Genomic DNA, 72,089 nt, shown 5'->3' on the forward strand with positions numbered 1-72,089 from the left:
CATGTTCACACCTGCAGACTTCAAAGAATGAAGAAAATTCTATTAAATGTAGATTTACCACATTCCCAGTGACAGTGATAAATCAAAATTCCTCCAGCAACCAGACATTCCATAACTAAAATCAGGAGTGTTCCAAGCAGCGTGTATGTCTGGGGTTGGTTCTAGCTTGTCTGTTTTACATAGTGAACTCTAGGAACTGCTCTTTATTTATAACCAGGAATTCTAATCAGCAGATTTCTCAAGCAAAACAAACCAAATGAAAGTGAAAGGAGAAAAAACAAACCAGCAATTTGCCGTGAAGATATCTTAAACCATGTTTAAAAACCATAAGAAATAAAATCCTGAGTAGAATATTGTTGACATAAACAAAATATTGATTACATTGTTTTCCACCTAGAAGAAAGGCTACGAAAACCTGACTATCTGTTAGTGTCACACACTGTGCAGGTTAAAATGAGTGAACAGAACTGTAAGAACCTTTGTGTAATGATATAAATATGGATGAAAGTGTATGACACCATCCAGTGGTAGTAGATGGTATATAGTAAGTAATGTATTTCTGTCTGTATGCAGGGTTGAATGGTTACTTTACAAATTCTGATATAGCTACTAATTTCTGTTAAAAATGTAGTAACCTAATCAAAGTATCACAGTCTTAATGTAATGTAATTTTATTACTTTCTGTACCAAAAATGTAAGAAGATACATGATATAATAAAGAGAAAATAAATATCTATGAGGTGACTTTTACTTAAGTGTATTCTATAAGACAAAAGAACCATGTGACCAAAGAAAATGGGTAAACCAAGATATTTTTAGCTTTAAAAATGTGTCCTGTGCTCAAATGTAGTTTTTATAGAGAAAAACCTCTGATTGAACAGCACTTGCACCACTGGCTGTGTGAAGCACAGTGGTGTGAGCAGTGGCGTGCACAGACATTTTGGGGGGAAGGTGCTCAGTGAAAAATAAGGGCACTTTGTGCAGCATGTGGAACTGCCGGCTGCCTTATTATAGCAGTGTGACAAAACATTACAGGCACATGTTGAATGTAATTGCATATTTATTTATGTCAATATGTTAATAAGATACTTGACCTTTCAATTGGACTATAGAATCACTGTTGTCTTATTTCTCTGGAATATACACACATATGGCTGTACACACAGGCTACAATGATAGATCAGTGTACCGGTTGCAAAATAAGCACATATTGGGGCATTATTATCACACGCTTTTAATCTTCAAGCTTTTATAGATGATCATGTCAACATGGGCCACATACAGTACACTGTAAAAAAAAAAAAAAAAAAAAAAAGGACTTTCAAAAGGGTACTTGCTTAGTCCAGAGGGCAAAGGGCAGGTGCTACAGCACCACCTAGTGTCTATCTGCCTGCCAGTGCAAGTGTATGGTATACCACTGAATTTACCCACTCTACAAGACGGCTGTCCTCCACAGCTCTTCTCAGAAGAATGGCAGTGGAAGACATATGTGCAATGGCATCATGGGCTTCACCGTGTCCTTTTATTTACTTATGTGTGATACGTCTGAATTTGATGTGACTCATTCAGTGTTGAATGTGCTCTGCGACCAGTGATACACTGTCAGCTCTGGGCACGTTACGCACACTCAGTCATCTCTGTGGAGAGCTGTTATGTGTGCTTCAAGCGGTCAAAAGCTCGCTTTTAAATAATTTTTAAAAGTCTTTGGGACTGCCACAGTGTGCAACTTCCACCCCTGCCTGCTCCCCCAACAGAAGTTCACTGTGTGTGTGTGTGTGCGCACCTGCCTGCGCCATGTGGTGCCATCCTCTCCTCACATCATTTTGCCCTCTTGTTCCTGCTCTGCTTACGTTTGGGACTTTCACAGTGCATGGTAGAATATCGTTCTTTATATTAAAACGTATTTTAAAATTGTGATACTGCTTATAATCCCTATTTGATAACACTTGAGTATAATACACTCGTGTTTAATCCTAGCGGGAGCTTTTGTACAATTATTAATAATAGTGGCCACAACTCGGGTCAACTGGTCTTTCATAAAATAAGTACTGAATCACTGAAGAAGGAATTTATCTGAAAATTACATCTTTTAAAGAAGCTGTCACCACTTAAAGTTCAGGTTGTTAAATCGCTCAGACTCATTCTTCATGTTGTCTGCCTGCCTGATTAAAAATGTCCCGATACTTTACCTTGTTAAGAAACACAGAACACAACTGACTGTGAAGTGTGCAGCAGTCACAGCTGAGTTTAGGTAGCTGCTGATCAGACCAGTCTGTGTACCATCAGCTGATTTGGGTTGAAGCCAGTCAGCAGTGGGCACTGAGGTGTGCTGCCAAACTGAATGTCAGTGTGCCACCAAATGGACACCAGGGGGAGCCAAACTCCATTAAGACAAAATGAGTCTGTACTGATTGGTCAGAAGACATCTGTCTGGATTGTACCTGGAAGCTCTTTCACTGTCACAGTTCTGTCCAGCTCATCATGTAATCACATTTTACAGGAATAGCAAACTTAGTGGAGGGGACTAACCGAGAGGAAAGAAATACACTAATATGTAATGCACTTAGTATGGAGTCAGGAGAGTGGCACTTAGCTGAGTAGTTCTAATAATTAATAAATGGATAATGTTGTAAAATTGGAAATTATTTATTAAAAAAAAAAGTTTAAACGATACATTAAAACTAGTAAACAAAAAAAGGTTAAAACATTACATTTGCCAATTTTGTTTCTATGTTATATTCATTAAATTGTGAATTTATAATTGAAAAATGGACACTCAATACATTTCAAAAAGCTTTTAAATGTCACTTTTTTGTTATTTTCTATTGTGTCTGCTCATCATATTCCATCTCACAGTTCATTTGTTTCTTGCTTTAACATTCATGCTTTCCTATTTTCAGCTGCAGGAGGGATGACGGGCAAGCTGTCATGTGATTGCTGCAGTTTTTTTTAATGTCTCATTTAGTTGCACATTTAATCAATCCAGCTGTAATACATATTTATTAAACAAAGAAGATCTCTAGTTATTCCAAAGAATGTCATTAAGTGACAGGATCACTCATGTGTAATATGGATTATGAGGATCTAGATCAGTGATGTCCAAACTATCCCATAAAGGTTCATGTGGCTGCAGGTTTTCATTCCAACCAGCACACCAGACTGGACTCATTTAATCAACTGATCTCAGTCTTCAGTTGATTGGTTGAATTGTCTGCTCTTGATTGGTTGGAACAAAACCTGCAGGCACACGGTCCTTTAACATCCTTTAAAACTGGACATTTATTTTATTATGAATAAAGTTTTCCACACTTTGGAAAAACCTAGAGATATTTTCAACTTATCTGTCAGAGCTTCAATATCTGTACAAATCGTTTTGTTTTCTGGAGAAGATCTACTGAACAGTCCAGGAGTCTTGTGACATTTAAGCTGTTTGTGTTGGCTGTATTATCTGATTGTCAATATTGGTACTTTAAACATATTCAGGAGGAAAAAGATTATACTTTTAGTTTGACCTCTCCAGGAGCCAAGACAGGAACCATGTTTAGAAACACGATAGAGTATACCACTATAGTGGGACATTTTCAGCACATTAAATAAACTTGGATCCCAATGTTAATGGAAAATGTGTAATAGCCTCTCATCATGGATATATTTATAATTGTCTGGTGATTGTATGTTGATTAAGGAAAAAGAGATCCTAATGTGTGAAACTTAAATAAAGGTTTAATGTAGACATGTTTGTATGATCCACTGGGTCAGATATTCTATGTGGCCTGAATTACAGGATCAGCTGACCTGTCATGGTTTCTGTCTGTGGAAGATCATTGTTTGGATATTTTGCCACACAGATTACTTCAAGGACTAAAATCCAATATTACTGATATTGCACTATGTGATGTTTGTCTTCAGGATATATGAATATGTAAATGAACATCAAATAATCACAGTTTACAGACCCACTTCCTGCTTCATCTTTGAACTTACTTACTTACTTACTGCATTGTTTTCCTGTATAATTTGGTGATGTTAAAACATTTCTGTTGTGTCCTCTCTCTCTTTGATCTCCAAATGAAGCAGTTAGTTAATCTGCATAACCTGTTGGTTTGTTTACAACCTGTCTGATCTTCTGTCTGATCGTGTTTCTTGACCTTGTGTTCCTACATCTCAGGAATCACTAAATGTTATTAACTAGAATTATAGTTGAACTCTCGTCTTCTTCATATCCCCCCTGTGTTATAGATTGTATAATGTGTAAAATATATCAATGTGACTTGATTCTGATTAATTGCAGTTTTTTATTTATATTATCAAATGTTGATCTTAAAGCCCTTTTCTCAGTTAACAATTGTACATTTGCACAAGGTTAACAACTACTTAACCTTAGATATATCTTATGTACCCACTAATCTTGACAGAAATGGTTTCAGGTATAATGCACCAATTAAATGGAACAAACTGCAAGCTGCTCCTTTTAAATGTTATTATCCAAGGTTTTATATGACTCATTAATTCATTCTTTGCTGGTTGTGGTTGTCTGAATTTCAGTGTGTCTTTTTCTCAGGTCTCTCTTTGAAAAGAGAGTTCTATCTCAATGAGACTACCTGATTAAATAAAGTTACTTATTTTAGTGAGTTACAGTTTCAGTCACAACAGGTAATCAAAAGCAATTATCCAAATGATGTGTTTTAAATAAAGGTTGACTTGAGAAACACATTGTTCCTGAAACCTTTTAATGACCTCATAACCTCATTTCCAATTAGGTCAAGTGGTTAGGAACAGGTGGAGCTCATTCATTATTTGGATCTACTCAGTGCTGCATAATAAAGCTACAGATGTGCAAGATGAAGAGTGTCTTGCACATCTTTTCCTGTCCATCACATCTGTGATGTTTGACGTGTCCAAAAATATGATTTTAACAATCCACTACAAGCCAGCTGTAAAAAGTATTTTGGATAGTCATCATTACAACATAAATAGTGCTGTGTGTGCATTGAGTGGAATGAAAGTACTGTAAAGCAATGTTTATGACATATTTTCAAAACATGTGTGTTGCTATCTCTCCTTATTGGTGCATCTGTATCAGCCAAGCTCAGTAGCCGAGGTGTGATAGTCCTACATTCTTAAAATGAATGTAATAAATGACATGGCAGCTTAATTGATCAACTTGTTCTTAAACCTGGGACAATCTTTTATGCATGTGGATACATAGATTCCATACATTACGAACTGACATCCATGGCTTTCGAATCAGCTATGGAACTGTGAATGCAGCTGGGGCAGTACAAAATAAGATCACAGACAGTTTGGGGAGAGAGGCTGTAGCGCTACAACATACAACATTATTATGGTCTGAATCTTCATCATCATCGTTACAATTATACACAAAAGAAAACAATGCCTGAGTCTGATTGATCTCATTCTTCTGTGTCATAGAGCGCCATTGTTGTCAAAAAACTATTAAAACATGTCAGTGAGTGACACTATTTTGACTCAATGCCACACACACCGTCCTGGTGCTGGAAACACTCACTAGAGTACCAAATGGGGATTCTGCCACTGAAAATAGTCCCCAGCAAATACACAGTTTCCTAACGCTTGATTTTGCCAGCTGTTTTAGAAAATGTCTGGTGGTACAGTACTTTCTAACAGTGAGTGGAGGGTGTCAGTGTCATTGTTCCATTGTAAACTAAATGACAGCCTTGCCACTGAACTAGGAGGCAGTGACAAAGAGAGAGAGGGCAGTTATGCATAATTGTCACTAATTTCAGTCCTCTCACATGCTCATGCATGAGTTGTAAATATAGTGTTTCTTCTGACTAAACGTGTCAAAATTAACACAAGAGGAAATGATCTCATGTTGCAAGTTGCAGCTTGCGTTTTGCAAATTTGGTGAAATGTGCCCCAGATGTCCAGGGATGAATATTCCCAGTTAACACAAACAACAATAAAAAAACAATAAAGCTCCTGTGTTTCCATGCAGGTATGTAAGGCTCATAATTCTTGCTATGTGCAGCAGAAATTCAAGGAATTCTGATTTTAGTCCTTTGCTACCCTTAACAACACCAAATCCTCTATATGATATAGATCCTCAGCTGTTATCATTACTGCAAGACAAAACCAGCAGCACTGGTCATAAAACAGGAAACAGGATTGATGTGGTACTGTAGTAGGTTTAGATGAGAGTGAACAGCCACATTGCTGTTTACAGATAAACACATCTCACATGTCAGCCTGAAAACTGTTCCAATGAAACGCTGTGCCTACTATCAGCTTTTCCATAATTTATGATATGAAAATGCAGTTGCCATGGCAACTGTTGTCACTAAGCCATGGAGTGAGTGGCATTGTATGTTATTGTGGGATGGGGGAGGGGTGCATGTAGTGACAGAGAGAGGAAGTTGGTGAGCGTATCCTTTCATTATGTAATATTTGGAGTTAACACAGAGGATTAGTCATGCATCTCTCCATCACAGCAGCATCACATTTACAAACACAACACAACCTTCATATTCATACTTTCCAAAACCATATTCAGCAATTTAGTGCTCCTCCTCCCTATCTCTGTCTCTTTGTCTCTCTCAGTGACCTATTCTGTGAAGCAGAGAGCCTATTCAGATTTATCAAAGCCCCTTTCATATCCTGACGCACCACACACACACACACACACACACACACTAAACCTCTCCAGATTGCTTTGAAGTGGACGTGGAACTGTTGGCCATTTTATATGCACTTTCAATTCTGTGTCATTTGTCATCTCAATTATATCCTGACTGTAATTATGATTATGGCTTTCCAGATTTATCACACGGGGGACAGTAGACATGCACATGACTGGAGAGAGGATGGACAAAATGCAAGTTAAAGGATAAATCCAGTATTCTCTAAATCTAGAATTTTTGTTTTATGACAGCTGAATATTAAGGAAATATCCAGATTTGTATAATAAAATTGAAAATTAACCAGAGAAAAAGTATAATATTTTGAGAAAAAAGTAACAGAATAAAGGCATAATATTTCAAAAATAAAGTTGTTATAGTATATTAGGGGACTTTTATTCTCTGTTAGAGAAATACATTTTAAAATGCTGTGGCTAAACTACAGCAGGGACTTGATTTCTTCTACACAGCTGAGCCAAAGAGGGCACAGTTAAAAACACAGGTCAACCAGATAAAGATTAAAGCCTGGTGTGCTTCAGGATTTTGTGTAGCTCATCTAGGTAAACTTCTCCTCCTCTGACCTAAGAACTCTTATTAAGAACCCTGATAATGATCAGACAGGCTGGTCATAATCATGATCAATCAATCAATCAATCAATCAATCAATCAATCAATCAATCAATCAATCAATCAATCAATCAATCAATCAATCAATCAATCAATCAATCAATCAATCAATCTATCTTTATTTGTATAGCCCCAAATCACAACAAAGTTATCTCAAGGCACTTTACACATAGAGCAGGTTCTAAACTGTACTCTTCAGGTTTTAATTTTAAAGAGACCCAACATTCCCACATGAGCAGCACTTAGTGACAATGGCAAGAAAAAACTCCCTTTTAACAGGAAGAAACCTCAGACAGAACCAGGCTCAAAGTGGGAGAATATCTGCCTCGACCGGTTGGGGTAGAGAGGAGAGAGAGGAAGAATAGGAGAGAGAGAGAAGCACATTGAAAATCAACATTGAAGCTAGAAGGTCCGGGACTGGAATCTGTCATCCGGACGTCTACAGGCCCAGATTGCCTGTGAGATGAGAAAGCACAGACAACTCTGGGGAAGAAGTTTAGGTTATTGAATGCATTAATAGTACATGAATGTTAATGGATATAGATGGATGGATAGAGAGAGAGAGGAGGAGAGAGGAGCTCAGTGCATCATGGGAGTGGGAGTCCCCCGGCAGTCTAAGCCTATAGCAGCATAAACTAGGAGCTTGCTAACTATAAGCTCTATCAAAAAGGAAAGTTTTAAGCCTACTCTTAAAAGTAGAGAGGGTGTCTGCCCTCCAGACCGAATCTGGGAGATGGTTCCACAGGAGAGGAGCCTGATAACTGAAGGCTCTGCCTCCCATTCTACTTTTAGAGATACTAGGTACCACAAGTAGGACTGTATGCTGGGAGCATAGTGTTCTGGTAGGTACTAAAAGCTCTTTAAGATATGATGGAGCCTGATCATCACCCTGATTTAACTTCTATTCTAGATTTTACGGGAAGCCAATGCAGTGAAGCTAAAATAGGAGTAATATGATCTCTCTTTCTAGTTTTTGTCAGAACGCATGCAGCTGCATTCTGGACCAGTTGGAGAGTCTTTAGAGACTTGTTAGGGCAGCCTGATAATAATGAATTACAATAATCCAGCCTAGAAGTAACAAATGCATGGATTAGTTTTTCAGCATCATTTTTAGACAGAATGTGTCTAATTTTTGTAATATTACGCAGATGAAAAAAGGCAGTCCTTGAAATTTGTTTTATATGTGAATTAAAGGACAGATCCTGGTCAAATATAACTCCTAGGTTCCTTACAGTAGTACTGGAGGCCAAAGTAATGCCACCCAGAGTAGTTATATCATTAGATAATGTGTTTCTAAGGTGTTTAGGGCCAAGCACAATAACTTCAGTTTTTGAGTTTAATAGCAGAAAGTTACAGGTCATCCAGGCCTTTATGTCCTTAATACATGTTTGTAGTTTAGTTAACTGGTTGATTTCATTAGGCTTTATTGATAGATATAATTGAGTGTCGTCTGCATAACAATGAAAATGTATTGAGTGTTTCCGAATAATGTTTCCTAAAGGAAGCATATATAAGGAGAATAATATAGGAGAATAGACTTCCTTAAGCAGCCTAGTTGGAATCGAGTCTAAGAGACAGGTTGATGGTTTGGAAGAAGTAATCATTGAAGTTAATTCTGTAAGGTCGACTGGAGATAAACAGCCTAAATATATATCAGGTTTAACAACGATTTCTAAGTTTCCTGTGTTAGAGTATCAGTAATATGATTACTCACACTGATTGTTATTGGGCTCCCTGGTAGCCTGCTGGTTAGGAGGCATGTCACATACACACGCACAATGTGTGACATGGTGAGACATTTATTGCATATCACACCCCTTTCTCTACCTGTCCTTCCTTCCAGTGCTATCTGTAAGTATTTTTCTCCACACACTGTTGGGAATAAATACTACAATACTCAGTCACCATCAGATAAGAGGGCAATGAGAGGTGGAATCACAGCTTTAGCATTCAAAATGCTTTGTTACTGCAACTTGGAATAAGACATGGCACCATAGTTGTCAAATTAATCTGAAACTGACCTAAATGATAAATAATCAGTCCTATTAGACAAGAAGGCAGATATGAGAAGATTTTGTAAAGGCCCAGATTGGGGTTTTTTTGTGCTTAATATCAGTGTTTTTATCAAAGAAACTTTTTTAAGAAAACTTTCTAACATTGCTTTACATATTTTGTTCTGATGATTCAAGGAGAGTTTCATGTCCATCAAAGCCATGTCAGAGCTCTAATTGTCACCTATGAAAAAAGAGAACAGGACTTTTATGTCTGGAAGAAGTGTTAACCAAAAGAGTTCCTCTCACTTTGCAACACAATGATGTATTATTACAATCACATTGTGTTCACTATCATCAACTTGCTTTTATTTGTTATTTCTTTTATTGCTTTAGTTACAGTCCCCACCAGATGTATTGATTTTCTCCAATACAGGTAATTGACTGTGACTAATCCTTATTACAAGAAGTGTTACTCTGCTAAGAGCAACCTTAACAGAAGAATGGGGAGAACTCTCATTGATCCCACTGTTGGGAAGAATTAGGGATGTGGAGAACTCTTATTGATCCCACTGTTATGGATGGTATCAAGTTTCATGAGGGACCTCACTAACCACTTTGTGTTTGTCTGTGTTGATGAATTGATCTTAAAAACATCAATATGGAAAGGGTGCCCAGGTAATACAAAGCCATTGCTATGTGTAGTTCTTCTGGTTTGACAATTTGAATTATTGAACCGAATTGTCTTTGTTCCAGGGTGTGAAGCTGGGGAGGGATCATGTCCTTCTTACCATTTTTCCTTCTGAAGCTCCTCACAATGAGATAAAAAGAAGAGGCCCATATCATAGGAGACACATGCTGTCTACACCCTCTCCAGACCAATAGGGTTAACAGTAGAGTTGTAGTCCTCGACACTAAAGGAATCAGTAATCAAGAGTTGAGTCTGGCATCCTGATGACATTTTGAAGTACATGCATATTGTAGCTTCCATCTAAAACTGCCTGTATGCTGATGCTTCAAAGTACAGTGGATCTGTCCCAAACATTATTGGTTCACAAGTCTTTATCCTTTGATGCATTTTTGCATGAAAAGATTGCATGAATCAGTATTTATTAAACTTGCAGCACTAACATCGGTGGATAGTGAAATGATGGGCATGAAAACCAGCTTCATATTTGTGTACATTTATGTATTATTTTGGACAATGTGGGTTCTGCAGGTTACTGATTTGCTGTTGGAAACTGGGAAACACTAAATGTTTAATCAGCCTTTCTATTTTCCTCTACTAGAAATGTATTGATCAGTTGACTGAGTATGACATACTGATCATGCTGATGGATGGATCCACTGCTCGGTATTAACTAGTGACAATTCCAATAACACACTTAACAATGTTGACAAGTAGAGAGAAAGGCAACATCACTTTGTGCAAGTCTATGATGACTGGACAGAAGGAAAATATGCAGCCACAGATGGTTGAAAGATGTAGACAATACAGTCTGTTAGTCCTGCAGCCCTGTTCAGTTTTATTGTATACCAGTCAGATTACAGTTTAAGCCATGATATGTAAAATACTACTTTAATATTAAAACAAGCGCTCAGCTGTTTATAAGGGATCTTTTTACAGCAGCCATGTGGGAAATGTCCAAAGTGCAGACGATATTTTAACCAATATTTTGATATGCAACAAAAACAACCAATCGTCTTATAGAACTGTGTAGAAGCATGTCTGATTATTATCTATAATTTATAGTTATCACTGATCATTCTAAATTATAAAAACTGAAATTATTAAAATGAACTAATAATACAGGGCACCAACTGGGACCAATAACCAAACAAAAAGGGTAGTCTTACAGCTGCTAACATCTGGGATATCAGCACCCACAAGTGAATGGTGAAGGGTTGAATCCGAGCACTGACTCCCTCAATAAAACACAAAACAATTAGGTACACATAACAGAAGAAAAGTCACACAACTTTACAAACTTCACAAAGACAGTCGTCTATGTATATTACACTCAAGAACTGTAGAAACACACACACACACACACACACACACACACACACACACACACACACACACACACACACACACACACACACACACACACACACACACACACACACACACACACACACACACACACACACACATCATGTGATCATGTGATATGGGATTTCCAATTGTCATCAATCAAATAAACCAAAGAATACTTTTTCATTATCAGTGTAATTTTATGAAGAGTGATTTGGAGACATTACACTATATCAGTGAAGTTATTGAATATTTTTTAGCACATTTTTCCAAACTAAGTGTTTATAAAACTGTATAGGAGTGAAGTTTCTGAATATTTTTGTAGCATCTCTTTTTGATGTTGTACTCTTTAGACAGTCCCTGAACACTTGTCTCTCAGCCAGCTGTACATAGAGACTAATGAGTCCAGCTCAGAGGAACACTTGTTTTGGTGAAAAGTAGGTTGTAGCTCTTTGTCCACCTTACTACGGTAGAAAAGAGGCATTGTTTTTCTGTTTTAACAACATTTTATGTATGAGTTATTGATCTGAGGCGTTCTAAGCCCTACTTGCAGCAAGTAATGCGTGCATAATGGCGGCATCCCTGTCTGATAATAGTTCTGTGTAAGCAGGTTCTGAGAAACTGTCTTCTATCTCTCTCTCCAGTTTCTGGCCATATGATGATAAGCTAGCAGTCCCCACCCGCCCAAACATACCCTTCACAAACAGTATGAACTCCATGATCCTCCACCCCATTATACACATTGTTACTTTAAAAAGATTCTCTCCCCCTTCCTTCTCAATATTTTGTCTAAAAAAAACTTCTTTAATAACTTCACTTTTCTACCTCTACTGTTATTCTCTTTGAGCTTAGTTTACGTCATATTAGATTTGAAATGATCATGGTATTATTGGATAGCCTTTGTTGCTTCCTTGTTTGTTTAGTTTCTACCATAGTTTACCTCTAATCTCATGCTAACGTTGCTTTAGATGCTACATTGACTTCAGATATCTTCTGCCCCTGGCTTGATATGGTGATGAAGAGTGTATGCCCTCTGCAGTGATAGCCCATATCAAGAAGAACATTTAAAATGTAATAATAGTTTGGCTGTAAATAAAATGTCAGTCAGTTTACATGATGACTTTTCACTTGCAGCTGGTGAAAGAGTATCATGTAAAGCATATTTTGTTGTACCTTGTGCATGAAATGTGATATTTACACTACAAAAGGGAATTTCTGAGGAAACTAAAGTATAAATGAAGTTGAGAAGTATGGAATGGGTGGGTCAAATAAGTAACTCCTAATCAGCTGTGTGAAATATTTTCAGTAAGTATAAGTGGGATGAAAAAGTTGAATACAACTTCTAATGTTTGAAAAATGTGGAAAGATGTTTAAAGTTTGAATAGCGAATCAGTAGATAACAGATGAAAATGTATGAAAAGGCAGCTGAAGCAGCATGAATAGTTGGAAAAGTAGGAAAGTGAGCAAGGAAGCAAAATACAGATTAAGCAATGAAAGAAGTTTAAATGGGAGTTTTAGAGCAAGTACTTAAATGAGTTTAGGCATACTGAGTTGAGGTTTCCTTTAACTGTCTTTGTTGCGATAAAGATATACCATCAGTATTTAGGTGGAATAAACCTTTAAAATCTCTCAAATAAATCCTTAAAACCATTAAAACAGCCCTGTAGAGTTTAACCATAGGCACTTTGTCTTAATTGGTATGTCTGTGAATTAAACCTGAAACACTATTGACAATTGAAATGAGGTCCAACTGCCAAAAAATACCCTAACCAATCCACCCATCAGAACAGAGACTGAGTCACAGGTTGCTATGGTGATTGTGCAGCCCTGTGGAAGAGGAGGGACACCCAATTAATTGGAAAATGTCAATGAAAAAGCCACTGAACAACTTATTATAACTCGACAAGTAAAAGTCAACTCAAAATCATCTCTGTTTTTAACAAGGAGCTTCAGCACTCATAAGATTGGACAGAGGGAGACTCTTAGACAACACTGTCTGCCTTTTTGGACAATTTAGTCCTATTTCAATGGAAGTAGCATTGAATGAGAGAGGACACATTGTTCTATGTTTTGATGTATAAATGGTGTATGTAGACACAAGCTAGGAAGCTGTGGGAGTCAGGTGATAATGTGTTGAAGATGTTCGATAAAATGTTAAGGCCGGAACCAACACTGACAATGATATATTATGATGTGATTTGTTTTCAGAGTCCATGATGCATTTGGGTTGCTTTAATTCAACAGGTTATGCTATCAATAATGTTAGTGTATGGTGCTTTAAAATCTTGTTCCATGTGCTCCTTTTAACTTTGAGCACCTGCCCATAACCCAGCTCTGTTGGTCATCTCGTAGACCAGTGTACTCCTTTTACCCCCAAACAAGGTGAAACAACGCAATATCACTAGTTTTAGCAACATTGTCATTCATGTCAGCATTAATAATGGGATGCAGCATTCTAGGGTCACAAAATAAAGCCTTGCATGGGCATTTTCCAGAAAGAAGAATCAGTATTGATCCAGTGTCTTTGGTCCCTAACACATGAGGGTGAATGATGAGATGTACAGATGGCTTACTTAACTAAACTGTTGGCTGGCTCATTTTTTCATTGATCAGTTTTTGTTGATAATTGGATTCTTTGTGGGGCTGGCCAGACATGCTGAAAGCAGATGCTTTTCATCCTTCTTATGTAGGTGTAACAGATGTTAGTTATATAACACACATATATTGTGTATCACTGATCAGTATCCTGTATCCAGTACCTATAAAACATCCATGATTTTACCACACATCATTCCCACATCAGAGCAAAGTAGCACTATGAGGGGCTACAGAAACCCAACAGGTACATCAAATAGCATGCAGTGATTTATCCTCCACAGGAAACAGAAATAACTGAAGGCTGTGCCATGCCATAACATTCACAAATACAAGATGTCTTGCATCTCATTTGACAGTTCACATGTAATGTGTCTCTCTCCACTGTATACACAGCTCAGAGTAAGAAACCTCTGGGTTTTAATATTGACTACGGTCTTCTTCTGTATGTGTTACACTGAAGCAAAATAGCAATAACTGTTTTTGATGATTTACTCGTACATGCATTAAGCCAGGCTTAAAGTAGCTTTATTCAAGAGCTCTGAGTTGCTGACGTGTTACAGAACTGAAGCTGCTCAGCTCAGACACAGCTAATAGTTAGAGACAGAATGGCTGCTTGTTTGCCAGTAGTCCAACAAAGACTGTCCAGATAATGGTTTGTGATGATGAGGACTCTAACAAAGACGTGTTGGTAGAGATGCAAACAAACAGCCAAACAATGTTACGTAAGACCATCAGCAGCCAACATCACTAATCTTCTGCCAAATACCCCAGAGCTGTTTTATAAAACATTTAAAATAGGATGTTGATTCATAATTGTGTTTATTGCTATTTCCAGGAAACTCTACAGTATGTAAAGTCTTCATATGAAATACATTAATTACATTAATTATCATATTAAATTACAACACAGTATCCCATCTTCCCTCTTTGAACTTTAGTAAAACAAAGTCAAATTTGGGTTTCAGTGTAGGCAAAGCTTTTCTGCACTCAAAGGAAGAAATTGAAAATAAAACTAGAGAAACATAAAACACAATGTGCATCGTTAAAAGCTAAACTATAAAATACATGAGGTGGTGCAAAGAGTGCCACATCCTCACAGTGACAACACTGACATGCTGTTGTTTAATGCTACCATGCTCAATATCTTAATCTTAAAATATTGGAGAAATTCAAAAGTGCACCTGATCATAGCAGTAGAGCATGAGTTACATGATCACAAGAACTATTAAATATCATTCTCTTAGAACCATGGATACTTTTATATCGCGATCAATTTAAAAGAAATTTCACTCAAAACTACAAATGTCAACCTGCTGGTAGCGCAGAGGAAAAGACAAGGAATTATTTAATTTGTCACCTGATTGGTTCTCAGGATTTATCAACTGAAACCATGAATGCCAAATGTCAAAATGTTGAGGAAAGCTGATCTGACGCGGCATGACGAGTTAGTGAGCAGACGTGCGAAAGGGGGCTCCGACTAAACTTTCATATTTTTAAGCTGAACGACCTTAATATCCCATTTCTTCTCTTTTGGTTGACTGGCAATTGGACATTTACAGATACTTTACATGAAAGTATTAAGAAATAGGCCTAATGAGCAAGCAGAAACAAGGAGCTCGAGCTAGCGTTTCGGCTAAGTTAGCTAACATGGCCAAGGCTGCTGACTGGGCTAGCAAAAATGAAGACGGCCCGGTTACCAAAAGCGACCTAGAGGCTCTACTCAATGATCAGCGTGAAAGCTTCAAGACTGATGTGGCAGTTTTGATTCGCGAGTCAACAGAATCCCTTAGGTCATCGGTAGACTCTCTGGGACAACAGGTGTCATCATTTAATGGCCGTCTCACTCAAACAGAAGTTTTGGCTGGGGAGAACTTTGGGAAAATCAACGAGATGGAGACTACCATCAAAACGCTTCAATCTCAATGCGGTAAACTTCTGGACAAAGTTGACGATCTCGAAAATAGATCCAGACGTTCGAATCTGAGAATTATCAACGTGCCCGAGGAGTGTGAGAAGGGCCAGGACCCGATTACGTTTATGTCGGACTTGCTGATGACGGTGACTGGCTCCGAAGTCTTTGATAGCCCCCCTGAGATAGAGAGAGCTCATCGCTCCTTCCGCAAATCGGGGGACAGTAGGCCTAATGCAGAGAAGCCGAGAGCCTTCATCGTGAAATTTCTCCGTTACCAAGATAAAGAGAAAGTCCTGAGATGGGCCAGGAAACATAAGATGACTTACCGTGATTCTGAACTGAGAGTCTACCCGGATATCAGTGCTGAACTGACCAAACAACGAGCGTCATTTAATCCCATTAAAAATTCACTGTATCTGAAAGGAATAAAGTTTCGCCTGCTGCACCCGGCCCGTCTTCACGTTTCATTCCATGACCAGGACTACTACTTCGATTCGCCTCAAAAAGCCCAGAACTTCTATGACCAGCGCGTCAACATCCCTGACGAATAGGCTGCAATGGAGAAGAGACCGGTCTCATCCCGAGATGTTTGTTACAGCCAGCAAGCTAGAATTTTCTGTTAATTTGGACTGATAAGGCGCTGTTGTAAGTATTTTTTTTTTTTTTTTTTTTTTTTTAAAGATTTGTGACGACCTGGATCCTATCTTATCATAGACCTATCGTTTTAATTTGTTATTCTTTATACATACAATAAGCCGTTAATAATAGCCTATAAAAGGGTACATGCCTATTAGGCCACTATCTCTCTACCGATCTTATTTTGGTGTTAATTCTCAGCGTCACATAATTCATTACTTTAAATAGGAGCCCCCTGACTCAAGTAGTAGAGAAGTAGCTCATGCCATCTGGAAGTGGCATATTTTGGATAATCCTGCTGCTAGTTCTAGTTCTGAGAACATGCTTAGGAATGTTAGATGTTGCATTCATGTTGTACACTCTCCGTTCTGAGAGTTTAATATGGGGGGGTTTTCTGGGAGGGGAATGGGTGGGTGGGTGGATACTTATGTGTGTGATTGGGAGGGGGTGGGTAGTTGTGTCCTCACTACAGTTGTTGGTATATATGTGTTTTTTTTTTTTTTTTCTCCCTCCCCTTCCCCTGCTTTCCTCTTCTCATGTCAAGGCAGTGTCACTATTTTACATACCTCTGACCATTACATATGAGTAACATAATAAAAGACAAAGGAGCAAGCCTGAGGTTTGTATCCTGGAATGTTAAAGGCCTTAATAGCCCAGTCAAGAGGGGCAGAATTGTATCTCATTTAAGACACTTAAAAACCGATGTAGCTTTCCTACAGGAGACCCATCTGATCACTAAAGATCATCACAGATTGAGGGCATCATGGATTGGTCAATGTTTCCACTCCAATTTTAGCAGTAAAGCACGGGGTGCAGCTATTGTATTCCATAAAAAAGTTCAGTTTACCCCATCTAATACAATAGCTGATAATCAAGGCCGATTCATTATAGTTACAGGCTCTCTTAACAATGAAGCAGTCACTCTTGTAAACTTGTATGCGCCCAATTGGGATGATGAAGCGTTTGTTACAAAGTTGATATCGTCTCTTCCAGATTTGAGCTGTTATAAATTAATTTTGGGGGGTGACCTTAACTGTGCATTGGACCCGATTCTGGACAGATCCTCCTCCAGACAGCACGCTCCATCTAAAATGGCCAAAGCCTTCTCATCTTTCATGAACCACATAGGAAGTGTGGACCCATGGCGATTCCTCTACCCTGATAAAAAGCAATTTTCATTTTATTCCCATGTTCATAATAGTTTCTCACGAATAGATTACTTTTTCATTAGTAATGATTTCCTTCCAGCTGTTAATCACACGGAATACTCAGCCTTAGTCATATCGGATCATGCACCACTACTTCTTGACCTTTCTTTTGCACTCTTACAAAAAACACGCCCTCCCTGGAGGTTAAATTCTGCACTGCTTAACGATAATGCATTTAATTGTATGATTTCTGCAGCAATTGATAATTTTCTTATAAATAACGATTCAGATTCCATATCTCCTTCTTTGCTTTGGGAAACATTTAAAGTGGTTATTCGGGGAGAGATTATATCGTACTCTGCGAGCATAAATAAATATAAAAAACAAAAACAAGAGCAGCTAATGGAAAGTATTAAACATCTGGATAATAAACTATCAGTATCACCATCCCCAGAACTTATAAAAGACAGACAAAATCTACAAATGGAATATAATCTATTTACAACACATGAGACCGAAAAACTACTATTGCACTCACGAGGACTTTTGTATGAGCATGGTGAGAAAGCAGGACGGCTGTTGGCTCACCAGCTCAGGAGTCGAACAGCATCTCAACAAATTAAACAAATTAGAACTTTTTCAGGAGAAATTACAGTGCTTCCGTCTGTCATCAATGATACCTTTACAAATTACTACTCTAAACTATACACTTCTGAAGCTTTTAACACTGACACATATAGGACAGAATTTCTTGATAATTTGGAATTCCCATCCATTGCTACTGGCAAAGCAAGTTATATGGATCAACCTCTGAAAATTAGTGAAATTACTGATGCAATTAAACTAATGCAAAGCAGCAAAGCCCCTGGCCCGGATGGATATCCGATAGAATTTTATAAAAAGTTCATTGATAAACTAAGCCCTCTTCTTCTTAAAATGTTTAATGACTCTTTGGATCAGGGAACCTTACCTAAAACCCTCACAGAGGCCTCCATAACCTTATTGTTGAAACCAAACAAAGACAGTGTTGAGTGTGGCTCCTACAGGCCTATCTCACTCTTGAATAATGACTATAAGATTCTAGCTAAAATACTTGCACTGAGATTGGAACCTGTTTTGCTGGACATCATATCGTCAGACCAGACCGGATTTATGAAAAATCGCCATTCCTTCTCAAATATTCGCAGACTTCTTAATATCCTTTTATCCTCAGCTCCTGTTGAGACATCAGAAGTGGTGGTCTCACTAGATGCTGAGAAAGCATTTGACAGGGTGGAGTGGGAGTACCTGTTTGATGTTCTAAACAGATTTGGTATGGGTTCCAAATACATCTCATGGATAAAGTTACTATATACCTCACCTAAAGCTTCAGTGAATACAAATGGAATGAGATCTCAATACTTTACACTCTCCAGGTCCACTCGTCAGGGGTGTCCCCTGAGTCCCCTGTTATTTGCTGTGGCAATTGAACCACTGTCTATAGCACTCAAATCAACTAGCTATAATCAGGGGATTACTAGAGGTGGCACCAAACATATACTTTCACTTTATGCCGATGATTTATTGTTGTTTATTTCTGATCCATTAACCACGATCCCTCGCATAATCAAACTATTAGATACATTTGGAACCTTTTCAGGTTATAAACTGAATTACTCAAAAAGTGAATGTTTCTTGGTAAACAACCCAACCCCACACATTACTGATGGAGACCTTCCCTTTAAGCTGTCTGGAAACACCTTTAGATACTTAGGGGTGAATATCTATCAACATTTATCAGCCATTTACAAAAATAATTTTCTACCTTTAATGGAACAGATTAAACTAGATTTGGAAAAGTGGAATGGTCTGCATTTAACAATTGCAGGTAGGATAAATTGTATAAAAATGAATGTGCTCCCACGGTTTTTGTATCTTTTTCAGTGTCTGCCCATTTTTTTGCCAAAATCATACTTTAGTACAGTTGACAAATTGATCTCCTCCTTTATATGGAAAAATGGGACCCCCAGGATCAAACGTGGGTTTTTACAAAGAGACAGATCAGCTGGTGGATTAGCGCTCCCAAACTTGAGAAATTATTATTGGGCGGCCAACATACAAAAAATGATCCTTTGGGTTCAGGCGCCGACGCTAAATTGGTGTGAGATCGAGGCTAGTTCATGTCCCTCCACTTCACTTTTAGCTTTGCTCACATCTAAGCTACCCATTCAGTCAACCCAATACACAGCCAACCCTATCGTTATTACTACTTTAAGGATCTGGTCTCAATTTAGACTAACTTTTGGACTCAAGGGGGCATCCAACCATAGCCCCATTTGCAACAATCACCTTTTTCTTCCCCCCAGTGTAGATGCAGCCTTCTCCTTTTGGCGAAGGGCAGGCCTTACAAATCTAAGAGATCTCTACACTGATAATTCCTTTAATAGCTTTGGCAGACTCTGTGAAAGGTTCAATCTCCCACAGTCACATCTTTTTCGTTATTTCCAGATCCGTAACTTTGCCAAGCTGAATAATTCAATCTTTCCAAACTCCCCACCTGATTCTGCTGTCGATTCAATTTTAGACATTCCTGCTAGTCAAAAAGGCCTCATTTCCAGAATATATATTTCAATATCCCAGCTCACAGAGACCCCACTTGATCAGATAAGAAAAACCTGGGAGGAGGAGCTGGGTTGCCCTATTGCTGACAATGACTGGGAGGAGGCACTCAGCAGAGTGAATGGGAGTACTTCTTGTGCAAGGCTGAGTTTAATACAGTTTAAGGTGGTTCACCGCACTTATTTTACCAATTCTAAACTTTCTAAAATATATCCTAATGTCACAGACTCCTGTAACAGGTGTAATTTATCTCCAGCAGACATGACACACATGTTTTGGTCTTGTCCTCGCCTTCATGATTACTGGACAGATATCTTTGGTCATTTGTCCAAGTTTCTAAGTGTTACATTACCACCAAGCCACCAAGTTGGTATCTTTGGGGTAATACCAAATCATGAGAATTTTAGAAAGTGGGCAAAGGACACTATTGCCTTTGCATCCTTATTAGCGAGGAGGAGAATACTACTAGGATGGAAGTCACCGCTTGCCCCCACGGCGTCCACATGGCTTAAAGACCTTATGATGTTCCTCAATCTAGAAAAAATTAAATACAATTTAAGAGGGTCTCCTGAAAAATTTGAGTTAGTTTGGAATCCAACACTGGAATACATAAGAGAATTAAAAACTCTCGAAGATAAATGAGCACCCCCTTTGAACAGCACTATCTTTTGGCATGCCTCAGGGTTGTTAGAGTACAAGTTGACCTTGTCACCTTATTTCCTTGCTGACCCCCCCCCCCCCCCTATTTTTGTTTGTTTTGTTTTGTTTTGTTTTGTTTTGTTTTGTTTTTTATTCTTTTCCCTATGTTTCCATTGGAATGTATGGTGCAGATGATGATGTGCACTTCTCAACTTATCTCAAAAATAATAATTTATTCGCTTCATGGACATTTTGACTGTATGTTGTATTATGCATTGTATCATTTGTTACATTATGCATTGTATTATTTTTAATTTGGTGTTTATAGTGTAATCTGTACGGTGTAGAAAGTGTAGTGTGGATGACTGGGTAGGGTGGGGAAATGAAAGGGTATGTTGTTGAAGAAAAATGGAAAATAAGCCTTCTGATGTAAATGGCTCTTTGTTATAACCTGTGAAATCAATAAAAAATATTAAAAAAAAAAAAAAAAAAAAAAAAATGTTGAGGAAAGCTGAGCATCAACTAGCTCTGACCACAGTGCATGTGGGCACTCCCAATGCTGGGGTTGTAGCTATTTGCCAAATGTGTGACCTTAACTATTACTGTGATTGTGACTGGCTGCTATTTAAGGCTCCAAAAACAGTAAGACAGCATTGTACAGCCACCAGGATTTAAACCTGATGCTTCTTTTAAATGTATTTTCAATACAGCCCCAGCCGTCACTTCAACCATAAACCATAATCACAGTCACTGAAGCAACCAGTCACAATAATTAGCCTCTGCTAGTTTATTAATTCTAACATTAGCTGCAAAAATAATACTTGTGAGTAGAGACGATACGAATGCCAATATTTTTGTCTGGATCAAAGTGGTGCACTAACCAACATTGCCATACTAATTTTTTCATCTTAACCCAAGAAAAATCGTTAAATTTGATACATACATGGACTGTGCTAATATTACATTTTCAGCTGCCGTCTTAGCACAACATGACTAGTGTTAACACCAGTGCACCAGCATCATTCAACCTACTGTGGCAAACCCTAACCCTAACCCTAACCCTAACTAATGCTGACTGAAATGAATTAAACCTTAGATTGACATGACTGTCAAAGTGTATAACTGATTTGATGTATATGATACATACCAACTGCTATTAATCCAGCTACGTTCTGTTTCAGTGTCCAGCCTGCACCTCCCACAGCAAGGTGACCTGTGTGTTGAGATATCTCACCGTATAAGTACTGTATCAGTCATTAGGATTCATCCTCTGGGAACTATGAATATACCAATATTCCATCCAATCCATCCAGTAGTTGTTGAGATATTTCACTCTGGACCAAAGTGGTGGACTGACCCACATTACCATTAGAAGAAGAAAAGAAAAATGTGTCTTCATAATCATCAAATGAAATGATAATGAAGAAATTTGAGCACTAAATGAATGCGAATATGTGATGGTTATTTGATGTGAGAAAGAATGAAACTTTGAGACTTCTGTAAATTATCAGATTTTATTGATAAAATTCTTTTCCACTGACAGATCGACACAAAATATTTTTAATCTGTAATGTGACAGCAGTTTCAAGTGACACACTTTAAAGGGTTACAGCTGTCTCAGCATAGTCACATACTGTACTGAATGCTGATGTCTTCATAACATTTCTATAAAATTGATATAAAGCTAAAAAAGTAAGGTTGTGCTGCTCTTATGAACACCTGTCAATGATCTTAGTTTAGTCAGATAGAGTAATGACTTTAGACATCGCTGACAAAGTATCATATGTTAATGAAAGATTCTATGTTGATACTCCAGCTTGTGTTACAGTATGAATTAATCCTCTAAATTATTTCTAACTGAACAGCTCTGTCCATGTTAATGCACTGGGGTGATAGGTAGTTTAGTTGTCATAGTTTTTATTTAAAAAATTGATTGACATTTGTACTTTAGGGTCACTTATAGAATGTGTTGTCTAAGGCTATGTCCACAGTAATTCAGATGTGTCAGTAAAAAAGCTCTAATTACCACGAATGGGTGTAAACCCAACGAAGAGAAAACACCACATTTTCTATTCATCTGCATTAGTGTAGACATTGCCTAAGACAGCACTATCAGCCATTACTACGCAGGACTGTCCTTCACAACATTACATTCCTTAGCATTACCATCATGAGGTGAGTCTACATATATATTTGCATAGAAGCATCAGGGTGGCAGCCATGATGCACAAATAAAGTCACTGAAAAATGTCGCATCCAGACTTGCTTTCTTGCTTTCTGTTGTTGCTATAACGATCATTTTGTCTCAAACTTACAAAATGAGGCATCAATAAAAACACAATGAAATATATAGAAAGAAACTTCAGGGAGTCGATATTATCATTTTTAAACAAGGCAAAATATATGACTTATATTTTCAAAAAGGGGAATTTTTTTGTTTTCTGTTTTTTAGTTAAATAAATGGCTTATATCCACCTTAAATGGACTGGTGTACAGAATATATGATCCCATACATTCTATAATTTAGTGCTATCCTCTATAGAATATTACTGTTTGATTGAAATTCCTATTTAAAAAAAAAATGAAATTCTTATATCTATTACAATTCTGTATAATAAATCTGGCTGAATGAAAATCATAATATAACAAGAGATCAGAATACAGAATTCCTGACAATTGTGACAATTTGATGTCTGTGTTAGCTGGGAAGAGTAGCACATTTAATAGTACATAATCTATGTTTCAATAGTGTCAAAGCTTAAAATAACTTTTTAATTATTTTATTAAATATACATCCAGGCAGTCTATGTTATAGAAATTGTCAGCAGATGGACTAATCAATAAGGCTAATATAAGCTAAGTTTAGCTTGCATGTGGAGAGCAGTGGGAGTATGGAAATGGGGAATGAAAACAAAGGGGGGATGAAGCTATGTAAATGATGCAGAGTTTATTTGAAGGAAGCGCGGACCTGACGGCCCTTCAAAGGCTGAGGAGGCCGGTAGTTGTCCATCATGCAGCATGGAGCCTCTCCGTCTCCAGAGAAGAGGAGGCCGCGGAACCTTGCCATCTAGAGGAGGAGACAAGGAGAAAGAAAGACAGAGAGCTTCAGGCCTTCAGGTCACATTAACAGTAGCTGGAATGTTGCAGATGCATTTGCTGAATACCAGAAATGTCAACTGTCATCATCACCTGCAAGAGCACAGTCAGATGAGAGGTGTGGTGGTCAAATTCTAAGAAATCAACCTGTGACCTGGAGTGTGTGCTGAGGACATATCTCCTGCACTCATCTATTTGACCTGCTAACATCAGCAGCACCTGGCAGCCTGGCTGGTTGATACAGGGACATTTCTTTAATTATTATAATTATTTATTATTATTATTATGCGATTAAAAATTTAATGGAATATAGTAATCTAAATGGGTGATGAAAACTCTGTTTGGTTAGATGTTGAATTTTATTCAACATCTGTCAACCAATCAGAAATAAGGCCATGGTTAATGTCTTACTGGAGTGTATGTTGCATAGCAACCTCAATGATGAAACATTCCCATGAGTTCTTGCAGTCTACTTGAATTAAAGTACATTTCATGCTGCCACTGCACAGTCTCCGGGACTACCTGGGTCATGTACAGAGCAGCCACCTCACACCCTCCTGCTGTGGTGGTTATCTCTAATGTGCATGTGGTTCAAAGCACAACCCTCCCACCACTGAGACTAGTCCCATACAGTAAACAGAGGAAAAAGGAAACTCCCTAACGACTTAATCAGCACTCATTTGCCTATGTAAACCATGCAAAATGTCTGATCAAAATGAAGCAATGAGCTGTTGAAACCAAGGGTTCACATTGAATGGAATGACTGGGCTGTATATGTATGTGTGTGAAATGGCTGAAGCAGCAGTGTGTGGCATAAACAACAACTCCTCTGAGAGCCATTTAGCCCTTAGCTAGCAGGTGAGTTTGGATTTAATTTCCCCCAGCAGGCTCACACACCTATGCTTGCAGTTCTATGTGACAACAAACTAAATGTAGCACTGTTCCTTTACAGATGACTTCAGTTCTAAATCCTACAAAGAAATGTAGAACTTCTCCGAGCCGGTCATAACAATAAGCACTTGATGTAATTGTACATCGAGGCTTTATTTAAGGAGGGTAAACTGTGCACCAGTACAGTGTAGAAGTGTTAATTATGTAAAAAGAGAGAGCACAAATTGCCCACTAGAGAAACAGCCAGTCAGTGTATTCTAGTGTAGCACAGGACACTCCTGCCAACATTCAGCTCTGCAGTAATTTTTCTTTTAATTTCTCTGAAATCAAATACGTAAAGCCTTTAATTTTTTTTCATTTTATGTTGAACACTTTCATGTTCCAACTGAGAATCCAGATGCAGTCTCACCAGACTACATGACTGACTCCAACCCACATACCAGCAGGTAGGCTGCCAAGAAAAATATCTTAATTTAGGGCTGCCACAAATACACACAGTGTATTGTGTACACATCCATGCACTTGTACACATGTACTTGCACTAAAACACAAACCCACAGGACCTTTCTGGCTATATTTAAATTACATCTCGTGTGTAAAACAGCTGTGGCTTCAATTAAGTTGTTTTAAAGTTTGGCTCTCAAACTAAAATGTAATACTGGTCAGTGCAGACCAGCGCAGGCTATCAATTGAGCAAATATCTTTGTGACCTCAGGAAAATGTCCAAGGGCTGTTTTCTTAAACAGCAGCTGAAATGTGCTGTCACAGCTTTTAGTGTATTGGGTTGCCCAAGAAATCACTGCTTTTTACTAAAGCGTTTTTTATTCTACTTGATGTTTAGGTCATGTTTTATCTGCAAGTTTATTAACAAACAACTATAAGCTGTATTCCATCTTCAAGTCAATAACAGAAATTTCTCAGAAACAGATTTATAACTATTTTATGCACCTACTTTTTGTCTGACACATTTCATGTGGATGTTATATTCACATCTTTTTCACAGGTTAAGGCTTGTGATATATTTGATTTTAACAATGCATAAGCAGCTGTAATGTTTGTTCACATACTCTGAAAACCGGTGTATAAGTCACATTGGTGTATAAGAGGTAGTCTACTTTGGGGGTGTCATACTGAGAAAAACAACTATTCTATTAAGACTGGTTTATTTGAATGCACCAGTAGCTATTCATTTATAAACACATGTGTGTATACTACACAAAACTTTTCAATTGACCTTTTACACAATAAAACACACATATTACACCTGAAACAGTGTATCAGGTTAATGGTTGATGGTAATGATTTGATTAACTGAACTGGACCAGTATATTAACTCAGACTGGGTTCAGTAAGGCTGAGTTTCAATTAAACCTTTTAAAAGAACAAGTCGCTGTAAGGCTCACTGTCCTCGGACTCTGTGTCAGTCCCAGAGTCAAACAAAGCATCATCATGTGTTCCATCCAGTGAATCTTTTATTCTTCTGATCTGTGCTCATATGATGTGTCTCTGCTGGAGCTCAATAAAAGCTGCTCATCTGTGTGCTTCAACATCTGCTGCTGTCCTGAACTAGTGTCTGAAATACTTCTGATCATCACACTGAATCAGCACCCGCCAGTGAACCCGCCTGATTTGATTTTTTATTTTCCCGTACAGCATACAGCAGTAACAGGTCATCAATAGCCTATCTATTTTCATCAGGGGCTGACACAGCTGGAGTGCGTCTTATACACTGTTTTTTTCGGTACTTACGTGCATACTGTGTACCTGGAAGGTTTAAAGTGATATCCACTAGTTGGTGCAGCATTAATTTCTGACAACATACACAACCAATAATCAAAAGGAACACCATCGTGTACAGTACTGCGTAGAAGTCTTGGCACTCGAGATGGTTAGACGCTTATCCATAACGCATTACCTTCAGAGAGATGTCTGATTTGTCCCAAATGTATTCTGCAGCATAATAATGAGCAGCCATAGAGTCATAAATAACTTCAACTTCATCAACAAGAAGAACAAGGAGTCCTTCAGCAGATGGTTTGTCCCCCACAGAGTCCTGATCTAAACATCATGGAGTCAGTCTGGGATTACATTAAGAGACAGAAGCAGTTGAGATGCCGAAATCCACAGAAGGAGAAGTGTGGGAACTGTGGGAAGCTGCAGGAACAACCGTCCTGCTGAGTACCTGAAACACTGTGTGCAGGTGTACTGAGGAGAACTGCTGCTGTTTTAAAGACAAAGCTGCTCACACAGAATATTGATTCTTTTCTCCTCTTCTCTGCACGTTGTATGGAATTGATTGATTAAAAAAGGCATGCCTTTATTGGATAGTGGAGAGTGAAGAGGCACACAGGACACATGGGCATGCCATGCAGCAAAGGTCCCTGGCTGGAATCCAATCAGGGATGTTGCAGTTATGTGGCATACGCACTGACCGACTACTGAGGTGCTCCTCTTTTGCACAGTACTGTACATGCTTTGTTAAAATCAAGAATGTCAGTGCTCTTTTAGACTTTTAGATGAGGAGAAAAACACACTCCACAGGGTAAAAGTCTGACGTTAGAGGGTAGAATTCAACTATTGCTCGTTAGCTTCTTTTTTGCAGTCATTTTTGTCATTAATTGAGTTTATGTTAAAGCTGCAATCAGTAACTTTGAGGAGAGAGAGGACTTAGCGTCAAATTTGAAGAAGTACAACTTTCAGATCCCTCCCCCTCCCTCTCTGCTGCACTCCTGCTCTGCCTCCAAAGTCCCTCCCCCAGAGGACGGCATGCGACCGTGTATGCTGTTGTTAGTAACGGAGGTATCGGTAGTTTTGGCCTCGCTGATGGTTGTTGCTGCGCCATTACTTTCTCTACGCTCCTGAAGCCGCTCTCCTGAGCTGAGGAGGAAGGGGGAGGGGCTGTGTGCGTGAGCAGTGATTGACAGCTGTCAGACACTCCATCAGACACCATCCTGGCTCTGATTGGATCTTTTTGTCCGGTCGCGGTGGATTCTGGCAATTTGCCTATTTGCAGTAGGAGCAGTAGGTGGGGCTAAATGAGCCTGGTTACTAGTTTCATGTAATGCTGTCTTTACATAGTGACAGTTTTAGCAAATATGACAAAAAGTAACTTTTATAAGACTTACCAACTGCAGCTTTAATGAACTGTTTTATAATGATCAAAACTAAATGGGACATGCAAGTTCACCACCTCACTTTTGAACATTCATTAGATCAGCATTAATACACAGCATGTCAATATTATATTATGTTATATATTATCTTGACATAATATAGAGCAAAGCAGAGCTACAGAAGTTCAATGATGGGTTCAGTGTGTCCTGATTCTTTGTTTGATATTTGTGTTTTTTGTTTTTTTCTAACTCATTTGTTTTTCATGTAGCAGAAGCCAATGAGGATGTGAAGCAAGTGAAGTACCTGAGCAGGGCTGACACTTATTGGCTCCTTCAGGACAATCCAGGTGACACTCTCCAAAAGAGGGGGTGTGGTCAGAGAACCATCATAGGTCCAATAACCCAGACAGCTGGGAAGAAGCGTCTTTGCATCAAAGTTAGCAAAGGTGGTCTGCTTTCCCTGCAGGAATCAGGAAGGAATGATGGAAGAGAGGGAGTGAGGAAGGTAAGAAGGAATGATTGGTTACCATGATAACTGAGATGTTAGCTTGCTTATTGTTCAGAGAGAATAAGCATAAGCAATGCTTTGTTACTTCCACGATAGTTGTTTTTACCTTTGTCTTAATAGCATCCAAAGCATCCAGAACTTTCTGCAGCCTGGGATTGGCAGCACCAATCTGAAGCATAACACACACACACACACATACACACAGACACACACACACACACACACACATGCACACCCGCGCACGCACGCACTCACGCAGGCACGCACGCACGCACACACACACACACACACACACACACACACACACACACACACACACACACACACACACACACACATACATACACGCAATTTAATAAACAAAACTTAAAAAAATAAATTCAATATTCATTATTTGGCTTTTTTCCTTCACCTTCAGAAAGACCCCAACCACAGCCAGTCCATCAGGCTGACTAGCTGCCTCTCCAAAGCTGGGGTACTTGGTGTTCCAGTGCACCAGATGAAGCTAAAAGCAAAAAGTGGATAAGTTTGTTTCAGCACTGAAGCAGTGGTGTTGTTTTCATCTGTAACTATAAAGGGTTCATAGGAGGGGAGGGGTGGGGGGTAGTATCTGTGAAGATGTAGGGCTTAATCTTAACTGATTTACTGCTGATATGCTCTTTAATCCTCTCTCAGCAGTGCCACAACAGGATTTTAGAAACACTGAGGTCAGGAGTTCAGTGTTGTTCACTTCACAATTTCAACTGTGTTTCTGTCAATTTTGTTATATGAAGATCTAAATGCTGTTAAAGGCATTCTGAAGCCTCACTGCAAGGAATTCAATTCAGGTGGGGAAATACTGAATCATTCATTCAGTTATGTGTTTCTTTATTTGTTTATTGGCCTAAAATAGTTACATTTCAATACACTGGCTCTAAACACTACAGAGATCAGCCAATGAATGACCCCACCAGGTAAGTTTCTATCAATATCTATGTCTCTGGAACTTCTTACTGTGTTCTGCACAGTAAGAAGTTCAGTACAGGTCAAAATCAACAATAGATTTTCAAACTCATTGACCACCAGTACAGGTGCTCTCAGGGGTTTGTCCTCCCACCTCTACTCTACCTATTATACACCAATGACTGTCTTTCACATTCTGACACTGTCAAGATGACTACGTCTGCTGATGATACATACACTTTCTCAATAACTGTATGGTATAGCAGTTCCTGTGGAACGTATGAGAAAAAAACTGCTCTGTCAGTCATACTCACAACTTCATAAATAATTGGCTGTGAACTCCCCATCATATCTGAATTACATCACAGACCCTATCAGTGGAAAGGTTTTAACAGTTTAAAGGACTCCTCACATCCAGCCAACCCCCTATAAACCACCTGCCTTCAGGTGGAAGACTATGCAGTACAGTATATATCAGACCAGAACATAGCATTTACCCTGAAGCAATCTGCATCCTAAATGCTTCACTGGTTGTATACACATGCACTGTAATTTGTCATTTTCAGGGCCATGTTATTTCATTAATTGAAATATTGTAATATAATTATAACAGCACGTCTTTGTGGTCACTTTTTTTATGTAGTTGTGGTTCTATGTTTACTGTTGTGATCTTTGAGCACATTGAAACAAATTACAAATAAACTGTAAAGTTGAAGAGGCAATAAATGACTGAATTTTGAAACTTGAAAGTGTGATTTTTATCCATCCCCTATGATTTTGAAAAATACTGTTTACACAAAATAACAAGAAGCATTATAAACAGATTTGTTACTTTTACATTTTTACCTCAGTTTCTTGACAAAGACAGGACAGCACCACCATTAATGGCACGCATTTTAGCATTTCTTTTCATAACATGAGCTAAGGATGATGCAGCCGTAGATGCAGTACCTCACAGGGGAACTTGATTCCGTTGACAGTGTGCTCGGAGCCTCTGTCATCACTTGCTCCCCAGTGGAAATGAAACTGCTTCAGACGGTATGTTCCTGAAATAGGACCTCCAGTCAGGGCTGTTTGGAATGGAACAAGAGGATCACATGAGACACATTCAGCAAAACACAGATTTAACATCAGTAACAAAATCAATCGAATCCATCCAATCTAAATCTAAGTTCATCAGTAACCTTGACCTCCATATGCAGTCAACTAGACATATTGGCATGTTGGTTGTAAATGTTCTTGTTCCTCTTGTTTCTATTCTGTTTTGGATTGTTTTTACATTTACTTCTACTTTTATTTCTAAGCACTGTTACATCTTCTTAAAGGGGCGCACCATAGCAGTGTACATGTAAACATCAGTTTCAGGCATGGGGAGTATTACTCAGTATGTGAACAAAGTTACTCCTTCATTGGATATTCACTTGAAGGTGGTTTAAGTCTCTGTTGCACTTCTCTTTGTCTGTCCTACCATTATGTTATTCATGTTGCTGACTGTTCATGGTATTTGTTCAGTTTTTCTTCTGTTCTGTTCATTTCTGAAACACACTGCTATTGCTGCTGCTTGAAATAGTAGGATAAATAATAGATGCTATAAAAAAATCCAAGAGTATATGACGAAAAAAGTAAAGTTAATTAATGTTCTTCATATTCGTTTGTTTTATGCTTTGCAGTGCTGGCTGAATGTTGCATAGATGGTATTAGTGCAGGGTGATGTGGTTCAGAAGTTGTGTTGACCTCCAGATAATGAAGTAAGGTTGACCAGAGTAAACTGAGCCCTGACGTCACCAGACATTGTTATCTGCTGCATACATACAGCAGGGTGGAGCTCTAAACAAGATGGCCAGATAAAAACATGAAGGAATATTTACTGTTAGAAGTGAACTACAGAGCCTGTGTGTAATTATACTATGCAATCAAAGTACGGCAGATGTTTAAATGAGCTTTATTCTTTCTGTTACTACATCTGACTATGGGATCCAGTTACTTTCATATTTACTGTATTTGCAAAACACATGCTGATATCTGGCTCTTCCCTTTTTGGTTACTTTGGATGTTTAAATGAGAGTGAATATTTAGTTTAAATTGAAGTTATCATAAGTTGTATTATATTTTCTTTGAACTTCTTTCAAGTGTAGTAAATGGAAATGAAAGTACACAAAATGACTATGGCCAAAAGAAAAAAAAAAGATTACAGGGATGAAAAATGTCAGGAAAAGTTTCTGAATTTTGAAATTAAAGTCCAAAGTCAGTGGCCAGAATTTCAAGAAAAAAAGTAGTCAAAAGATAATTCTGACTTTAATTTAAAATGATTCTTCAGTCATCTGCAGAATAAGATTATTGTCAGAGGGAGCAGAGTCTGCAATAAAATTCTCTTCCACTTACAGTTTTACCTAAATCATATTAAAATGTTTTTTTTCTTGCAGCCAAAAGATTGTCATAATTATTATTATGATTTATTACAAAACCCCCAAACATAGTTTAACACAGATATAGTTTGACACAGGTGCATGCAGAATAAACTCCTACTTCATGATCCTACTTTCCAATACTAGGAGCTGAGCTGTGCTTACTGGAAGTGTCGCCGTCATCCTCAAAATCCACCTGGAAGGAGTGTCCATTGTTGAGAATGCCCCTGGAGTTGCTGGGGTCATACTTGAGTTTCAGAGCTTTCAGAGAGGGGGTATACTGGGCGTCCTTAGGGATAATGTCGATGGGAGACTGTCTGGGCCCATTAGCTACTGGAAATTCTTCTCCCCATGTTTCAGGTCCTATAAAGTTCAGTACAGGAGGGAACATATTCAAAGAGTAAATGTGTGTATGTTTATAACACACTCACTGCTTCTTACCTCTTTGGTGCCACCATCCAAGCATTCAGGTCCTTTACTCAAGTAAAAGAGTTAATACTTCAATGCAAAATTAAGCAAATTTAATATGTAGCACAATAGCTCCTTAAAGGTTATGTTACTGATGCATCAAGGTATAAGCAGCATTTTACTACAGCTGGTAGAGGTGGAGCTCATTTTTAACTACTTTGAGTAATTTAATGAACTTTTCATCAAATTTGATTATCTCCCATGTAAAAATGTTTTATCTACAAAGTAACTAATTATAACTATGGCTGCCAGATAAATGCATGAATTTATCTTCATCTCAAATGTTATTAGTGTAGTAGCAGAAAAAACACTACTCGAATAAAGCACCTGCATTTGAGAACATTTACTGAACAGTCCACCACTGATTAGAAAGAAAATGATTCACTTCTGCTTGCATTTCTTCTGTTTTAATCTTTCCTTTCTTAGGTTGTGAAATAAGAACCTACAAATATAATCATTTTTTTTAGAAAAGGTATACACAATATTACTTCAAAACTTATGGTGTTAACTTACTGATGAAATACTGGGCGTTAATTATATTGGGTGCTGTTCCTACAGATAGCAACAGTACAGCCTTTGCTTGTGCAATGTGGTGAAGTCTTATAAATGTGGATATTAAATTAAAATAATGAATTAGTTTACACCTCAGATTGGGGGAATGTCAATTAGGTCAAAGCAATAAACTGGCTGCATTATAATGCAAAGCTGAATTCAGAGTGTGGCAGCATGTTTTTAACCTGTTACATAGCAACATGAGCATCCACCACATAGCTGGATGCTGTGAAATCCTCACCGTTAGCTGGTCCGTATCCCCATCCATGAGACATGGCTGCTCTCTCTGTGCGCTACCCTGGATAACACAAAAGAATGAATAATCCAAGTCAGTGTTTTACAGGTCGGACTGGATTCAGAAGGAGCGGGCTGCTGATGATGCTGATCTGGTGACAGACACCCGCTGGGACGCCGCTGCAGGGCTTTATATACCCTCACATCGGTGGGTTTGGCTTGTTCATCGGTCAGGAGAATAGTCCACCTCCCTGCCGTCCTCTTCTCTTTCTGTTGGCGGGCTGCTAATCAGAGACAGACTGAAGACACGCGACGGCGTTTTCATCCCTGCATCTCTCCTGTCCTAGCAGAGATGGATTAGTCAGTGATGCGCACATATCATCCTCTCCATCCTAACACCCCGCGCTGCTGTCAGCTGTGACAGCTGCAGGATGAGTGAAGGATCTGAGAGGAACGCGCGCTTCACTGGATTTTATCGCAATATCCTGAAGTCGACATTTTCCTTTCACCCCTTGCCAGCCTACATTGATCTGGGTTATCCTGTTCATAGCCGACTGCTTTATGAAGGCTGTGTGCTGCATGTGAAGTGCATGCGTGTCCCTGCAGGACCGGACAGAAGCTTTTTGGGGCCTGAGGCATAAGTGAAACCTCCATCCTCAGTGTCCCGGTGGATTATTATTAGCCTACTTGTAAACCAACACGTTGAAAATACATTTTAAACTGTATGTGAATTCTGAATGTACATATTTTGTGTAAAAAAATACTCCTACCTCCCAGAGTAAAACACACATTCACAGAGGCTAACTTACTCTTTCCAGGGATTATTGTGCAGTACAGGAAAACATCCATCAATTTTTCTTCCTTCTTTTTTCTTCAGTATAAAAAGTCATGTAGTTGACTGTATCCATGGTAACAGAACACAGGTGTTAACTGGAGCTGCATGACTTTCCAAAATGTAGATTAGCCAAACAAACTTTTTTTTTTGTTAAACGTATTTGTTTTGCACCAACTTTAGGCAAATAATTGTGTTCAGGTGTCATATAACTTACTATATTTCCATGGCAACATTAAACTTCCTGTTTGCATCATCCAAATCATGTTATGTTTTTTTGTCCCATCAACATTATATCCCCCAAACACTAACATTACACTATCCATTCATGCACGTATATCTGCCAAAAACCAAGCCTGGTCGTAGGTCCAGTGATAACTAGAGATTAATGGGGGAGATATTTAGTGGCATTGTTAGCAGCCTCATAAGTGCAACCTGCATATTAACTCAGAACTCTGTGCCCATGTATTATGTTGATATGACTGTTGTCATTGTTTTGTTTGTTTCATTCACTTCATTACTGCACAGTGCTAAAGAGACCAAGGCAACAAAATGAACCTCTGCCATAATATTGTAATAGTGAAAGGATGACTGTAAACCATTGCCCATAGGATAAAAAACATGACTACCAGGAAACATCCCCGCTTGATAGAGATGAGAGGAGAAGAGAGAACACATTATTTCAGCTGCCTCTCTTTACTTGATCAGCCTGATTAAACCAACAAATGAATGTACCACAGGTTTGGGCTGTTAAGTCCTCTGCTTTACATCTTGTACTCATAACAGGTAACAGTCCACCGTGCAGCTGTTTTCTGGGCCTTTGGGAACTGCAGATATCCATTTTTGGACCTTGATAATCACACCACTATAGACCAACCTTTACACAGGCTACCACAGGCCATAAGACCATGTATACGTTTTACATTATATTCCTGATGTTCATTTCAGTCTCTCAGAAAACGTAAAACATCTTATATAGAGTCGCCACAGTTCAGTCACTACACCAGTCATTTGCTGCCATCTTGTGGCTTAATAGTAGATAGCAGTGATACTCACTTTTTTCACATTTGGATGAGACAGAATTGGTGTTCTAGATAGTATTCAAAGCATAATCATATGACAACAAGCCTTGAATACAAGCCGTGGTAGAGTTTTATCAAATCTGACCATCATCATGCTGTTTATTTATAACATGCAGCCTCACACAGTAGACTGATGTACACAGTGGCAAATCAGATACAAGCCAAACATGCCTTGCATAGCCACACAGCTTGTATCATTTGTTATTAGTCCTCTGGATCTATGAAGAATCCCTATTGCTTTATATTCAATTAAATACTCAGATGATATGTCCTTTTAATTACCAGCATTCACACCTTAATGTCTGGATTTTTTACTCACTATTTGCTCATGAAGATTTGGCACTTTTCTTCAGACTTAAAAAAACCCTCTGGTAGTAAGATCTGTGGTTACAGATGTGATTATAAAGCTGAATAGTGTGTCATGTTAGAACTATATTTGACTGTAGGGCACCAGCTACTACTCAGAGATTTGGGCATCATGTTTCTCATTGTCATTGAAAAGCAGATATTGTTAATAGAAGGATATACTGTTGTATAATGTACTGTTTCAGGAGCAGCTCAAGAGAAGCTTTCACAGACTGGTTTCTTGTCAGAGTCTTACTGTATAGGATGGCTTGCTGCAAGACTGCTACATACATAAAAGTAACAAATCCCACTTTCTTAAGATAGCATATGGATACCTGTCATATGTAAGTGATTTGGAGATAACAGAAACATGCTTTCTGTCAGATGGTAAAAGCCTATAATACTACAAAGATCTGATTTAAACCCATCTGACGCCTCACTGGATGAGCAGAATTTAGAGCATTATGTGAAAATCTTTTACAAGCAATTCAACCAAGCAGATCAAATTAAATTGTACAGAAAAACAATATCTACGGGTGTACATACATATGTGCATAGTGTGATATAACATGCTGCCAGCTGATGGTTAAGCTCCCCACACAGCAACAGATGGATGGAGTGATTTCATGAGGAATTAGCTGACAAATGTGACATTTCAGTGCAAGAAGGAATAAAAATCACAATTGAGCTGGGAAGATAGTCAGAGTCACCTGTTAAATTGTACAAATTGTGTTCAACCTTTGAGTGACAGTGAGTTGATAATCAACAAGAAACCTAATAGCCCACAAACCTTCATTTTTCCCATCTTTACTATGACACCCCAAAATCATTACTGGTGCAGCTAGCTGTATTTATGAATATGCAAATTGGGGAGGGGTGTGTGAATAATATATTAACAATATTTTACTGATTTTTATTAGTAATTAGTAATTATAGTAATTATTCTATATAGTAATTTTCTATGTGTTTTCTATGTAATTTTTTTTTGATTATTTATATTTATATTGTGATCTATATTTGACTCCACTTTTGTGTTGTATTTAATGCCTGTAAAGTGCTGATCTTGAGGTTTCAAGTTGTTTTTGCCCTTCACAGAGGCATGCTCTGTTCCTCATGAGGGAGTATCAGACAGTGTAATTCAGCTCTGTTCTGATTGGTCCAGTTTAAGAACAGATTGACTCTTAATCATGTAAATCACAACATCACAACCTGAGTGATGAATGTGCTTGTCCTGCTTTGTGATGTTGATTTACCTGACAAAGAACTCTGGTGGATTGAAATGTTGCTTCATATAGCTGGGAGCTACTAGTACAGTGTGAGGATCTCTTGTTTGATTCTTGCTTTTAGTGTCATTTCTGATCCAGTCCCTGTTAAAGGTTGTTTTAGATGTGTGTGCTATTGTTTGTTCTAAGTTGAATACGTAATCAAGATTGTCTCCAAACTAGTTGTGATGTCACAGCTTCTGCTCGCAGGTATGCCTTAAACTCAGATTCACGAGCAAGGACCACACCACCAATATAGATAAACCAATAGATACGTTTGACAAATTTATGAACAAGATTTGAATGAATCGTTTGTGCTCTTCATGCCGTGTGGGGAGGTCGTATGAAGGATCCGCTGGAGCACCAGGTCAGCGAGGACCCCTAGGAACCTATGAGAAAGGAGAAAAGAACAGAAAGAGAGGGCGGGGGGGACTCGAATACGAGAGCGAAAGAGGGGGAAGAGGGTTAGGTTTGTTTATATAGGAGCCGGACGGGGTGTAATTGGGGTGTGTTCCTGCTCCTGAAACTTCGCTTCACAAGCTTCGATTCACGAGCAAGGACCACACCACCAATGACATACGTTTGACAAATGTATTAACAAGATTTCAATGAATCGTTTGTTCTCTTGTAGGACGACATGTAGGTTACGTTGAACGTGTGAAAGGGGCGTTGATAATGAAATGGTCGTAGTGACGGGATAGAACGACAGGTAGGTTACGTTAAACGTGTCTGTTGAATTTGCGGGAGTGGCGCTTGGGGGTAAAGACATCCCGGTGTCACTGCCTGGGAGAAATGAGCTGCACGGATCAGTGTAGTCGAATATGGGTGATCCTGGTACCTCGATGAGGAGACAGTGGGGGCGCTGGTATCCCAGTGGCGGATGTCCCTGCTGAAGCAGAGTGCTGGCAGCCCTCAGTGCCAGGAGCCTTGACTAGAGCAGGCTGCTGTGGCAACTAGAGCTGGATGACCCCGATAAAAGCTGCCTGCTGTCGAACTAGACAAGGAGCCAAGGTTGGATTGAGTAAACGGCGGGGTCGCTGACATCAAACATCCTGGCAGAATTGAAGTGGTGCGGATGGAGTTAAGAAACGGCAGGGGTCGTTGGCATCCTGGTGCTGATGTTCTGGTCTAAGAGAAGTGCTGTGATTGGAGTGAAGAGACGGCGTGGGTTGCCTGATGTCCCTGTCTAAGCAAGGCGCTGTGCTGATGTTGGATTTAAGGAAACGGCATGGGTTGCAGGCATTGTGGTGCCGATGTCCCTGTCTAAGCGAAATGCTGCGGTTGGAGTGAAGAGACAGCGTGGGTTGCCTGATGTCCCTGTCTAAGCAAGGCGCTGTGCTGATGTTGGATTTAAGGAAACGGCATGGGTTGCAGGCATTGTGGTGCCGATGTCCCTGTCTAAGCGAAATGCTGCGGTTGGAGTGAGGAAACGGCAGGGGTTGCTGGCATAGATGGCGCCAGGGTAGGGCTTGGTTGGGCTTTAGCCTCATCAAGAAATGTGTTAGCCCTACCGTTAGCCCTACCATAAAACAACAAAGAAAAGTGCGGAGTCCAACAGCGCCTCCACGTCGTAACAGCATTCAGGCAGCTGCGATGACAACTGTCACTGATCTGGGTTCATTAAGAGTCGGCCTCCAGCATCCACCGTTATTATTAATCAACATAGTCACTGTCCTGAGATCAGTGGGGAACCTGGCAGTCCGTACGTCACTCATGTGAGCGCGCTTTTATTGTATGCTCGACACAGAGACAGTTTGGTTGAGATTATCTTTGTTAGAAGCTACCTGGCTGTAGTAGTTAGCGTTAGTGGCTTACAGTCACGTTATTAAATTAACGTTAGTAAACTGGTCAAAATTTATCATGGATAAATTAGTTTTTAAACATCGTCGGACAGAACAACAGATGGCGGTGGCGGGCGTGTTGGATAAAACTACAGACACACCGTTGACACCTGCAGGGGAAGACGACCACTCGGGTCCCGCGTCTTCCATGTGCCAGGCTCGGCCGGACAAAGATGAGCAAGAAGAAGAGGAGATGGAGCAGCAGGAGGAAGAGGACGAGGAAGGGCCAGCAATAGCCAACCACTGCGGGCACGGACACTGGCCATGATGCTCATGCTACCACTGACATTAGCCAACGACCCGGGGATGGACCGCAGCGCCCCATCAGGAAAAATTACCCTTCAAGGCTAATAAGTAACCAGCAGAGATCTTTCAATGCTGCCTGGTTTGACACATATAGCTGGCTTGAATATTCAGTTGAGATGGACAAAACTTTCTGCTTTGGCCGCCGGCATTTTTTGGGGGGTGGTGGGCACTGGTTCCATTCAGAGCTGGCCTTTTCTAATGGATATAAGAACTGGAAACACGCAACAGCAGCCTTTAAAAAACACAACGCAAGTGCGGCACACAAGTTCGCCATGGAGGCATGGGCTGAATTTAAACTGGCAACGACAGATGGCGCGAGATTAGGAAACATGATAGATGTGGGTCATTCAAAAATCGTAAAGGAAAACAGAGAGTATATGAGGCTGTGGTTTTGTCCCTACGTTATACTGCATGCCAAGGCATTGCTCAGCGAGGTCACAGAGAGGATGCAGAGTCAGAAAATAAGGGCAACTTTATGTAATTGGTGAATTTGACCAAACAGTAGCAAAGAAACTGGAGGATAATCCCAGAAATGCTAAATACACACATAAAGACATTCAAAACGAGATTTTGAAATTATGGCTGACAGGGTCAGAAAGGAAATGAGTGCAGAAACAGTGTAATATTGACAAAAACATGTGTATCGGACAGTGTTATGTTGGCGCTGCAGTTATGTCAGGCTCCCAAAGTGGCGTTCAGCAGAAATTCAAAAAGGATGTGCCACAAGCACTGTACATTCACTGTCATGCGCACAGAGTTTTTTGAAACCGTACAAATTTTGTACCACTTTTTCTCCAACTCTGTCGCCCATGATCAGTTCATCAAGAAACAGAGAGAGATTGAATCAGTGACACAGCCCGTTGAACTTAAGAGCCTATCCGACACACGCTGGGCATGTCAATATGCAGCGTAGTTGGCAATCCGAAAATCACTGCCTGCAATACGGGCGACACTTCTGTCTCAGCCTAATGCGCGGAGGAAAACTGAGGCCAGTGCTGTGAATGGACTTGTTGATGAACAGTTTGTCCTGCGTCTCACGCTTTTCGAGGAGCTATTCCGGGTCACAAAATTCATGTCTGACCAGCTCCAATCTAACACTCTTGAGCTTGCGTCCACAATAGACTTATCAGAGTCAGTCATAGCGACATTTTCAGACAAACGCGCAGAAGAGTCATGGGTTGACCTTCGGGACAGAGCAGTGGACCTGTGCACCAAAGCCTGTGTGAGCCAGGACAGGACATGCGAAAAGAGACAGGCACAGCCTCCTCGAATTCTTCAGGAGTTTGTTGTCGAGGCCCCAGTTGAGCGCACACCTGTTACAACTCCAGATGCGCTGCACACACATTTTTATTACCCAGTAATTGACAGACTTGTGGGTGAAATGAGAAGACATTTCTCAACCAAGGCCAGAGGTGTTTTAACTGGAGTCTCGGCACTCAGCCCAAACATGCGTCTTTCCTAGACAAGAAATGTCTGCAGCCCATGGCGCAGTTCTATGGAGTGATTGAGGAAAACCTGACAGCAGAGCGACACCAAGTTCAGCGTCTGCTGGAAAGAAAGAAAGCACAAGGACATGTAGTGAATGACACTGTGGAATTTCTCGCTTTGATGCGACTTTACCGGGATGCTTTTGTGGATTTATACAGACTCATCTGTATTTCACTGACCCTGCCCATGACCTCTGCGTCGTGCGACAAAGTTTCTCCTGCCTCCGTCGGATTAAGAACTTTCTACGGAACAGCAGCGGTGATACCCGAAACAGCAACTTGGCGCTGTTGTCCATCAACAAACAAAGGACAAATACTTTGGATGTTCAGCGCATCATCGACATCTTTGCCTCCAATCACAAAAAACGGCGGATTGTACTCATTTGAAAATCTCAACCTGGTGAGTTTTAATATTGTTTTTGGAAACTTTGCTGACTGTTATTGCATTTTGCGTGTTGTCTGTTCCTTCCTTGCTGTGGTCTTGTTGCTTAAATAGCATATTTAATTTGTTGGAGATGTGTTTTGACTCTTGGCTGTTGTGTGGTAGTATTGTGTTGTGTTAACTAACTAACTGCGTCTCTCTCTCTCTCTCTCTCTCTGTGTGTGTGCATGTTTCTAGCTGTGGGAGGGTGTTGTTTCATTGAATATATATTCACATTGAAATTCTGGCATTGATTTGAGCCCCACCATAGTTGAACCACAAAAAATACTCTGGTGCCACTGGTTGCAGGTATCAGTGTCTGATGTCCCTGTCTAAGCGAAACACTGCGGTCGGAGTGAGGAAATGGCATGGGTTTTTGGCATCCTGAACCCAATGTTTATGGCTAAGTGAAATGCTGCGGCTGGACTAAGGAAACCACATGGGTCGCAGGCATCCCGGTGCCTGATGTCCCTGTCTAAGCGAAGCGCTGCGGTTGTAGTGAGGAAACGGCATGGGTTGCTGGTATCACCGTGTCTGATGTCCCTGTCTAAGAGAAGCGCTGCGGTTGTAGTGAGGACATGGTAGGGGTTGCAGGCATCCTTGTACCCGAAGTCCGGTCGAACCAAAGTGCTGTAGTTGAAGCAGGAAAACTTCAGGGGGTACTTATGCTTATCTGATGATATAGAAGCGACCCGGGGCTTTTAATGTGGCCGATATGGAGCGATTTCGGTTAGTATTTGTGATAAGCTGTGTTAGTAACGTGCGACATGATGTGTTTAATGGCAGATTATGCTTAAATGACGATTGACTAGATGTACTAGCAACGTGCAACCCTGTGTTTGTAATGTGCAAGTGCGTGTAACGGTGTGCAATGGCAAAGTGACGTTAGAGTAGCTGCAGCTTGCAGCTGGTAAATGGAAAAAGACAATGTGGAAGTGACTTTAAATTAATTATGAATACTTTACTGCAAAGTAGTGGAGATGGATAACGTATGATGCAGAACTGATGTCTCATGCAGTTGGTATAAATACTGAGAAGTCTGCGTAGAACGAGTAAAGCAATACTACCTGGCCCCTGCCAGGGGGGCTGTGTCCGTGGGACTACAGGGCTCTGTGACGTCATGTGTGCCGATCCAGGCGTTGATTGGCTTTGGCTAAAACCCGGAAGCGCGGGAGACCTGGTGGCTGTTGTTGCTGCTGAGTAAACAATGTAGCTTTAGTTTTGTGGCTGAGGTTGATAGGTAATGCATCCTATGCAGGAACATTGGAGGCAGGCAGCAGTTCGGTCGCTGATGTCGGGGTCCGTTTGTGGATGTAAAGGCAGACGGAGGGCCGTGACTTCGGTGTGGTGGAGAGTTACCTGGACTCAGGGCCGGCCCGTGGCATAAACGGTCTATGCGGTTGTTTAGGGCCACAACCACTAGGGGGGGGGCACATGCCTGCTCCACAAATTGCAGTGTTGGAGTTTTACATATAAATGAACGTCTGTTACATTTAAGCCCTTGTCAAATGAGTTCACACAACGTTGATTAAGCCTATCACCAGCAGATACATCTCTGTGTAGTTTAAATAAGGAGACTTTAAATATTGAGAATCTGCCGACTGTCCAGTACGTCTGCGGGTTGGGAAGCTAACTTCCCGTTAGCTGCCTGCTAACTTAAACTGGGATAAAGTAAGTAATGTAATTGTGTGGCGCTTCTAGACTGTCCAAATATCATGGTATGACAGATGAATGAAGCCCTGGCAGGGAAACGGGTTGTTTTGCAGGGTTACATGATGCTCAAATCAACTTATCCACCGTTTTATAGCCACAACAGTTGCAACCAGAGGTCTATAGGGCTCTGGGTGCAGCGTATTGCCATGGTTACGTAGACGCATTGTGTGTGACGTAATGGTTAGGCAAGCTAGGAACAGCGCCATTAGTTAATCAGCTGTTGTTAACTACATTACATCTCAATAAGGAACTTATTTATTTTGATGACCCCAACCTTAGATAAATGGCTCTTAAAAGAACATTTGGGATCGTGGCTGAAGGACAAAAAAAAAGAAAATTGGAGATGGAAAAAAGAAGACAGAATAAAGGTATGCATTATCTATTGAATCTATCATAATGAATTTGGTGTTTCTTGCAACATCAAAGTTGTATTTTTGAACAAATTGAACAGTAAATAGCCACAGTTAATTTTAACTTGATATGCTGGTTAGAGTCTAACCAGCATATCAAGCATATCTAACCGTTAGACATAATACAAACATTATAATACTTAGATGATTAGTCTGAAGCATTTTTGATTAGAACATGCTTGTTTTTTGTTAGCTTGCTAGCTAACCCAATTGGAATTGTAAACATAACTAATAACCAAATAACCTCCTTGATTGTATGGCTAGCTTTGGTTGTTAGCTACTTAACAATGTTTTTGTGTGGTGTTTTTTTGGCAACTTTAGAGTTGTCCTTTAATTTTGAACAAATTAAAGTGAACATAGCCACAATCATTTTAACCTGGCAAGCAGTGGCTAAAAAGTAATGAATGTATGATTAATTTGAGCTGATATGTTTTTCAATAGAACAAGCTTTTCTTGCTATTTTCTTGCTAACTTAAGTAGAATTGCAACATCATTTGTAAATATATATTTGTATCATTTATCAAATGTCTAAATTGCCCCAAATTCTTCCAGGTTAACTATTAACTTTCTAGCTATGTTAAATTGCATCTTTTTAGATCATATTTGGAAATATTAAGTTTATTGAATAATTTGCATGTTCTAAAAATTGTTGTCATTTGTTGTGTGTTTAATGTATAGACCTGATACATGTGATGTACCTGTGTAATTTCTTCCAGCCTATATTTAAAAATAATAATCTAATGTATAATATTTTCGGGGTCATTACTGAAGTATTTTGGAGCTTCTTCCACTGCACCAGGCACATCTACCTCAGTTGGTGTTCATGTTCATTTGTCATAGTCTTTACTTATAGACCTTGTTTTGTACAAGTTGCTTTCTTTCTTAGTCTCTCAAATTTTAATATTTTTGAATATTTTGCACTCTGATATTTATTGTTCCTTGCTCAAAATAGTTTTGGTTTTACTGGTGTTCATTTGTCTTTACTTATAGACCTTGTGATGTGCAGGAGTGTTGCTTTTATCATGTAAATATGTTGACATTAATATTTATCATTTTGAATACTTTCTTAACTGCTCATATTGTCATATATTCTTAATATATGTTTTAAAATAAAGTAAGAGATTTGCTGTTAATTGATTTGCTTATCTCTAGTTTGTGTGTATTTGCTGGAAGTGTTATGGGGCCACATATAAAATCTTGTTTAGGGCCACCAAAATCCTAGTGCCGGCCCTGCCTGGACTGTTGAAGTTGCTGCTCCAGCGGCTATGCCAGTTGCTCTTCTGGTTTTTGATGAGGAGGAGAGGAAGCTGCAGATCTACCGGGAGTGTCACATCAGGGGAGCGTGAGTTGAAGAGCCGATGAGGCCGGTATGTGCACCGCTGAGCGCAGCGGCTCCGCTGGGACGCTTGGCTGAGGTCTTATGCTGGGTGATGAGAGGAGAACCGGTACCACACGAATCTTCAGTCAAGTCGGACGGGTTGATCTGCAGTTCGTGATCCGTGGTGAGTTGGCTCTTGGAGAAGTAATCGTAGCATTTGTTCAAGTTTTGTTAATGCAATTATGCGGGAAGTATGATCTGTTTCTGGGATGACCGTGATAGCTTGACTGAGACTGCCTGCACGTGAAACTCGAATAAGAGAGCGGAAGAGGGTTAGGTTTGGATCGATATATGGTGAGCACAGAAAAACTTCCCTCCTTCAGTTGATGAATGTGGAAACAAACTCTGCATAAACATCCTTCTGCACAGTGAAGGGAACAACATCTAACTGAAGGAACAAGAAGCCATGCATATTTTTGAGGCCAATCACGTCCTTCAGAGGATCCAGCTCCTGAGCTGAGACGGTGCTAATGTGGAAGTTTCTTCTATCACAAGTGATTGCAGCACATCATCTGCTCTTTTTCTTCTTTCCCTCTATCTTATCAGGCAGCGTTCACAGCTTTTCTTCAGGTGACTCCTGCTCCTAATGAAGTGCTGATTACTGCATCAACAGTTAAGTCATTAGCACTTCCTGCACTAAATTCACCACTACATTAACAGCCTTGCTGTAATAGAAACTAAGTGTGTCTTGTATGAGTGTGCTGTGACTGCAAAGTGAAATCAGACATGTATGAAGTGTGATTATAGGGTACTTATGTAGATTTGTGTTTTTTGGTGGGTGATGTTTTACTGGTTGGAATATGTGTCACTGAAACACTCTAGTGACAGTCACACACTGTGACTGTAACTAGAGTGTTTCCATGCCACTTTAATACAGACATAAAACACAATTTGGCGATAAAGTAACGAGGAACTGAAGTTCCTTACAAGATATAAGTATTTATTTTTAATTATCACATAAAGTGGAGATGCTTGCAAAAGTCATATAGTCAAACCTCTACACCATGCTTTTACAGCTGAGTTCCCTCTTAATACAAAATATTTTTGTTGCCAATAGAAATTATTACAATTGAAAATGATAAATCATCAAAGCAACAGATTGTATTTCATTTTGCCAAGTTTGATACATTTACCAGCTGGCTTTAAATGTTGGTAATGTTAGATTTCCCCTTTTGGCAAGAAGCTCTCTCTCTCTCTCTCTCTCTCTCTCTCTCTCTCTCTCTCTCTCTCTCTCTCTCTCTCTCTCTCTCTCTCTCTCTCTCTCTCTCTCTCTCTCTCTCTCTCTCTCTCTCTCTCTCTCTCTCTCTCTCTCTCTCTCTCTATTGTATGAATCAGAGGGTGTAAAGCACACAGCAGTAATATAATTCTTCTTCCACTTTTGCTTCAGAATAAAATCCTTCTGGACAGGTGATGCATATGTAGTTCATTGTTAAGAAAACATCTATACAACAGCACAACTATACACATCTCTATATTTTTGGACTAGCCTATTTTCTTCTACTTCTTTTTTTTTGTTTTTACTTTAGAGGACATTTTGTTGAAGTCATTTTGAGTTAGGCTACTCTCCTTCTGTGGCTCAGCAAGAAGCTGAGCAAGATTCAGGCTTCCATAGCTGCACTAGATTCCTCCGCTCCTCCTACTTCAGGCTTTCAGTGTAGAGAGCTGAGGTCAATTTACCACTGCTCCTCTCCTCATCTCCTACTGCTGACTGAGATCTTCTCAGCAGGTAGAAGCTGTAACAAGGTTAATGATCCACACGTGACATTATAAAAAGAAGACATGAAGTGCAAATGAGCGATAGAAAAACAATTTTTTTTGGAGCTCCCCTTATTATAGCTTCGCGAGACAAAATTCACTTCGACGAGAAATATTGCGATATCTCGTGGCATGAGATCTCGTCACACCCCTACTGAAATCGCTTTAGAAGGGTTTTCACATATGTACTGCAAGAACAGTTACAGCAACCAGAAACCCCTTCAGTGTGTGGGCCTCCATTGTTTTACTTGAAAAATTGTGAACCTATCCTTTAATATTAATACCTAATATCTGAGACTGGCCTATGTGGCCAAAAACATTTTTCAATCTTGTGATCGATTCACAATTTGAACTGCTGCCAGCTAGCACTAGCTGCCCAGCAGGAAAACACAAACTGTATAGCCTATCTGGAGACTGTATTTGAGATATTGCCCAGCCCTGCTCATATCACTTGACGTGGTGCATATACTGAAATGTGTGCCTAATCCAATTATGATGAATTGAATGACACAGGGGCAGGTATTCCAGAATAGGAGTTCTGGTTGGTTCACATGAGGCTCAAGATAAAATCTAATGATGCTGCCATGTGTAGTCTGCACACACACTTTTTGCAAGAGTTGAATTGGATTTAAATTTGAGTTATTAAATGTCTTAAATGTTCTACTTTGCTCTTTGGTAATGTGCAAAACAATCAACTACAATTAAAGTCAATGACAAAAACCACACAGCTGATATAAAGCCTTCATCTGCTCTGTACTGAACAGTACTGTAGGCCAATCAGGACCATCAGGCAGAATACTGATGATCTTGAGTCTGTGCCTCCCACAGAAAACTTTGACCAGATTGCAAAAATAAATTCTAAATGTTGTTAATTATTATGTTACATTTCTATGAGCTGTTAACTGTTCAATTATATTGTCTGTAAATTTCATTTCCAAACAATGATTGTTTCAAAGCCCTCTCCGTACTGACAGGAATTCAATTCTGATGGGTAAATATTAAATCATTTATTTATCATTTATTCATTGATTTATTATTTATTGCACAATGTAGGCTACTATCATTAGCTGACTTAGCGCTTTCATTTCGCGTTGAAGTCACTCAAGAAACGGATGTGTGCTTTTATTTTGTAAAAACCAAATGTGTTTCCCGGTGTGATTGTGGCGGGCTGCCGGAGCTCGCGGACGCAGGCTTGCGCCACTTGATGCCTCCAGTCACACTCACGCACACACATTCCTCCAGTGACTGTCTCCAGTCATCCTCCTGCTTCCAGAAACGGACGTGCTTTTGGATTAATGTGCCGGTGCGTCTGGTCGGTGATGATGTAAACAGCTGCTGGAGGTAAGCGGGTTTAAAACCTCACGTTATTGATCGAGCGCGTGACAGGCTCAGGATTCAACAGTTTATCAATAGGACCTGCCTGTTGACCAATGAGTCACAGAGGTAGAACCAGTGTCTGTTGTGATGAAGCAGTGTTTTTGTGATGACAGCCATCATCTTCCTCTCAGCTGCATCAGCTTCAACAGCAGCACTGCGTGCAGCTCCCGCGCGTGGGGAGATTCATGCTGATGTCGTCTTGGAGATTTGTGTGATATAATGTGGCCTTGCTCATTTTCTAAGTGTAACGTAACGCTCCATTAAATGTGGCATCAGGTCTCTGAAATAATCCTTATAAATGAGGTGAGATTAATACACACCGCGCCATTCAGTTCAATACAAATCCAAGTTCCAGGATTGACTGACGTTCTGACGGCTCTACCGCCCCGCTAGCAGGCGCTTTAATGTGGAGAATAGATGTTGTAACCACCAAACTGCAGTGCTGGTAAGTATGGCCAAATCCAGAGAGTTCCTTGAAGCAGGAGAATCATACAGGGCTTTTGTCAGTAATACATATTAGTAAATGTGATGTGACTGTAGAAGCAGCAGAACGGGGGTCCTCAACACATGCTGGAACACCCCCTGCACATCTGGATGGAGAGTTGCTATGAAGGGAAGACTGAACAATGTGATGTTCGGTAATTAGCCTAATCCGAGATGAAATATAAGGCTCGTGTGATGTCAGAAGGTCTGTGTGGTGCAGTGCTTTTCGGTGTATCTTCCGCTTCAGTGAGAAGTTGTGAGCTCAGAGGAGCTAACGTCAGTTTGCCGCCTCTGGCTGCGGAGGAGAGGACAAGCAGATCCTAGCATGTTTCTAATTCAAGAAGACCAACTGGTAGAGATAACAGTGTGGGCAGAGTGTCAGCTCAGAAAGGATTCTTTATTATTGTTTTCCCGCATGGAAAGCTGAATCACTTATTCAGATGGAAGAACCAGTGATCCACATATATTCCCCTATACTGTATTTATCAACTAAATAGAATATTTTATTCTTACTCAAAACGCATTTTTGTAAAGTGATAAACGACTTGGCAGAGAGAGTTGATATTTTGTTCCAGTGTTGCTTAAGTTCATTTGATGATTCAGTGATGAAGAGGCTTCATAGTCAGTAGAGGAAGAATTATGCAAATCTTTGCTTAAGAATAAGTACCAATACAACAATCTAAAAACGTGATGTATTACAGTAAAAGTACTGCAGTATTATGAGCGATGTAGTATGCAGTATTACAGTAAAAGTACTGCAGTATTATGAGCGATGTAGTATGCAGTATTACAGTAAAAGTACTGCAGTATTATGAGCGATGTAGTATGCAGTATTACAGTAAAAGTACTGCAGTATTATGAGCGATGTAGTATGCAGTATTACAGTAAAAGTACTGCAGTATTATGAGCGATGTAGTATGCAGTATTACAGTAAAAGTACTGCAGTATTATGAGTGATGTAGTATGCAGTATTACAGTAAAAGTACTGCAGTATTATGAGCGATGTAGTATGCAGTATTACAGTAAAAGTACTGCAGTATTATGAGTGATGTAGTATGCAGTATTACAGTAAAAGTACTGCAGTATTATGAGTGATGTAGTATGCAGTATTACAGTAAAAGTACTGCAGTATTATGAGTGATGTAGTATGCAGTATTACAGTAAAAGTACTGCAGTATTATGAGCGATGTAGTATGCAGTATTACAGTAAAAGTACTGCAGTATTATGAGTGATGTAGTATGCAGTATTACAGTAAAAGTACTGCAGTATTATGAGCGATGTAGTATGTAGTATTACAGTAAAAGTACTGCAGTATTATAGTGATGTAGTATGCAGTATTACAGTAAAAGTACTGCAGTATTATGAGCGATGTAGTATGCAGTATTACAGTAAAAGTACTGCAGTATTATGAGTGATGTAGTATGCAGTATTACAGTAAAAGTACTGCAGTATTATGAGTGATGTAGTATGCAGTATTACAGTAAAAGTACTGCAGTATTATGAGCGATGTAGTATGCAGTATTACAGTAAAAGTACTGCAGTATTATGAGTAATGTAGTATGCAGTATTACAGTAAAAGTACTGCAGTATTATAGTGATGTAGTATGCAGTATTACAGTAAAAGTACTGCAGTATTATGAGTGATGTAGTATGCAGTATTACAGTAAAAGTACTGCAGTATTATGAGTGATGTAGTATGCAGTATTACAGTAAAAGTACTGCAGTATTATGAGTGATGTAGTATGCAGTATTACAGTAAAAGTACTGCAGTATTATGAGTGATGTAGTATGCAGTATTACAGTAAAAGTACTGCAGTATTATGAGTGATGTAGTATGCAGTATTACAGTAAAAGTACTGCAGTATTATGAGCGATGTAGTATGCAGTATTACAGTAAAAGTACTGCAGTATTATAGTGATGTAGTATGCAGTATTACAGTAAAAGTACTGCAGTATTATAAGTGATGTAGTATGCAGTATTACAGTAAAAGTACTGCAGTATTATGAGTGATGTAGTATGCAGTATTACAGTAAAGTACTGCAGTATTATGAGTGATGTAGTATGCAGTATTACAGTAAAAGTACTGCAGTATTATAGTGATGTAGTATGCAGTATTACAGTAAAAGTACTGCAGTATTATAGTGATGTAGTATGCAGTATTACAGTAAAAGTACTGCAGTACTATGAGTGATGTAGTATGCAGTATTACAGTAAAGTAGTGGTTTGGTCCTCTGACTGATATATTATTATTATGACATCATTAGATTATTAATAGTGAAGCATCAGTGTTAAAGCAGCATGTTACTGTTGTAGCTGCTGGAGGTGGAGCTAGTTTACACTACTTTATATACAGTTAGCTAGTTTAGTCCAGTGGTTCCCAACCTAGGGGTGGGGCCCCTCCAAAGGGTCAGCAGATACATGTGAGGGGTGGTGAGATGATTAATGGGAGAGGAAAGAAGAAAAAACACAAATGTGTTTTATATATAAATATTGGATCATTTGAACATTTATTGAAATGAAAGCATGTGAGAAGTTTAGAGGGAAAATCAGTATTTGGTGGAGCTGTTAACAACTCATAGACATCTGAGATGTGAGCCGACTACACACTGCTTTTTGTAAGAAACCACTGGTTTCATCTTTAACAATGTGTTGTATTTTAAAGGCTTGTTATATTATCCGTTGTGTCAAATATTCATCTGAAAAAAAAAAATGAAGTACAGTACTGGAATGAATAGGCTATACTTCTTACTTTACAGCAGTGTCCATAGGGCCACATTAGAGAGGAAAAAGTGAAAACTCCTGAAATCAGGTGAGAAAAATTTCCCTTGTTTTTGAAATGCATTTTTCTAGTGCTTATAGGTTTGTTGATTCATTGAATAGTTGATCAACAGACAATCCAACACCTTTGATAATTAACTGATTTATCATTAGAAATAGCAAAGAATATGTGGTTCCAGCTTCTTCAGCTCCTCAAACTTAATGTGAGGATTTGCTGCTTGTCATCAAAAGGTCCAGACTGGCTCTCTGTAGACCGTCTCTCACAAAGACTATGGCTTGAACTGTGTCACTTTCCAATGTCACCACTGTTACGTTAATAATGATTCTGTTTTAAAGTTTTAATTTCAGGTTGTGATGGTTAGCCTGCTGGCATGCTAAGCTAGCTGCTCCAGTGACACTCACCAACAAACAGTCAGTGAACAGTTAAAACTGTGAATATCAGTCAGTCAGTGATGAACTGAAGCTCAGAGGGTTAAACAAGCTTTTTAGGAACAGACAGAGACAGCAGAAAGATTCAAAAGAAATCTGTTTAAAAACAGATTAACAGATTAAACAGATTTTTTTTTAAACAACAAAACAAGCCACACTTCCTGTTTCTGCTTAAGACCAACAGAAATATTAAACATCAAGACAGATGTCTCACTTTGCTCTATATCCAGACACCATAATTGGACAAAAAACTAAATGAAAACAAAAACATACATGTGAGTTTTTTTTGGAGTGTTCAGTAGGAGGGATCAGGAGGAGAAAGACCTGACATTTTCACATGATTGTTTCTTCAATTCATACAAGTTATTGTAACTCTGTATCTGTGTGGATAACCCTGAACAATCAAGCAGTAGTTATGTCTGGGATAATAAGTGGGATATCCACTATGGGATCTTGTAGGTGTGAAAAGACCAGGTCTAAAATAAGTGTAAGTTCTGGGTTATTGGGGGTCATAACCAGATCTAAGTGTGGGGTGAAAAGGCTTGGTATTGTTTTTGCTACAGAGCACTCAGGCTCATTGCTTTTTTTGGTCTCATCTCTTCTCTTTCATAGCACTCTTGTGTCTTTTTGTCATTCAGATATAATGTTCCTTCCAGGTGTATTCAGACGTGAAATGTATGGAAAGAGTTGTGTGTTGGTGATATTTGGCACCTGCTGCATCACAGGAAGTGACATCACTACTAGTGATGTAGTTGGGTTGAACTATTCAGGGCTATGGATAGAAGATACAAGAGGTGTTTAAGTCTTGTTTTTATGGGTATCTATTTGTTCATAGCTTCATACCTTCCTGACATTTGACTGGAGTATAAAAAAGGTTTGTGATTATATTTGTGTGTGTATGAAGAAAACAAACAGATAAAAAAAATGTGGAAGTTGAGCTTATGGTGATAGAAGTCATTGTAGCATGTCGTCTAGCCTACAGTGCTGTGTGTCAAATGGGCAATTAACCAATATAAGCTGAAATCATACCTTGCATGCATGCAAGGGTCTGCTAGGGTAACATACATGTCATCATCAGAGTGTGTACACATCTCTGTGTGGACATCTGTTGACATCTCATATAATCTTATAGATCATTTCATATCCCGATAATGATACCTTAGAGAGCAGAGCAGAGGAGAGCAGAGGAGAGCAGAGCAGAGCAGAGCAGATCAGAGGAGAGCAGATCAGAGGAGAGCGGAGGAGATCAGAGGAGAGCAGAGCAGTTCAGAGGAGAGCAGAGCAGTTCAGAGGAGAGCAGAGCAGAGGAGAGCAGAGCAGTTCAGAGGAGAGCAGAGCAGAGGAGAGCAGAAAAGAGGAGAGGAGAGCAGCACAACCATTAATGACATGGTATGGTGAGGTCAGAACAGTGGCAGAGATGGACTAAAAGAATGTTCAGTCATACTGTTTGAAGGCAGTGTGATGATAGAGATCTTCCTTCTTAAATTTACACCAGATCTTCATTTTTCACTATTTTTTGGCATTTCATAGACAAAATAACAAATCAGTTAGTTGAGAAAATAATCAACAGATGAATTGATACTGAGAATGTATTAGTTTCAGTCCTGATTTGATGGCATTCTATCTATCTGTTAAATTCATACATGTGCTATCATCAGCTAAAAGTGTGGAACTATTACAGATCTGATTTATTCAGATTGCTGTCATGACTTTTAGGTAAAAGTGATGGCTTAGGGTTAGGGTGTAAATAGGTGGGTTAAAGGGGCATGTGTTTCTCTCTCTAACCTGGATTGAGTTGACACTTGTTCTTGTCCGTAGTGTTTCTTGGATGACATGTAAGCACTTATCTACAAACCTCCATGTTTTCCTCATCTTAGCTGTACCAGACTCACAGTCACCAACAGTGCGTCGTTGCTCTCGTCTGTAGTTTTGGTTTTTGCGGTCACTGCTTTGCAACAATGATGCAAACCCTCATTTCACAGAATGGTCCAGAGACAGTAAATATTTGGAATAAAGAGCTGTTTCAAGCATCTTCAGGATTTGGTAACACTTCCTGTCATCTGTGCTTAGGTTAAAATAAATGTGTCTTTTCTGAGAAGAATCAAGGATGAAACGGAGCACATAAGAGCAGCTAATTGGAAACTGTGTGTACCTGAGTAGACGTTTGAAAAAGTGTAATCTATTGCTTATCATTAACACATGGTTTCCTTGGTTTAAAGTATACTTTAATATACCATGTGAAGGAGATACATATATATATATATATATTTCCAGATAAGCAGGAGTCTTAGAGTACCTTCAGCTGCTTATTATGTAGTGACAAACATACAGTATGTAGTGACATTTCTATGTACATACTGACATGGCTGCAGTAAGCTAATGATCCCCTTGAAGCACCTGGCTGCTTTACCTGCACTTCACAGCAGGATGTGAGAATAATGCTCTGACAGAGCTGAGTGACAGCTGGTGGAGGAGGAACTCTCTGTCAAATCTTCAAAGCTACTGACATACAAAAACTACACTGGAGGGAGCAGCTCAGGCTGCTTTATGTGATGCTCTCCTTCTAGATGTAAAACACAGTGATGAGTAGATTACCACAAATAAATGAATACACAGTTTATCTTAAAATCATCAGTGACAACATTAGCTAATTAGCACACGCTCAACACTGTGTGTGTCTGACACTCTGTAAAATATGCAAACCTCAAATATCTTCTCACATCACATGCAAACATTACATTTTAATGAGTAAATGACACATTTTCCCATGTATATTAAATACAAATGCTGAATGCTGCCATGGACAGACCTGCTCCTCTGACATCATACGTGTCATGTTTTTTTGTTTTGTTTTTGACCTCAAGAGCAGCACAGGACTCATGAGTTCATAAAAGTAGATGGTCAGGTGGAGAGAAACCCCACCAGCACCACCAGCACCACCACCTCTCATGTCATGCTTTTAAAGGCAATTTCATGAAGGAGACAGTTCAGATGATCAATCTGCTTTTGGTGTATTTTTAATATATTTGATATAGTCTCTGACCTTCATCACACTGTTTTAATACATCAGCTGGTTAATGAGTCACTCGTGGTGTCAGAGACAGTTTGTGTTTCACAGCTCTTGGATTTGATGTGCTGCCTAGACAACACATTGTGTGTGAACACAATGAGTGACTTGACACTTAAAATATGACAGGTTCTGTCTGAGCAGCCTGTTACTCCTCCACTCTTAGTTCAGTTTGATTCAGCATGCAGGGAAATATTTTGTCATCAAGCTTTTTTTTTTTACACTTTACTTTAACCTGACTCCTGTTTAACTTTACAAACTTCCTGTTAAACCAAGTTTTGCATCTCTTCAGTCAACAGGAGATGGACAGATTGAACTCATGGACAACACCTTCTTCAGGGTTGACTTTTTTTGAAGTTTATACATTTTCAGTTTTTGTTGACATTGTCAAAAAAGTGATAATTCTACTTTGTTTATTACTGAGGTGGTACTAAGTCACCTAAAGATACCAGCAGTTAAAGCAGAGTTACCAATAAGGTAATATGTTTAAAAAGAGACACCACCTATATTTTAGTTATTGTGTCTTCAGTCCTGATTTCACTGTAATCTGTTAGTTGTTGCAATACCTAAACATGACAATAGATGGCGCATTAAACACTATACACTGCTGTGATTAAGCATAATTTATGTAACTTTTATTTTAATAGTGAAATGTACCCCAAATCAACTGTAATAGTCAAAATTACTTCCATCATTTCTTATCCTGCATTTATGCATTTGAGTTTTTTACACTTCATAGTTATGTATTTTATAAAGTCTTTTTAACACTTTACAATATTAATAAGAGGAATGCAGCTACTACCTGATCTTTTATATGTCCTGTTGGAGCTGCTGGATGCAGCCACTGAATGAATCTATGTTCCTCTTCTGGAGCTTGGCATAGCGGAGGTCCACATGTGGCCAGATGTGGTGAAACAGCTGCAGAAAGAGCTCAGCAATGCTAAGTCTGCTAAAAACAACTTAGCTTCATGCTATTGTCTTGATGGCTGAAGCTACTTTAGTGTTTGCATTTTTTCAGAGAGATGTTTTAGGTGTCGTTCCCCTGTCGTTGTCCACAACGTTTCGGTGCTGACACTTTGAAACAGCAAACAGATAAAGCAATAAAAGGAATAACTCACACTGCATCCAGCTAGCCAGCTCCGTTTATCATAACAGCAGCGGGAGAAGCTCCGGGTCTTAGCTCGTCCTCCATCACCTGCTGCTGCTGAAGCCGGTCCGGTCCAAACTGCTTTATCCTCTTATTGTCTTCTAGTGAAAGTCTTGTGAAATTATGTTTTTGTAGAGAAATTACCAAATAATCTTCTTTAATTTCCGCGGCTCCACTTTAACGTCATCTCCTGAATCTACCGTCAGCAGGAGTTTGGGTGACAGCAGCTGACGGGAGGGCGTGAATGACAGCCGGAACTGTCCAATCACAGTAGATTAAAAAACATGAAACAACAACAATTCGCTGCCAATAAAAGTGGGCGTGTCCGGGGCGCAGCTCAGTGCGCCCCGTGGGAAACATGACGCAGGCCAATGAGAGAGCAGCCTCAGGTCATGTGCTTGTCAAAAGTTTGAGGGCTTGCATTGACTCCCATTAGGCCGGCGCCCAGCATACAGGAAGTACAAATATAAATTAATAAAATACAATTTGGAATCGATTTATAATGAATGCTGACAGGTGCTGAGAGACTAACAGGCGCATTTTACAAGCAAATACTTTTTATTTCATAATGATTTAGCATTATCTAATTAATTTATATTTAATATGTTTAAGTAGACTTTCTCTAGATTATTGGATGGGGCGGTGCCCCAGCGCCCCGCATTGATCATATATATCTATATATTAAAAAAATAAATAAATAAAATAAATATATATATACATATATATATATATATATATATATTTTTTTTTTTTTACAAGGGGGGTGGCTATGGCTCAGGAGGTAGAGCGGTAATTCTCCAATTGGAAGATTTGGCGGTTCGATTCCCGGCTCCTCCAGGACACATGTTGATGTGTCCTTGCAAGACACTTAAACCCAAATTGCTCCTGTTGCTGTGCCAACGGTGTATGAATGTGTGTAAATGGTTAGCTTCCCCTGATGTGCAGGTTGGCACCCTGCGTGGTAGCTCCTGCCATCAGTGTATGAATGTGTGTGAATGGGGTGAATGAGTTGTAGTGTAAAGCGCTTTGAGTGGTCATAAAGACTAGAAAGGTGCTATATAAGTACAGTCCATTTACCATTTACAAGGAGTTGCAGCGTTCACCAATTTTCTCATATTTAGGAATTTCTTACAATATAAATATTAGCGGCTGAAACTACAAAGCAAGTTTTCCACAGTTACTTTTCCACAATGCAAATTGACTATTTATTCATTACTTTTATTCATGTAATTGAAATATTGCTTATCTTAGTAATAGTTTAACTCCCTGGCTGATGGTATAATTCATATTAAATCATTTTTGTTTTTATTTCTGTAACGGTGCAACAGCTGAGACAGTGTTCACAGCACGGGTCATTTTTCCTCATTCTTTGTCTTTCTCAGGACCTTTAATTCCACTAACACTAAATAATAATCTGTGTTTCTGTTGATCTATTTCTGAGAGCGGGACCTCAGTCTGAGAGCTCGTAAAGTTCTTATTCTTAGTCTTTATGCCATTTTCATGAATGGAGCTTCTCCACAACCTGCCGGTCGTCTGACCTTATATGGTATTTTGGGGGCGTCATTCATGTTAATTTACTATTCTTGAGAACGTGCGTCATTTAGAAGAGCTGGGATTCATCATTTTAAAAAGGTCATTTCCTGCTGATACAAGTGTTTGGTGAATCCGACGTGGCACACTGGTAAAAGTCCACCTCACGAAAAAAGGACGACAAATTTAAGAAAAAAAATACATGTTCTTGCATCTGGCCCAATGTGTTTTTACATTTGAGAATGAGCCAGCAATTAAAAGGGTCATGTTCAGCAGAGGATGAGGGTGTAATGGTGGTTAATGAGTCAGAGTGGTTTTAGTTCTGTTGTAAAACACTCAGAATGCCCTCAAGTGTTGTAGTTTGCATGGAGCATCTCAGGTTGCTTGACCATTGGTTAGATAGCTTGTTGTCCACTAGAGTTTAACACAGGATGACTCATAACTGAAATAGAGCTTGATTATTTCATTAATCAATTAATAAATCCACAGAATATTAAAATTAAAGACATTTGATATAAATTATGAATGGGGAAAGTATTCAACAGATGAATTGATGATGAATATAATCCATGGATGTAGCCCTGAAATGAAAAGTCTCTCTCGGCTAATTAAAGCTGGATTTGAACCCTAAATTAGTTGCTAATTAAATAAATACTCACTTTAGTGTTTGGCGTGCAGTTAAAGAGTCATGGCACCTGATTCATTACAAGAACAATCAGTGATGTGACTCTCAGAAAGCGAGTTGGATTTCTGGCAGGGCTGCTGTCATATGATCAGCTTTAACTGTAGTACGATAGTTTTAATATTATTGCAGCAGTATTTTACATTTTGTGACTAAAACTGTATTTTTACTGATGTAACTGAACTTTGTGCAATTCTACATATGGAATGTAATGAAAAACATCATCATGCAGACATTATGATTTGTCTGCAGCAAAGTCGTGTTGCCTTTTTTTCCTCTTTCTTTTGTTGAGGATGTGGACATATTCTTCAAATAAACTACATTTCCTTGTAAAGTTTCTGTGAGCAGTTAGGGACTTATAACTTCTAATATTAGACTTGTCATTAGTCAAAACCGACCAGCAGCACAGCTGGATGAATGATAAACATTGCTCCTTAAACTTCAGCCAACCAAGTTATGGAGTTTCCCCATTGGCCATTGCTCTTTCAAAATGAATGGGCACAGGATGATAGAAGTGGAGGACAGCAGCACGATGCAGAGTGACTATGATTAGAATTAAAATTTAGAATACGTGTATTGTCATTGAAAAACAGCCGAACAACGAAATTTCAGTGCTTCTCCTTTCAGTGGCAAACAAACAACTACCAATAAAAAAGTGCAGGATAAAAAAGATAAAAGGACACAATCAACGCGAATGTAGAATAAATGAATACATGAATAAACAAATTAATTATAATAATAATACAGTCTCAGCTCTGGTGTTAAGTCGTCTAAACTCCTGTTTAAAGAGACATGTAGCAGCATCTCTACAGACAGTGTGATGGACTCTCTCTCTCTCTGACAGCCAATCAGCAGCCAGCAGCAGAGACGCTCTGCAGTGTGTTTGGATTTTAGAACTGAACTAATACCAGCATGCAGACTTTTTATTTCTCTGACGTTTCCACATCGTAAAGATGAACAACAGATTTTAAACACGAGTCTCGCAGGTAAAACATTTGTGGAGCGGCTATACTGCAGGTGTGCTTGATTTTACTGTAACTGTGGTAACCGGGAGGAGATAAACCTTCTTTTTACCAAAATGTTGTCAAAGCTTTTATTTACAATTTCCACCACGGCCTCCATGATCATCGACCAGGAAAGAGGCAGAAAAAAGGTACATAGAGGCGTGAGGGAGAATGTACAGTTCAAATCTGAAATGGAGAGTGAATCTGAGAGAGACATCTGCAGAGTGAAACAGATGAAGAGCAGCAGGAGTTAACTGATAGCTCATTAGAATAGTTAGAATTAAAACAATGATAATGAGTAGAAAGTATTGTTGCAACTGCATCAACTACCTTTTTATTGACTCAAATGTAACTTAACCATGTCATGTGATGTTACTTCAGTACATTTTACCAGCACATGTTACTAGAAGCACTACAGAACACTGCAGATGAACATGTAGTATCCATTCATTCACACTGTAATCACTACCACTGACTATCACTGTAACAGTTTGGAACACTGATCATACACAGTACAGCTATATACCAGGTTTTGAAATAGTCCAACATCCAACCTGAATCTAGCAACAGTGGTGAAGATGCTAAAAGTTAGCATCACTTTGTAAAAAATGTTCTGAGTGGATCAATAAAATACAGGAAGGCTCGCAAAATATGACTTCTTTGATTGATCATTTCAGTTTGTTCTGTAATTGATCAGTTTAGCATCATATCTATATATTCCATATCCATATTTCTGATAGGACATGGATTTGTAGTTATTGATAACATCTATGAACTATAAAGCTTGACTAGTCTAGGCAATACAAATTTGATTCAGACTCACTTCAAGGTTTGGGGATGTTTAGTGCTGATTTGGCTTTAGTAAGCTACACTGACCACAATTCAGTCTCACAATTCAATTTGAAAATCTTTTGTATTTTAGTCATTTCAAGTGTCCAGATGCCATGTGAAGGATAGGGTGCTGTTATTCAATATTTTTCTATCAACTGTCAACAAGTCCCATGAATAGACTAAATCAGCAAGTTTCTCCATACTTTGACTTCTCTACCTGTCTGTGGCACTCAGGTAAAGTGGCTCCAAAATATATATTGGAATGATAAAGTAGTGCATTTGTTGGGGACTAAATTCACTGGTGGATTAATTCACATTTGGTGCTCTAATGAGTATTTCTGGTGTTTGTAGGATTAACTGTAATAATCTACAGTATGTGAAGGTACATGTCACCCAGTGTAACAATGTGACTCACTGATGTTTCTTTATGATTTTAAAATGTGATAATCATATGAGCTGTGTTGTGTTTTTATCTGTTTAAATGACCCTTATGAAAACTCTTTCCACTGCGTGTCCGTAATGAAACGTAACATTTATCCATTGTCATATCATCTGCGTGTCTCCACTTCTCTCTTCCCACTTTGTGGACAATAGTGACAACAGTTTAGGGAAGGAAGTAAAAAGATAATAAAAATAAAGGATCATAGTGCTACAGTGGAGCAAACAGAAAGCTATGGAGTGGTTCAGTGTACTGGATGGCATTTTGGGCCCACTTGTCATGGCTTGAGAAGGGACCTAGATCCTCCATCTGGCCGCATATCTCATCTTCACATGAAGGTAAAAGGAATGACTCTTCTACATTGCTCTACTATCAAACAGACCATAAACATGATCAATCCTGCTGTCGTCTATATCCAAAACATCCTGCATGTACAGTTAAAATGAAAGGAAGAAGTAATGAGTGCTTTGAGTAAGAATGTGCTGTTTCTCCATGTCTGGAGATGAAGGCTGTCTAAATGCTCACAGACACTCTACAAGGAAATGCTCATTTGTGAGGGCATTTTGTAATAAGTAGGCTCTAGCTATTGTAGCATAATGAGATATATGGGTTAGGGTTATCGTGTTACTCGTGTGGGTATCATATCTGTAATAAACAGCAAAAGAAACCTGGTTATAAGACTACCTCTCCTTTTTTTTAAGACTCATTTTTGGGAAAAGATTTACAGCTTGGATTGAATTACACTTATTAGCTTTGACTCATGAAACTTTTATTGCACTTACAGTAACATAACAGGTGTAGTTCTGTGGAGCACATAGCCCCGCCTGCAGTAAAACAGGAGAGGAGGGAAAAAAAGCACCAAAATGCAGTAGAGACTGTTTAGTTATGTTATTTACTCCATTTATGTGCACTGGTTTCATTTCAGCAGTGTGAGACTCTCCCCTTGCATGAGGCTGCCCCTACACACACACACACACACACACACACACACTCAGCAGAGCTGTAACGTTACGTTACTGTTAGTCACTTGTTAGATAACTTGTCCTACTTTAGAGACACTTTGTTCGAGTCGTTCGCTGCGTCTCCATCTATAAAGCCCTCTGGCACTGTAGGCTAGTTGTGAGGGACGTTGGCTTGCTTCAGTTAATAGGGGAACACTCGGTTTACAGATTTTTGGCGCCATCTATTGTTTGACCAATGAAACGTGTGTTTAACTTAAACGCGCTGTTTGGGATGCATTTAACCCATTTTGACAATTGAAAGAAGTAAACACACTCTGACATTCTTTAAACCTGAAATTGTATGACTTTTCCTAAAGTGGCCCATAATATACAAACAGATATACAAAAGATGTCAAAATGATTCATTTTGTTCAGCCGGTATATTATAATTAATATAATCACTAGAGGGGTCAAATCAAGGTAAATGATGCCTATGTGGACTCTTGAAACAGTGAAAGCAGGCAGGGAGAAAGCAAGCTTTCCCAAGCAACAAACATAGAGGTTGCCCAACATAGTTGTCCCTGTAGTGGAGGGCAGCCTTTATAGGACTATAAAAAGTAGCTGTGCCCCACTTTGACTGATCTGGTGGAGTGGAAGGACATGATTTGACTGTGACTGTGAATGTTAATCCAAGATGAAAAAGGACAAGATGAAAAGGACAATGTAGAGAAAATGGAGGAAAGGTCTTTGTGATTTATTTTATGTACAGGTGATGCCACACCCTGATCTGTCTGCCGTTCCATAATCAGCTGTCACAAGGGGACAAAAGAGTGGGAGATGTAACTTCAGCTCAAAAAGGATGTTAATGTACTGTAAATGTAATGTTACCTTTGCAGTTTGTTGTGTTGTTTTCAGGGTTGATTGTGTACAGAGATGACAGAGAAGGGAGGCTTTGGTTTGCTAGCAGTGATGATTGATAGTTTTAATGGTTATAATGACATTTACTAATTAAATGTGTTGTTGCTTCCTTCACTTTCAATAAAATGTATAGTAGTAATTATGGCTATTAAGTTTTCCTGTTTCCAACATGAGATCATAATACAGTGTAAGTGTGAACTAATGCTCTCTCTGCTCTCTGAAATATTAATGAAGGATTAATCACACAGTCACACATTGACTCAACATTTGGTCTAAGCACTAATCATAAAGAGATACTTGAGCTGCTCCATACTATGAAGGGTCCTGACATGATCAGTATGTCAGGGTAAACTGTCCACCTGTGCATGCTACTACATTTTTCTTTGTGCTAGCACCTAATAAAGTAAGCATGCAGTGCTGCTATGACTTCAGAAGAGCTTCAGGCCTGCTTGTTCTCATGTCACACTGCATTAGCTTACAGCTGTCTTCTAGAAGTGCATACCAAGAAAAAGAAATGTAATGAGTCTCAGTAGATGATACCATATCATTGCTTCCACCAAGAAATGTATATGTATAACAAACCATTATTTCATTGACTATGTTTACATGCAAGAAATATTCTGGTTTTCTCTTATTCTGAAAAAGACAGTATTCTTACTAAGCTGTTTGCATGTCAGATGGAAATGAATAATCCATTAATATTGCAGTTGTCAGGGTTTCCCTCTGCTGCAGTGGGAACAGGAATCACAAGAATCTCTGCAGGCAGTGAAGTAAACCAGCCAGATGAAAAACATTAGTGAGCTGCTGCCTGATATTTCTAAGTGATATTGATATGACTGATATTCTACATTTATAGTTATAGGCACATCCAGTACTGAGGTTGTCCCATGATGTTTACTATACTGCTGAGTGTCAGGATAATAACCAATCCCCTTCGTCCCCAGCTCTCCACTCTTCTCTCATTCCTCTCCTCTGTATGACTTCCTGTTTCAGTATATGTCATTTGACCTGTGCAGGGGTGTGTTACACAACCAGCCCGTCATGCATCTCTAACCCAGACTTGCAAACTGTTGGCTAGTTGATTTGTTTACAACTGTATGTCACAAACTGCAGAAAAACCCCCAGTTGAGACTTATGTTCCAAATGTTCTGTATAAATGTCCAAAGAATCCTAAAACCTGAATAATATCAACATATCTCACATATCTTAATAAGGAATATCCAAACAGAATATGCTGTTTACATGACCCATATGGGGGCGGCTGTGGCTCAGGAGGTAGAGCGGTCATCCACCAATTGGAAGATTGGTGGTTCGATTCCCGGCTCCTCCAGTCCACATGTTGATGTGTCCTTGGGCAAGACACTTAACCCCTAATTGCTCCTGTTGCTGTGCCAACGGTGTATGAATGTGTGTAAATGGTTAGCTGATGTGCAGGTTAACACCCTGTGTGGTAGCTCCTGCCATCAATGTATGAATGTGTGTGAATGTCATAGTCAGAATAATAATGGAATATTAATGTGCATGTAAACATTGAAGTGGTAAGGCAATTGAACATAATCTATCTCATGTCAAAATGCAGTTTCCACTGTTTTTCAATCTCCTTCCATCATGCAGTGAAGTTGGGCTGCATTTCTGGTATTGTTGTGCTGAAGAGATTCCCTGACTGCAGCTGTTCTATTCCTGTGTGCCCCCCCCTCCCCTCTGCTATCTCGTCTTAACTTAGTGGGAGTATGTTGATGTACTGTGATAAATTATACATAACCTCTAGCTGTGCGGTCCAGCAGAAGCATTCTTGCATTTTATATTGCTGCCATATTGAAGATGAACTCCTCTGTGTTGCTTTAACTTTGTGCTGTCCTTCTCTCTGCTACACTATAGGTTCCATCCATCATTTACTCTGTTGTCTTCACTGCTAAGGGTTAGAGGAAATATTGTTCTAAACTACAGGGCTCTACCCATACAGTTGAAGTTCTACTGTGATGTTGGGACTTGTCTTAGATCTTTCCCAATAGAGACAATGGACAACATCTAACATGCTGTCATTTTACACAAGCTGTTAAACCACCATACAGTATCAGTCAAAAGTTTGGACACACCTTCCCATTCACATCAGTTAGACAGTGTGCCCAAACTTTTGACTGGAACTGTATATTGATACATTATTATTGCTTTGAGAAATGTTGTAGTTGTGGGTGATTTTTTTATTTTTTTTTATATAGTGTTAAATATAGTGTATTTGTCAATTATCAATTCTTAAACTGATGTTTTTTCATTTTGACACACATGAGCAAAAACACATCCGTCTCATTCTTTCAAATATGGCTGCTACATCAGCAGAGTAGAGGCGCTGACAAAGAGGCTTTGACAAAAAAAAAATGGAACCTTTCTCATCCTTTGCTGTAGGCTATTGTAATCATCTGATAAGGTGCTGCGTCCATAAAATACATGCAAATGCACATTCCTGGTAGATTACTTGACGTGGGAATGATCATTGTGATGAAAGATGAAATTATGGTTACCATGAGAACCCATCTTAATATATCAAGAAAGCAAAATAACAGAAATACAACAAACTGTGGAAAAACAGGATTTATAACACTCCTCATCAGGAGGATAAGCAAATTCTGGGTGCTGCTATAAACAGATATGACCTGAGCCATTCAACCCCCATCACCATGGAGACCTGGGAAGAGGACAGGCATACACACAAGGGAAACTCCCACCAAAGCATTGACACACACACAGAGGGAGGAGGGATAAGAAATCACACAGCTGATGGTCCAACAAACACATGCCTGAGTGAAAGTAGAGAGAGAGGGAGGGAGGAAAGAGGTAAGGAGAAGAGAGAGAGAACAGGGATCCTTTAAGTCCTTTAAGTCTGATATTTGATCATCAGAATATAAGGTAATAACATGTTTAGAGATAGTTTATACAAGGACTCCAGAGTTCCTCCAGCCTGCCCCCAACATGTCATACGATAAGACATTATGTGAAACAGTCATAGTGTGGATAAATATCTAATATAGTCCAAAGAGGCACCGTTTCTAATAAGTCTAAAATGTACTAAGTTGTACTTTATGGTTTTAACCATGTTCTTAACATGTTTATCTGAAAGATCAAACTTGGATTCAATGTCACACCAAGCTATTTAAAATCAGTGTCTATGTTAATTCTTTTAGCATTGATGAGAGTGGAGGATAGGAGGTTGTACTGTGGGTTTAGAGAAAAGCATGCCTTTTGTCTTATTTCCATTTAGACTCAGACACGAGAAACCTCTTGGGGAAACACTGATACTGTTTAGATTTGATTATTATATTCAGATTTTCTGCTTAATGCTTATAGTCCCAGCAAAATGAAAAATACATTTCCCCATTTTAAATCCTGCATCTCTGTGTTCATTGTTCATTTATCTCTTGTTATTTGCTAAATATATATCAACAAGTATCTTTACGTTAAAATGTATCTTTTATCTTACTGTAAAATGGTTTAAAATGTATAATGGCTCATCCTGCACTCTGGACGAGTAGCTGGCCACACTGCTCATATAAAACCTCACTTCACCATTTTTTGGGTTGTAGAAGCTAACAGAGCAATATGAAGAGAGTTAAGAGGAGATGTATGTTAGGATGTCAGTGGGCAAAACACTGTTTTCATCTAAAACAGTGTGGCTGAAGTCTAATTCATGCATCTCTCCCTCATCCTCCTGATCTAACAACAAGTGCTGGAGGTGTTTTTTTTGTATATAGTGTCTACATAGTGTCTTTAATGTCCTGGATGCACTGGATGATAACACCTGAATGTATAATGCATTTTCTTAAAAGCTTACTGTCAAGGTGTGTGTGTGTGTGTGTGTGTGTGTGTGTGTGTGTGTGTGTGTGTGTGTGTGTGTGTGTGTGTGTGTGTGTGTGTGTGTGTGTGTGTGTGTGTGTATGCATGTACAAATGAGTGGTGCAGGGTAGACAATGAGCTAATCCTGCTTTGAACTGTATTATTGGAAAAATGCCTACTATAGAAAGTGGGGCAGAGTGAATCGTGGGGATAGCCCAGCCAGATGGAATCACATTGATGGATGATAATGCATTGTGTGTGTGTGTGTGTCCGTGTGCGTGTGTGTGTGTAGGAAAGAGAGAGAGAGAGAGAATTTCCCCATTTGTCAGCCAGTTCTGGTGTTGCCCAATGACCTCAGAGAAAAGGGGAGTATCCCATCTGAGGAGCAGCCTGTCACAATGACTAACAAGTACCCGTGAACCAATGCAAGCATATAAAAATAAACATGCTAAAGTAACCAAGTCAACAGGAAATGAGTTTCTGTAAAGAAATAATATTCATATGTGCATGAGAAGAGATGAGGAGGATATTTTTAGGTGAGTGAGTGTTTAAATGAGCTCCACCGCACCTGAGTAAGGGACAGTTGATCCCACAGGGAGGAGGAGCCAGCAGCACAGAGACAAGATACAGGGAGGCTCATGTTTTTCCTCTGGGACACATTCACTGTTGGTGTGTGTGTGATCTGTCATAGGCTGCTTGTTGGACAGATGTAGGACCAGTTAATTAGGGACAGCTTGTCCAGTTCGGAAAAAGCTGATTTTTGGATCAGTGGTTAAGGTTCTAAATGAGTATTGATGATGATGATGGGCAGGGTGAGGGTTAGGTAAGAAGTGCTGATGGGACAGGTTATGTTAAGTCTCCAAGAAATGAAAGCAAATCTTTGCAATGTCCCCAAAAATGACCATGGTCCGATATGTCTGTATGTACAGCACAGGTTAAAGTAGACGGTTATTATATGTTTGTGGATCAGTTCATTCTACTTGGTAATCTAGTAATAATACATTGGTCAAAGCACCTAATTCATCCATCTATGCTCTGTTTATACCAGTAACCAATGTCTGATCTGTTCACTCACAATGACATTCATCTGTCACATTGTACCTGGTGTGGTCTACACAGCTTCCGAGTCTTAATTTAATTAGTAAGAAATTTGGGATTCAGAACTGTAGCACTGTAGCCCCAGTGACTGTGTTTCTCCAGACAGATACCCACATAGCTTATGTATTGTATATTATGTTTCAAGTTCACCAGCACTCATTCATATGACAGACTCTCCAGGTAGAACTGGAGGTGGTCAGATCATCAGGTCATGCATCCCCCTCATCTTCCTGTTTTACTCCAAATATCCATACAATCATCCCCAAATAGCTCACTTTTTCTACACCTAGCAACACAGTATAAACTAGGGATGCATAATCATGGATTTTTGCCGATATCTGATATGCAAACATTTTCCAACAAATTTTAGCTTATTGTCCATACCGATATATATGCACATATTTTTACCACGTGGCTGAAGAGACTATGCAATTATAAATTGTACCAAGTATGATCAAGAAACACAATGAAGGAAGAATGTAGCAGCTCAGCATTAAAACTTTGATGAACCTGCCAATTTGGATGAGTAGTAGCTTTCTCTGAGTTTATTAGACAGGATTAATGGGTAGTATTTAATCTCTGGTCCAGACTGTGTAGCAGTAATACACCTGATACACTGGTTGCTAACCGCCATCACAAGCAAAAAAGGAGAAGGAGTCATTTATTTCAAACAGAGTGGTACATTCTGTCCGCCATGGTGTTTTCTATCTCTGTAGTGGAGCAGAGCGGCTCCTTCATGGACTATTTCACCTTGATGGTGCCAGCTCTCCCCGTGGTTCCAACCGAAGCACCAAGCATCGGTTTGTCATTCCGGTTAAAGTGGGAAGAAACAGTGAGTCTGTCAGGCAGCTGAGTAAAGTGGAGCCTGCAGAATACGCACAGGGGCTGTCAGGGTCAAACAGACCACAGAGAGAGACACAGCCAGGTGGTAGAGTCAGCCCACACTGCACTAGTATATTACATTTCTAAAAAAATTTCTATTGGACTAAAAATGTCCTCTACTTCACTGGAAAGCCCATTCCCAGTGTTTGTGCACTGAAAGCTTCACGTTTCCACATCACACATTTGTAAATTGAATGGATTGGAACAGGATTGGCTTCCAAAATATTTGTGATGTCACATATCCAGCTAGTAGGCACACCCCTTAATTTGAGATTGTCACTGAGTGCAGAGAAACTTTCCACTTTCAGCAGAAGAATGTGAAAACAGACTGCACATACAGTACATCATTCTGCACAGTAAAGCTCAAACATCCATTTGTACATATTTGAGTGGAGTGGGACTTTAAGGTTGTTTGGCCTGTGTTAGAGCAGATCATCTCCATATGTAGAGCTTTGTGCTCTAAATGTCTCAGTGTCAACAGAGAGGGAATGTTAATGTTCTCAGGAGCTTTCAGAGCTTTCTCATCACACTGATACTTCTCAGAGGACAAGTTGGATTAACAGTCAGTCCTCAGGATGATTACAGGAACAATCAGAAACAATCTTACAGTTAATCAGAGTAAATAATTATACAGAAACTACACAAACAGTGACTGCTGCATCCTCAGTCCTTCTGACTTTCTGTGTGGAGGGGCAGTGAAGACAACTTGCTTATTCGTCAGGAGGCAGAATGCAGCTTTTCCACATGAGCTGGCATGGTGAGCTGCTGCATAAGTCCTGTAGAGTCTGTGCTTGCCTACAGTGTTGACACATTGTGTAACTTCAGATACGATTACAGAGCTGTGCATGACTGCCATGTGGCTGAGGATAATGAGAACAGAGAGCTTCAGGAGGAATGGTTCCAGCAAAGAGCTCAGGCTGCAGAGGGAGGGAAACACAAGCTCACTATGTGTCAGTCTTTAAAACATGTTTTAGTCACTTTTAAGAAGCTTAATTTACACAATCAAAGATGTTCCAAACTGAGATGCTTTGTATTCATCCAAGCTAAGTTCTAGCAATTAATATCACTGCAGTTTCTCCAGTGTGTTATGGTGGGAGCTATTAAGTTCTCATGCTACCTCATCAAGACTTGAACTGAATTTAAAATTGAACACTAAATCTCCTGAGGACATAGAGTTTGTACAGTATGAAGCAGCTTGGTACACACATAACTGCTAATCCCTGATTGTAAAGCTTTCATAAAGTACTAATATGGAAGAACAGAGATTTTGATTAGACCAGTTACTGGAGAGTATTTTCATCTCCACACCAAGAGCTTTGAGATCTCCCTGGTAACAGACCTTTGGGTTTGAAGCAGCAGGTCACAAGAACAAATCAATATTTCCTTGGAAGCAGCTGCATCCTGTCAGAAATAGCTTTAGTTGTGACTAGTGATGAATTCCAATAGCCAGCTTTGGATCTGCTTCACAGTCAGCAGAATACCTAGATTAGTTAAGCTCTGTATACTAATTAGTCTTTGTTATTAGTAATGGAACAGTTTGCCTTTTTATTTCAGCTGACTCTCACAGTCTACAATGTCAGACATCATCATCAGCAGGTTTGAGTCTCCCAGTCAGCCTATATCAGCAAAACATTTGAATCTGATCAGCTTCACAGCACTGAATCAGGACCTTCAGTATATGTGACCAGAAGCTTGTGAAGTACAGGAAGCTACAGCTACAGCTACAGGTACAGGTTGTGAATATTAATTAGGCTGCGACTAAAAACCGACTTGTTTCTGCTTCTCAGTTAACAAAAGCTCAACAGACATAGACAATATGTAGTTATTCCAGTCTTTGTGTCTTTAGTCTGACTTGCAAAATTAGAAAGGTAAACCTAATGAGATTTGTAAGAGATTAAAAAGGTTTCAGATTCGATAAGTGGATTGGATACCGGATTTGAATGTGATAAAATGCTCTAAATCTCCATCCCTAGTGGTGACATGTGCTTACAAGACTTTTACTGGGAGGAAATATTTTGAAACAGGTTACAGAAATGTTTCTGTATCTGCTGTCTTTAATTGTATAGCAGTTTGAGCTGCATTTACTCTTTAAAAGGCACTATACTTTATAATTAGGCTGAGTAGTTGTATTGTTAATAAGATGAGACTTGTTCTGAGTAGATCCAACCAGCTTTAGCAAAACATGTTGCAGACTGTTTATAAGGAAGAGGTGGAGGAGAGCAGAGGGAGAGGCTAACTCCACGAGGGAGGAGATGACATGAGAATGAGAGAAGGACAGAAACAGACGGTGATGGGGAGAGATAAAGACTGACAGACATACAACTCATTTCTGCCTTCAGCTGGACATTGTATATTGTCTGTTTGTATAAATGCCAGTACAATAACACTTAGTAAAATTGAAATTGGCTATTTTCTGTCACAAAATAATCCAACCCCCCCCCGCCAAACTGCCCCCCGCCCTGCTGCCCGCCTTGCTAGCTGCCCTGCTAGCAGCCCTGCTAGCAGCCCTGCTATACTGCCAAAACCTCTTGCGTTACCACTGCATGTAACATTTTCTAGATCGCCACTAACCAGAGATTCACATATTTCTTCCTTGTCGAAACATGGCACCTTCATCACCCACGATGCAACTCAACATACAGACAGTTGGGTTATACAGATATGGGTGTATTATGGTAGCAGGCTAATGTAGCCTGAAGCTGCTAGCCACCAGCAGAGATGAGGAGCGGGCTGCAGAGGTCTGCTAACCCCTAGATTGTTTCACTTTTCAACTCATCCAACACTGACTCTGTCACTGTTTATTTATATAACACATTTCATACACAGAGAAATAGAAAGTGCTTCACGTATATTACATTATGACACCAAAGAATATAAGAACAGTGAATATAAAAACAAAAGGGGCAAGTCAAATGAATAGAACAGTAAAATACGTACAATAAGATACAAAGTAAAGGAGCATTAAAAATGCAGCAAACAGAGAATAATGATGCACCTTTAACAGTGAATTAAAGGGCAGCTGTGTTTTCAGTATAGATTAAAAGTAGTCAGTATTGTCTCAAGTCTTAGATCTTCAGCTAGTTTGTTCTAGAACTGAGTAGCACAGAAGCTAAAAGCAGTTTAGTGCTTTCTTTAGGAACCAGAATTTAACACCTGAACCATTTGAGAGATTTGTGGACAAGCAGTAAAAGTAAAAAAAATAGTCAAGTTGGTGACACACCGGCAGCCAGTTAGTGAGGACTGGTGCAATGGACTGGATCAGCTGGGTCTAATCTGACTACCTTCTTATAGAGACCTGAGAGTCCATCACAGTAGTCTAGCCTGCTGGAGACAAACGCATTCACCATTCACCAAATCTTGTCTTGACATGAAATCTGCGATCCTTGAAATGTCTTCAAGATGGTAGAATTTTATTTTGTGTCAGATTTAATGAGACTGCTGACAACACAGAGGTTTGTAACCTGGTTGATGTTCTGGATAGAGGTGCTTTCAGTGTGAGCACAGACCTTTAGTCTCTCCTCTTCATTGGCAAAAACAATGATTTTGCTTTTATCCTTTTTGGCACATCCGGTTACTGATTTACTCAATACACTGTTTCTGGCTTTCAGAATAAAAGCTCAAGTTACACATGATGGCTGATGCTGATATTTGAAGGATAAAAAAAAGGTTATCAATCGACTGATATTCATTTTTTATGAGAAACATAACATAAACAAACATTTTGATAAGAATACATTATATTGAGCTGTTGAGGAGTTCTGAGCAGTAGTTTATTTTTATTATCAAAAACATAACAACAACAGTAACGTTCTCTGTAATTATTACTACTGCTGTTATTGTTGTTATAACTGTGAGTTATAACAGAAGCTGCAGTAACCAAGAGTCCTATTTAGATGAAAACAAATTATATAATACAAAGCTCTTTAGAGACTTTGAAAAGCCCTGATTTAATAAGTATTGGGCTCAAAGAATTTTTGATACATCACCAATGGCCATTTAATTTTTACGTTTTCATTCATAGTTTACTCATTTTATTTTAATTTGTTTTATTTCTATCTTTACATGCAAGCAGTGAGACATTTTCTAACATGCAAAACTAATTTTTAAATACATCTTAATGATGCAGTAAACAGATACAGTGAGAGGGAGGCTGTCACCGTTACATACTTCTGTCAATGTGCACACTTTTATTTCTATATTACGAGTTCTAGCCTACTAACATCAGCCTCAAGATATAGTTCATTTGTTCCAATGGGAAAACTTGTTTTACATTCTGCACTGCAGTTCCAATCAACAACACAGAGTTACAAAACAGGCAATAAAAACACACAACATAAAACCAGTGGCACACATCGTGAAGTAACCAATCATAAGAGAAAGATAAAACATAAAAAAACATAAAACCAGCAGCAGAAAAACAGGAAAATATTGAATTATAGCTGCAAGCAGTGATGAACCAACCCTCCGGTGCATCAGAGGTAGCAGCAGCCATGGTATTATCACTGGAGCTCCGTAGATGTGGCCATGAATTTTCATGATTATTGGACACTGTGTGAATGGATAAATATTGCTTGCTGTGTGCAGTACACAGTGCTGGAGATAACATATTGGAAATTGTGTATTGTTGTGACATATGATGAACTATGGGTCATTTAGGGTCATTCCCTGTTGCCCGTGGCCAATAAGTAAATAATTAAAAATTGATATGCAGATGTATTCAGGCCTGAACTTTAACAAGCATGAAAAATTTGGGGCAGATCGGACAA

At 39.2% G+C, this 72,089-nt stretch overlaps 1 protein-coding gene across 1 annotated transcript; it reads right to left on the reverse strand.

The window, feature by feature from the left end:
- Positions 1-22,341: 22,341 nt before the first annotated feature.
- Positions 22,342-33,237, reverse strand: cahz (carbonic anhydrase). Its single transcript, XM_062428635.1, has 7 exons — positions 33,063-33,237; positions 31,967-32,164; positions 30,348-30,466; positions 28,867-28,959; positions 28,561-28,623; positions 28,251-28,406; positions 22,342-23,913 (listed from the first exon to the last, which is right to left on the reverse strand). The coding sequence occupies exons 1-7, from the start codon at positions 33,094-33,096 to the stop codon at positions 23,794-23,796; spliced, it is 783 nt and encodes a 260-aa protein (XP_062284619.1). The 5' UTR covers positions 33,097-33,237; the 3' UTR covers positions 22,342-23,793.
- Positions 33,238-72,089: the final 38,852 nt, after the last annotated feature.

The sequence above is a fragment of the Scomber scombrus genome, chromosome 11 (assembly GCF_963691925.1).
Source record: "Scomber scombrus chromosome 11, fScoSco1.1, whole genome shotgun sequence".
Lineage (NCBI taxonomy): Eukaryota > Metazoa > Chordata > Actinopteri > Scombriformes > Scombridae > Scomber > Scomber scombrus.

Coding starts and splice junctions, on each gene's coding strand:
- cahz (XM_062428635.1), bottom strand. CDS start 33,096: ATGTCTCATGGATGGGGATACGGACCAGCTAACG. Junction 28,407..28,560: donor TGGATGCTATTAAGACAAAG/GTAAAAACAACT, acceptor TGATTCCTGCAG/GGAAAGCAGACCACCTTTGC. Junction 23,914..28,250: donor TAAGTGTCAGCCCTGCTCAG/GTACTTCACTTG, acceptor CTCCTCCTCTAG/ATGGCAAGGTTCCGCGGCCT.